This window comes from Dermacentor variabilis, chromosome 9 (genome assembly GCF_050947875.1).
Source record: "Dermacentor variabilis isolate Ectoservices chromosome 9, ASM5094787v1, whole genome shotgun sequence".
Lineage (NCBI taxonomy): Eukaryota > Metazoa > Arthropoda > Arachnida > Ixodida > Ixodidae > Dermacentor > Dermacentor variabilis.
Window position 1 is genome coordinate 59,512,699 of NC_134576.1, and position 72,089 is coordinate 59,584,787.

Consider the following 72,089-nt stretch of genomic DNA (forward strand, 5'->3'; position numbering starts at 1 on the left):
CAATGTTACATAGAAGTTAAAAGTACCGCAAATAGTTAAACCCACGAAGTCCAATCTACCTTTACTTGTGCAAGATCGCATGTGGCTTACATAATTGAATGTTCGTTCCCTAAGAAACAATATATCGGTGAAACGGGACAATCAATGAATGTCAGATTAAACGGGCATCGTCCAGACACAGCTAAAGAGCTTCCTAGAGCCGTCGCCAAACATTTCAACCAACTACGATGAACTTAAACTTTGAATCTTGCGGACAAATTTCCGTTGTAAGCGAGAAAGAAAATACAGAGACTCATCTTATTCACAATACCTTATTCGTAGGTTTAGGACATTGCAACCAGTACGCATAAACATTTCGAAGGGAGCTTTAGAATCTACTCGCTATGCTAAATTTTAAGCAATAGGCAAGAATACTTGGATTGCTCACATTGTGGCATTTTCTTTCTTGCCTTTTTCTTTCTTTTTATTTATTTATTTCATTTCAGTTATTTGCTATATACTTTCTTTTTCATGAGCACCGCTTTCTGCCACTGCTCAAGTGATATCTTTCAGAGACTAGCCCACGACCACCAGCGAAGCCGGTAATAGAGGGATGGTGTGCACCCCGTTGACCCGCCGGCTGCCAGACTGCCGTGTCACCGACCTTGCGCACAGCATTCCTTTATGCTCAATTCTGCACCTCCGGAGTTACTTAACACACCTTCGCTCGTAGCGGCAATCGCACGCGTTACCCCTCTCTCCGTCAGAAGAACCCTACCTGTATAGACTGTGGCGAGGAACGCATGTGTCTTCCTTGAAAAAGGCAAGTCCACTTGTGGAACGGTGGCTCCCGCTTTTACCTTGATCCGATTTTGGTCATCATTTTAACGATTATAAACATCTAAAAGTCCAGCAATTACTTCAAACAGCTGTTCAGGACGTAGAAGCTACTGTGGCTACTTAACTTGACTACAAGCATCGTACATCTGTTCGTTATTGCGCACGCGAATAAGTCTTTTAGTAAAGCTTCATGAATGATAGCTAAGACCCTTCTGTATGTTTCCATAATTAATGAAAAATTCAGCTTACTATAATAAACTTTTATGTGTACAAATTTACGGTTATAAACGCTGCGACACCACCAGGCCACAAAGATCATTGTGCCAAAGGTAGGTTTGCCTTTGCGTCACTGATTTGTTCTTTGAATCAAAACAAAGCGAAGGACACAGGCCGACCGCGGTTTCTTTCCTTTTCGCGCTGCCATGGTTTCTCGCATTGACCCAAAAATGCATGTTTTCCAACTGGCCCAACTTTCCACGTTACTGCGTCAATGACTTCCTCATCGTGAAGGAAGCATACGTACCCCATGAAGTCTTCGTTCTGCTTGATGACGTCCCAGGTGGGCTTGCCATTGCAGATCTTGTTGTGCATGTTAGGTGCAAACTTGTTGTGTCTATGGCTTTTGTCCTCCGAGTTACAAAAATCCTTTATCTGAAAACCATGAAACTCTTTTCAGCAATAGAGATCACGAGCTATGACACGAATATCGCCCTTGAAGTGATGCCCATGAATTTATTTCGAATGTTTTTTTTTTTTGCTAATCGAAACAAAAGCGTGCATTTTGTTTTCTTGCCTGGTTTAAGAACCTGCATAGAAACCAAAACTGATGATTGCCAATGTAGAGTTTTAGTGGAACGCTTCCACAAGGCTATTTCTTTTCTATTTAAAATGCATGTTGAATGGTCTATGTCACTAATTGATGATCCCTGATAGGCCATTATTAATTCTCTGCGCAATTCTTGTGCACGACACAGCCGTTAACCAGAAAATCTGAAGCCGTAGTATAGGTGGATATACATGTAAGTCAATTACTCTTTGGTTAGTTAATTGCAGTGGCGTGAGTGCCAGCTTGAAAAGCCACTACCATCCTTCTCTCACACTGCCACACTTTCTAGTGCAGGCGCGGAATGCGGAGAGCGCGGCGAGCAGGGCTGGGCAAAGATAACTTCAATTGTATCGTGATAGAAATTACTCGGGCAGCAAGTATTTGAGATACAGATACAAGCTACTACCTGAATTACTGTATCCGGTATGATTCTTCGCATTTGTATGTTAAGATGCATCGATACGTTCACAAATTTCCGATTATAGATCGTCAGTGGGTCCTATATACGCAGCATTCACAGAATCATAGGAACGCACTTGCACAAAGCCTCAATGCCAAGAGGTCAGCACACACTTTGTTCCAACCCAAGTTGACCGTTTTATAATTTCTTAGCATTGCTTGCCAAATTTTGGCAAAAAATACATTACTGCACTCCACGTACCCTGCCTTCTTCAAGGATACCAAACAATATCTGGAGTGTCTACGTAATGGTACCATTTGTTGCGATACAGCTTTATTCGTATCACTCGGACGGTGCGAACATCTACAAAACAATTATATGCTCAAAAACGTGCGTACAATATCTACAAAATGTTAGGTCCAAACAGTGAGGCATAGAAAGGAAAAATTCTTGCCCCTACGTACTGAAGTTCAGAATTGTGTAAGAGATACATACCTCGCATGGTAGAAACGTCTTTATCAATATAAGAGTCATCACAAAGCTAAAATTCGGTTCTTGAGCAAGCAGTAGTTGCCTGACACGACAAACATCATAACAGTATCAGAATACAGCAAGAATTAACAAATCAGTTCCTGAGTGAGGCACGACTTACAAAAAAGATACGCTTACAGCTAGAGAAACTGCTATTGATTTTCCAACCAGCCCAGACAAGTAATTTTCTTACAATTCAAGTCTTGTTTTTTTTTTTTTGGACGATTAAGTATAAAGCAAATTCTCAGCAGTACTACAAAAGAAACGTAATAAATTAGGCAAACTAGGCCTCAGTAGACCTGTCTGAAATGCGAATCATGCTTGGTTCGGCATAAAATGATTGTTGTGCATCATGTAAGTGTTCATATCTTCGATGTGCTTGTAATCGTTCCGACACTTTTTAAACATCACTCGGTTCGTGTACTGCATTTGTAATAGTCAAGTGAGATTGATTCACAAGTAAACTGAATACGTCATTACACATATGGCAATTAACAATTTGTAGAAAACTTCGAAAATCTCATCCATATGAATTAATTAAATTATTTATTTATTTATTTTAAATACCTTCAAGGCCCGTAGGCGCTACTGAAACGAGTGTTTCATATACACAGAAAAAGAATGCAGATCAATGAATAATACATTTTTATATTGAAGAAATTCTGACTATAGCACCAATTTCACGATATGCAATTCGAAAGCGAGCGACAAAATGCATTAGCGTTTAAAACTTATTTAATTACTTATTTACTTACTTACTTACTTAATTACTTACTTATTTAATTACTTAAAGTAATTTAAAACTTCAATGCATAAAGTTGTGTGTGGTATTTGATTAAAAATATAACTATAACATGCCTGCAATGCTGTCACAAGATTTACAGCGCTTATCTCAGAAATAGCACGTTCGAAATTCGTTCCAAATGAGTGCGCCTCACAGAGGCACTGACTTCAATTATTTTGTGCAATACGTGCAGAAAATAATTATTAAACGGTACAATACCAAAATTGTGTCAGAAGTTATGTATTTTCATTTTCAAGGTAAGCAATGTTGCTTCTTCGAGTAATCAAGATCAGTTTGGCGATTTGACAATTTTTAAAATTCCTCACGACTAAGAAAGACCGGGTGTGCGTGCGTGGATATTGACACGTGTACATGTTTTTCTTGGGCGACCACGTTTTCACCGCTTAACAATTGTTAACGAATGTTATGTTATGTCTGAAGCCCTTTTACGCACGCTGACGAACTTCCTTATATTTGTGTTCTTTGCTATGAGTGCTTTTCTTTATTACTTTCATTTGTTTGCAGCTTCGGGTCGATGCTTCTGAAGAGGGGGGTATTGACACGTGTAGATGTTTATCTTTCTTGGGCGACCACGTTTTCACCGCTTAACAAATGTTATCGCACAGCGCAGGACGCGCCTGCATGTATAGGAAGTTTCTGGAATGTTATCGATGCTTCTATCCGCTGACTGTTGTCGCCGAACCTTGTGGTATCTGATTTCATCGCGTGACGCGAATAGTATAGACCTTTGTGGAAGACACGCGGATCCCAGCGATTAGTCTGGAACATTCGACGACTGCTGTATAAAAGCCGAGGCGCTTGACCCGCTGATCAGATTTTCGACGATCGCCGACCGTGTTCGCCGCTATCGTTGTGCTATAAGTGTAGCCTGTTTTTGTGGGCACACCTTCACCCAATAAAAGTTAGTTTTGTCTTTCACAGTATTGCTACTGTGTTCTTTAACGTCACCACCACGTGACATCTGGTGGAGGTGCTTTTCGTTGATGCACAGGAGCCCCCGACAAGCCGTGATCCCAGCCCGGACCGCAAAGAGATTTCCAACGTAGTCCCGGACCATCGAACAAGCCGCCATCTTCAACAGCTGCGCCCGGAGCAAGGACTTTTACCTGAAAGACCAAGGCGATTGTGGCCAAAGCAATCACAAAGGCAGCCCCAGCGTCCCCCATCGTGCTGCAGCAGCCCAGGGAGCCTCCGATGCTTCGCGCTTCAACATTCGAGGACCCGGAAACCTGGTTTGAGACGTATGAGAGGATCGCTCTATTTAACAGCTGGAACAGCGACGACAAACTGCGACACGTCTTCTTCGCATTGGAAGACGCTGCCAGGACGAGGTTCGAGAACCGAGAAGCCACCTTAACGACGTGGGAACTGTTCCGAAGCGGTTTCCTGCAGACCTTCACAAGCGTCGTACGCCGAGAACGAGCCCAAGCACTACTAGAAACCCGAGTGCAGCTCCCTAATGAAACCACCGCGATCTTTACAGAAGAAATGAGCAGCCTATTCCGCCCCGCCGACCCGGAAATGTCCGAGGAGAAGAAAGTCCGCTTACTGATGCGTGGTGTAAAGGAGGAACTTTTCGCCGGAATGGTACGAAGCGCACCGAAGACCGTCGACAAGTTTCTTCGCGAGGCCACTAGCATCGAGAAGACACTGTAAATGCGGAACCGGCAATTCAACCGCCGCACGAACTCGACAAACTACGCTGTAGTTCCGTCACTGGCCACCGACGACCAGCGCGAGACTATCCGAGCGGTCATGCGGGAGGGAAAACAGAAGCTGTTGCCTTCATCACAGCCTCAAGTAATTCCAACAACAACTCGGAGTAGGCCCTGAATCGCCGCAGCCTCAGCCGCAAGCGATGACATGCGCCACTGTATCCCGCCGTCACGTTCCCCCTCCGCGCCCATGGCAGGACCCAGCGACGACACAGTTCCGTCGTCCCCCACCAGCGCCGTCGCCAGTACGCCAAGTCGTCACATCACGCGCGTTCCAAGGAAGACTGACGCTTGGTGCTCCCCCGACCACCGTCCGCTTTGCTATCACTGCGGAGAAGCCGGGCACATCTACAGCCGATGTCCATACCGGGAGATGGGACTCCGAGTGTTCTCCGTTAACGCGTCGCGACCACAGATTGGCGAACGACCTCGAGATATCGCCGACTACCTCGCCGCCACTCAGTGGAACCCTCGACGACCGTCCCGTTCGTCGTCACCAGGCCGCTACCTGTCGCCGCAGCACCGACCATACACCGACCCAGCCCGGAGCCGCTCTGCTAGCCCATATCCGAAAAACTAAAAGCAGCAACCTATGGATGTGTGGTTGCTGTTCGTCGAACTGACGAAGATCCTCAGGCGCCGACTAAGACGACGAAGCGGCCATCTCGTCGACATAACGACACGCCGCCGTCCCGTCGAGGTCAGGAAGCAAAGACTACACCGACGAAAGACGACTTGACGACGCGACGTTCCAACTTCAGTTCAACACGACGCAGCCGGGATCCGACGCCAAGACCTAACTGCAACGCCACACAAAGAACCACCGACTTCGACGTGCTTCTGGACGACCACGCAGTCACTGCCTTAGTCGACACAGGGGCCGATTACTCCGTCATGAGTGGACACATCACTGCCCAGTTGAAGAAAGTTAAAACTGCATGGGAAGGCCATCAAATTCGAACCGCTCGAGGGCACCTCATTACGTCAACTGGAATCTGCACGGAAAGAATTACCGTTCACGACCGGACTTACCCTGTTACATTCGTAATCCTCCAGCATTCTTCACGAGACGTCATTCTTGGCATGGACTTCCTGAACCTACACGGCGCCATCATAGACCTGAAGTCGAAATCGATAACGGTGTCGGAAGATCAAGCGAAACCGCCGGAGAGCTCTCACAGTCACCACGCCTTGAGTGTGCTCGAAGATCAAGTGAGCAGCCCGCCGCGCTGCAGCATTATTATTTCCGTCGGCACCGAAACACCCACTGACGTTGAAGGCATCATCGAGGGCGACCAACATCTACTGCTCGACCATCAAATTTGCGTCGCAAGAGGGATCGCTCGACTCCACGGAGGGAAAGTGGAATTTATGCTAACCAACTTCAGTCAAGAGTTCAAGCACATCAGCAAGGGCACGACAATCGCGTACATCGAGGAAATTGCGGAAGCCAGCAATGCCTTTGTCCTCTCGGATTCTGCCGCATCTACCCCGATGAGCATAGTCCTGAAACCAGACTTCGACGTAAATCCAAGTCTTCCCATGCGTAAGCAGCAACAGATCAGAAGTCTTCTCCGACGATACAAAGACTGCTTTTCGACTTCATCGAGGATTCGGAAAACACCAGTTGCAAAGCATCGCATAATAACCGAAGAGTGGGCTCGACCACTTCACCAGAGCCCTTACAGAGTTTCGACCTGAGAACGTTAAGCTATTGAAGTTGAAGTTGAAGTTGAAGTTTATTTACATCGCCAAAAAAAATCAACGATGCGGGTTGGCCCGGGCAAAAAGTGAACACAGTCACTTGAGGGGCGCCCGAGCCCCCCTGTACAAGGCATACAGCGAAAACGTAAAGTGTAATAGTCATAGTAACACTCTGGCAATTTAACAAGGGCAAAATATCTCGTATATCCACGAGTTTAGGCAACAAGTCGACGAAATGCTGCGCGACGACATCATCCAGCCGTCGAAAAGCCCGTGGGCATCTCCGGTAGTCTTGGTGAAGAAAAAGGGCGGAAGCCTACGTTTCTGCGTCGATTATCGTCGTCTGAACAAGATCAAAATGAAGGACGTATACCCCCTCCCACGAATAGACGACGCAATGGATCGGCTCTGCAACGCTAAATACTTCTCGTCGATGGGCCTCAAGTCTTGCTATTGGCAAACAGAAGTTGACGAAAAAGATCGCGAAAAGACCGCCTTCATCACCCCAGACGGCCTCTTCGAGTTCAACGTTTTGTCTTTCGAACTGTGCTCGGCGCCTGCAACGTTCCAGCGCGTGACGGACACGGTTTCAGCAGGATTGAAGTGGCAGACCTGTCTCGAATACTTGGATGACGTCGTCGTCTTCGCCGGAAGGCGGCTTGCAACAGTACTAAAGGCCACCAGGTCATGAGGACTTACTGTGAAGCCGGAAAAGTGCCGCTTCGCTTACGAGGAGCTTCTATTTCTAGATGTCATCAGCAAATCTGGAGTCTGTCCCCACCGGCAGAAAACAGCTGCCATCGCAAAGTTCCCGCAGCCCATCGCCAAGAAGGCAGTGCGGAGATTCCTCGGCATGTGTGCCTACTACAGACGCTTTGTCAAGGACTTTTCACGCATCGCGCAGCCGCTAACACATCTAACCAAATGTTATGTCGAGTTCAAGTGGGAAACGTCGCGGGCCGATGCATTTCAAGAACTCAAACGACGCATGCAGTCGCCGCCGGTACTTGCACACTTCGACGAGGACGCCGATACCGATATCCACACTGACGCCAGTAGCCTAGGCCTCGGTGCCGTCCTAGTCCAGAGGAAAGACGGACTTGAACGGGTGATATCTTATGCTAGCCGGTCGCTGTCAAAAGAGGACGGCCATTATTCTACGACTGAAAAGGAATGCCTCGCCATCATTTGGGCTACAGCTAAATTCCGCCCTTACCTATATGGGAGGCCATTCAAAGTGCTCAGCGACCATCACGCCTTGTGTTGGCTAGCTGACTTAAAGGACCCTTCAGGACGCATGGAGCGGTGGAGCCTCAGACTACAAGAATACGACATCACTGTAACCTACAAGTCCGGACGAAAACAATCAGAAGCCGATTGCCTATCACGCGCCCCCGTTAACCAGCCACCGCAAGATGAAGAGTATGACCACGCCTTCCTTGGAATAATAAGCGCGGAAGACATCGCTGAGCAGCAACGAGCGGACCCGGAGCTAAAAAGGCCTCACCGGTTATTTGGAAGGGCACGCCGACGCTGTACCTAGGGCATTTAAGCGTGGATTGTCTTCGTTAACGCGTCAAAACAACCTACACGTGAAGAACAACTTCTGACCAGTCCGCGCCAACTACCTTCTTGTTGTTCGGTCGGCACTGCGTCCAGAAGTACTGCACGCCCTACATTACGATCCGACAGCGGGGCACCTCGGTTTCTCCCGGACGCTATCGAGCATACAAGAACGTTATTACTGGCCGCGCCAAACCGCCGATGTCGCCCGTTACGTCAATACATGTCGAGACTGTCAACGACGCAAGACACTACCGACAAGGCCAGCAGGATTACTAGAGCCGATCAAGCCTCCTTACCGACCTTTTGAGCAAATCGGGATGGACTTGCTGGGACCGTTTCCGACACCAACTTCCGGAAATAATAGGATCGTCGTGGCGAGGGACTGTCTTACCCGCTTCGCTGACACTAAAGCTCTACCGGAAGGCAGCGCAGCCGAAGTAGCGAAATTTTTCGTCGAGAACATCCTGCTGCGATATAATGCTCCAGAAGTCCTCATCACCGACAGAGGAACGGCTTTTGCAGCATTGCTCGCCCAAGCTATTCTGCAATACAGCCAGACAAGCCACAGGAGGACAACTGCATACCACCCGCAGACAAATGGTCTCACGGAGCGCCTGAACAAGACCCTCGCCGACGCAATGTACGTGGATATCGAACACAAGACCTGGGATGCCGTCCTGCCGTACGTAACATTCGCTTGCAACACGCGGTGCAAGAAACAACACAGATCACGCCGTTCAAGGTGGTTTACGGCAGGAACACGACGACGACGCTCGACCCCATGCTGCCGCACGTCACTGACGAACATAATGTTGACGTCGCTATTTATGTCCAGCGCGCCCAAGAAGCTCGACAGCTCACCCGCCTACGGATCAAGAACCAGCAGCGTACCGACAGCCGACACTACAATCTCCGAAGACGCTTCGTCGAGTTATCAGCCCGGCGACCGTGTTTGGGTATGGACCCCGATACGCCAACGAGGACTCAGTGAGAAACTATTGCGACAATATTTCAGACCCTACAAGGTCATCTGACGTATTGGCGCACTGGACTATAAGGACGTGCCAGACGGCATTTCGCATACACAGAGGCACCGCGCACAATATTAAATGGTCCACCTAGTGCGTCTGAAGCCCTTTTACGCAAGCTGACGAACTTCCCTATATTTGTGTTCTTTGCTATGAGTGCTTTTCTTTATTACTTTCGCTTGTTTGCAGCTTCGGGTCGATGCTTCTCAAGAGGGGGGTATTGACACGTGTAGATTTTTATCTTTCTTCAGCGACCACGTTTTCACCGCTTAACAAATGTTATCGCACAGCGCAGGACGCGCCTGCATGTATAGGAAGTTTCTGAAATGTTATCGATGCTTCTATCCGCCGTCTGTTGTCGCCGAACCTTGTGGTAGCTGATTTCATCGCGTGACGCGAATGGTGTAGAACTTTGTGGAAGACACGCGGGTCCCAGCGAGTAGTCTGGAACATTCGACGACTGCTGTATAAAAGCGGATGTGCTTGACCCGCTGTCAGATTTTTTGCAACCGCCGAGCGTGTTCGCCGCTATCGTTGTTCTATAAGTGTAGCCTGTTTTTTTTGAGCACAGGTTCTCCCAATAAAGGTTATATATATATATATATATATATATATATATATATATAATATGTATACATTGTCACGTGGCCGTGACGTCAAAGAACACAGTAGCCATGCTGTGAAAGGCAAAAACTAGCTTTTATTGCGCGGACCTGTGCCAACAACAGGCTCCACCTAAAGCACAACGAGAGCGGCGAACACAGTCGGCGATCGTCGTAAATCTGATCAGCGGGTCAAGCGCGTCGGCTTTTATAGAGCAGTCGTCAAATGTTCCAGACTAATCGTTCGGACCCGCGTGCCTTCCACAAAGTTCTACACCATTCGCGTTACGCGATTAAATCAGATAACACAAAGTTTGGCGACAACAGACAGCCGGGTAGAAGCATCGATAACTCTCCAGAAACGTCGGATACATATAGGCGCGTCCCTCACTGTGCGATTACATTTGTTAGGTGGCGAAACGTGGTCGCCCGATAAAGATAAGTACACGTGTCAATGCCCCCCTCTTAAAAAGCATCGACCCGATGCTGCAGACAAACGAAGGTAATAAGCAAAAGCACTCGTAGCAAAGAAAAGAACAAAAATGGCGAAGTTCGTCAGCGTCCGTAAAAGGGTTTAAGGCGCACCACGTGGACCACTTCAGATCGTGCGCGGCGCCGCTGTGAATGCGAAATGCCGTCTGGCACGACCTCATAGTCCAGAGTGCCAATACGTCGGATGACCTTGTAGGGTCCGAAATAGCGTCGGAGTAGTTTCTCACTGAGTCCTCGTCGGCGTATCGGGGTCCCGACCCAAACATGGTCGCCAGGTTGGTACTCGACGATGCGTCGTCGGAGGTTGTAGTGTCGGCTGTCGGTCCTCTGCTGGCACTTGATTCGCAGACGGGCGAGCTGTCGAGCTTCTTCGGCGCACTGGAGATAGCTAGCGACGTCAACATTCTCTTCGTCAGTTACATGCGGCAGCATGGCGTCAAGCGTCGTCGTCGGGTTCCTGCCGTAAACCAGCTTAAACGGCGTGATCTATGTTGTTTCTTGCACCGCCGTGTTGTACGCAAAGGTTACGTACAGCAGGACCACGTCCCACGTCCATCGACGAGAAGTATTTAGCGTTGCAGAGCCGATCCAATGCGTCGTCTATCCGTGGAAGGGGGTGCACATCCTTCTTCGTCATCTTGTTCAGTCGACGATAATCGACGCAGAAGCGTAGGGTTCCGTCCTTTTTCTATACCAGGACTGGAGTAGAGGCCCACGGACTTTTTGACGGCTGGATGATGTCGTCGCGCAGCATTTCGTCGACTTGTTGCCTAATAGCTTCACGTTCTCGCGTCGAAACTCGCTAAGGGCTCTGGCGGAGTGGTCGAGCGCTCTCTTCGGTTATTATGCGATGCTTTGCAACTGGTGTTTGTCGAATCCTCGATGACGTCGAAAAGCAGTCTTTGTATCGCCGGAGAAGACTTCTGATCTGTTGCTGCTTACTCGTAGGAAGACTTGGATTCACGTCGAAGTCTGGTTCGGGGACAATGCTCATAGGAGTAGATGCGGCTGAATCCGAGAGGACAAAGGCATTGCTGGTTTCCACAATTTCCTCGATGTATGCGATTGTCGTGCCCCTGTTGATGTGCTTGAACTCTTCGCTGAAGTTGGTTAGCATAACTTCCACTTGCCCTACGTGGAGTCGAGCGATCCCTCTTGTGACGCAAATTTCACGGTCGAGCAGTAGATGTTGGTCGCCCTCGATGACGCCTTCTACGTCAGCGGGTGTTTCAGTGCTGACGGAAATAATAATGCTGGAGCGCGGCGGGATGCTCACTTGATCGTCGAGCACACTCGAAGTGTGGTGACTACGACAGCTCTCCGGCGGTATCGCTTGATCTTGTGACAGTGTTATTGATTTCGACTTCAGGTCGATGACTGCGCCATGTTGATTCAGGAAGTCCATGCCGAGAATGACGTCTCGTGAACACTGTTGGAGCACAACGAAGGTGGCAGGGTAAGTCCGGTCATGAACGGTATTTCTTGCCGTGCAGATTCCAGTCGGCGTAAGGAGGTGTCCTCCAGTGGTCCGAATTTGGGGGCCCTCCCATGCAGTCTTAACCTTCTTCAACTGGGCGGCGATGTGTCCACTCATTACGCAGTAATCGGCCCCTGTGTCGACTAAGGCAGTGACTGCGTGGCCGTCGAGAAGTACGTCGAGGTCGGTGGTTCTTTGTCTGGCGTTGCAGTTGGTTCTTGGCGTCGGATCACGGCTGCGTCGCGTTGAACTGAAGCTGGAACGTCGCGTCGTCAATTCGTCTTTCATCGGTGTGGTCTTGGCTTCCTGATTTCGTCGGGACGGCGGCGTTTCGTTATGTCATCGAGGTAGTTTCTTCGGTGTCTTCGTCGGCGGCGGAGGATCTTCATCAGTTCGACGAACAGCAACCGCACCTCAATCGGTTGCTGCTGTTAGTTTTCCGGATATGGGCTCGCTGAGCGGCCCCGGGCTGGGCCAGTGTATGGTCCGCGCTGCGGCGACAGCTAGCGGCCTAGTGATGGGAAACGCGACGGTCGTCGAGAGCTCCACTGAGTAGCGGCGAGGTAATCGGCGATATCGCGGGGGCGTTCACCTTGCTGCGGGCGCGGAGCGTTCACGGCGAAACCTCGCAGGCCCATCTCCCGGTATGGACATCGTCGGTACACGTGACCCGCTTCTCCGCAGTGGTAGCAGAGCGGGCGGTGGTCCGTAGCGCGCCAAATGTCCGTCTTCCTCGCGTAGGTGCGCTGGGTGACGGGTGGTCGTGCTGGCGGTGGCGGCGGCGGACGACGGAATCGCGGCGTGACAGGGCCCTGGCGCGGTCGCGGAGGGGGACCTTGACGGCGTGCGAAGGCGGCGTAGGTCATCGCTTGCGGCTCAGGCTGGGGCGATTCAGGGGCTACTCCAAGTTGTTGTTGGAGCTCCTCACGCACGGCGTCGGCAATCGAAGCCACTTGACGCTGTGATGATGGGAACAGCTTTTGTAGCTCCTCCCGCACGACCGCTTGGATAGTCTCGCGCAGGTCGTCGGTGGCCAGTGATTGAAATCCGGCGTAGTTTGTTGAGTTCGTGCGGCGGTCGAATTGCCAGTTTCGCATCTCGAGTGTCTTCTCGATGCTGGTGGCCTCGCGAAGAAACTCGTCGACGGTCTTCGGTGGGCTTCGTACCATTCCTACAAAAAGTTCCTCCTTCACACCACGCATCAGCAGGCGGACTTTCTTCTCCTCGGCCATGTCAGGGTCGGCGTGGCGAAAGAGGCGGCTCATTTCTTCCGTGTAGATCGCGGTCGTCTCATTAGGTAGCTGCACCCGGGTTTCTAATAGCGCTTGGGCTCGTTCTCGGCGTACGACGCTTGCGAATGTCTGCAAGAAGCCGCTTCGGAAAAGTTCCCAGATCGTTAAGGTGGCTTCTCGGTTCTCGAACCACGTCCTGACCGCGTCTTCCAAAGCGAAGAAGACATATCGCAGTTTGTCGTCGCTGTTCCAGTTGTTAAAGGTAGCGACTCTCTCGTACGTCTCAAGCCAGCTTTCCGGGTCCTTGAAAGTTGAACCGCGGAACGTCGGAGGCTGCCTGGGCTGCTGCAGCACGGCGGGTAACGCTGTAGCTGCCATTGGGGTGGACTTGGTGGCCATCTTCCTAGTCGTCTCAGGCAAAAGTCCGTGCTACGGGGGCAGTCCTTGCAGCCTGCGGCTACCTCGCTGGTTCTTGGCGACGTTGGTGTCTTCCGAGTGAGGGCTTGGGTCACGGCTTTGTGGGGGCATCCGGTACGTGAACGCAAAGCACCTCCACCAGATGTCACGTGGTCGTGACGTCAAAGAACACAGTAGCAATACTGTGAAAGGCAAAAACTAGCTTTTATTGGGCGAACCTGTGCCCACAAAACAGGCTACACTTAAAGCACAACGAGAGCGGCCAACACAGTCGGCGATCGTCGTAAATATGATCAGCGGGTCAAGCGCGTCGGCTTTTATAGAGCAGTCGTCGAATGTTCCAGACTAATCGTTCGGACCCGCGTGCCTTCCACAAAGTTCTACACCATTCGCGTTACGCGATGAAATCAGATAACACAAGGTTCGGTGACTACAGACAGCCGGGTAGAAGCATCGATAACCTTCCAGAAACGTCGGATACATGCAGGCGCGTCCCTCGCTGTGCAATTATAGTTGTTAAGCGGCGAAACGTGGTCGCCCGATAAAGATAAGTACACGTGTCGATATATATATATATATATATATATATATATATATATATATATATATATATATATATATATATTGGCACGTGGTGGTGATGTTGAAGAACACAGTAGCAATGCTGTGAAAGACAAAACTAACTTTTATTGGGCGCACCTGTGCCCACAAAAACAGGCTAAACTTATAGCACAACGATAGCGGCGAACACGGTCGGCGATCGTCGAAAATCCGATCTGCGGGTCAAGCGCGTCGGCTTTAATACATCCGTCGTCGAATTTTCCAGAGTAATTGTTGGGACCCGCGAGCCTTCCACAAAGTTCTACATTATTCGCGTCGCGAACACACGCGATCAGACTATACAAGGTTCGGTCACAGACAGCGAATGGAAGCATCGATAACATTCCAGAAACGTCCGATACATGCAGGCGCGTCCTGCGCTGTGCGATAACACTTGTTAGGTGGTAAAACGTGTCGCCTGATAAAGACAAACAAGTGCACGTGTCAATATATATATATATATATATATATATATATATATATATATATATATATATATATATATATATACACATGTGTGCATATGTGTGCACACATATATGCCTATGTGTGCATACACACACACGTCGCGTGGTAGCCGGAAGCTGTGATGGCCGGAAGCGCTGTACCAATCGCTACGTCGGTTCTGGTCGCTGTAAAACGTGGAACAGGGGCAGCATTTTTTACATGGAAACAGTTGTAGCGAAGGTAATGTAAGGAGGAACAACGTCCCAGCCACGGTGGTCGGCTGAAATCTATTTCGATAGCATGTCTGTAAGGGTTCAATTGAAGTACTCAGTGAGGCCATTGATAAGTCCATGTTATATAGTGCAGACAGGCGTGGCGTCATCAGCGGCTTCGGAGGGAAACACACCGCCAGCGAATGTGATCATTTGGGCCAGAGCACCACGCATCAAACGATATCGTACAGCAGGAAGTGCTTAACGTGGGGTCGAGTAGGCCGCAGTCACTTCAACCCACTTGTTCCCTGATGTATAGATTCCGGATAGGGCCCGAGAAAATATATGCCGACACGACCGAAGGACTCGGCGGTTATATGGAATGGCTACAGGTGACCAGCGTGGAGCTGGAATGGCTTTTGCTTCGTTGGCATATGTCGGACGCGGTGGCAGAACGTCGTACGGAACGGGGGAGGCCTGGACAAAAAAACGGAGGCGTACTCGATCGTAGGTTCGAGATACGCCGACGCGTCCAGTCGCTGCTGCGTCGTGAAGCTCTTGCAGAGCGATAGAGCGGCGGTGTTTAGGTATCAAAAGTAGAAACTAAGAGCCGACAGGATGGAGATTACGACGGTACTGAGTACCGTCGCGGAGCACGAATAGATGTGCAGTAGCATCGGCCAGAGAACGTTCAAAATAGTCGATCAGTGCTTTTATGTTGGCGTCAAAAGGTTGCGGGTCGGCGATATCAAAGAATTGTGAAATTGAGAAAATGCTAACAGCATTGTCGGTATTTCAGGGGTCAGATTCGTCACCAAGGTAACGCGACAAGCTGACAGCGTTTCAGTGTAGGCGGCCAGACTTGTAAACCACAGAATATGAAAATGCTTTGATCCTCAATGTGCGTCGACCAAGCCGGCTTGTAGGATCTCTTAGGAATGAGAGCCAGCAGTTTGATGGTCAGTAACTGCGCAGAAAGGACGACTGCAGAGGTAGGGGCGGAACTACGAAACAGCCAAGACAAAAACAAGGCACTCCCCTTCCATAATCAAATAGTTGTGCTCCGATGGTCATAGGAGGCGGCTGGCATAAGCAAGAACGCGATCCTTGTGCTGCTAACGCTGGAGTAGAACGTCACCTACGGCATGGCCGCAAGCAACTACCCGTAATTTTTCGGGGCATCAGGGTCCAAGTGGGCAAGGATGGGTGGTGAACTGAGAAGAGTTGTAAGACGAGAGAAAGCGGCGGCTTCTGAAGTACTCCATGAGAACTGTACGCCCTTGGTCACAAGTGAGGGGTCTAGCAATTGCCAGAAAAACGACGAAAGTGCAATCCTAACCCTACAAAACTTCGAAATTCTGTGGTTGTCTTCAGAACCGGAAGATGTCGGACACCGCGAGTTTTGTCGCAATAAGGCTGTACACCATAAGCGCCGACGAGATTCCCCAGGCCAGTAAATTGATGGAGGCCAAAACGACATTTTCACGGGGTAAGTTGAGCTTCGCCTTTCGAAAAAAATGAAGTATAGTTCTCAGACGCTCAATATGGGTGTCGGACGTTGGCGAGAAGATGACGTCATCGAAGTAGCAGAGATATATGGAGCATTTAAAAACTCAGAGCAAGGTGTCCCCTATACGCTCAAAGGTGGCCGGAATATTGCATCACCCAAAGGTCACGTGCCGTCCTTCTTTTTAGCCTACACCACAGGGGACGCCCAGGAACTTGAAGAAGGGCAAATAAATTTCTATCATGCATTTTGTTCACTTCACTTTGAATTACGTGGCGTTCCGACGCAGAAACTCGATATGGCCATCGCTCAATAGGCTTAGCGTCGCCAATATGAATGCTATGCTTAACTTTGAGCACAATATTAAAGGGCGATCGTCAAGTCGAAAATGCCTCATCAGGACAATTAAACTTCGCAAGGCTTTCAGCCTGCGTAAAGAACAGGCTTGCCACAACTTTTTTCTTATAATGGTATAGATGCCCGAGGCTGGCGTGAGGTGCCTGCTAAGCTCGGAAGAAACATCAGTGTATAAAGTCGCCACTTCATGGTCGCCGAGATAATTAATGTTGGTAAGGCAAATACTTTGCGGTAGAATTTGGTTTGCCAATCCAAAGCTAAATATGTGAATGCGACCCCGCGGTTACCTGTAAAAGCCAGAATACTGTGATGCACGGTAATGTCATACTGCAGTAGAATGTCGGGAAAAAGAGGGGCTAGGTACTCCCCATCAGGAGCAGGTGGGTAAACGAGAATTGAATGCAATCTAACGACTTTGGTGATAGGTGGCTCAGCGGGTGGGGCGCAAGTGGCACGGGGTGGGTTACAAGGTTCTGCGAAATTCAGCGACTCAAGGCGAAGGGTAATGCATGGAAGAGCAGTCAATAAGAGTGGAATGCGCGTAGAGAAAATCGAGTCCGAGAATTAGGTCGTGGGGCAATGGGCAATCACGGTGAAGAGGGCAGGAGTGTAGGTGCCCGTGATGTTGATACGTAACATGTGCATACAAGCAATTGGGACAGTATGGCGATCGGAAACGGGGACAACACTTGCCGACGCTGAGGTGAGCAGCTTTATAAGTCGTCGTCGGAAGGTAGCACTTATCATAGAAATATGGGCTCCTGTATTGATAAATGCATTCACAGGATAGCCGTCAACGCCAGCGTCAAGAAGGCTTTGATTCGTAGGTAATGTGAGCAGAGCATTCGAGGGCAGGGTCGGCAACGCAGCTTCAACTTCTGAAGCTGCAGTGCTTAGTTTTCCGGCTGGGTGGGGGGGGGGGGGCGATAGGCAGCGAAGTTAGCCACGGGTGCGGGCAAACGAGACTGAAGGCGACGAGGTGATAGTGAGCAACCCTAGCGAAGGGTCAGAGCTGGGGCATCACCGGCAATGGGTTCACGGCGGATGGCATAGGGAACTATGCCAACCGCCGTGAATGAAATTTCGAATCAAATGGTGCGATCCCACCTTATTGCAACACAGGCAGTAGGACAATGGGTACGTCTTGTGTCCCAAGCGCCCTTACTCATAAAACACACCTTAGCGGAAGTGGGCCTATTCATTCGCGAAGACGTAGGCTGAAATGCGAAAAGTTTGAGTTAGCGCTGTTGAAAAGATGCGGCTTTGCGAGGGGCCTTTTCTAATGAGAGTATGCAATGAGTGCTACTGGGGTGTGCGCATGGCCACAGGAGGAACATTTTGTGACTAAATCATTCATGTGAATATGCATGACGTAAGCACATACATAAAACACAGACATAAACATCGACCAAAGGTGTTGGAATCAGTACCGACATAATCCGAGTTGGTGGAGGCCATCCGCTGCGGCAGTGATGAGCGACATGGCCAATGCGACTGCAGTGGTAGCATTCAGACTTTTCATTGGGGGTACACCATTCGCACGGTCTGCGATATCTCGCAGAAAAGGAGTGGCCGAGACGAAGAGGGCCACTAGAGAACAGAGAAACGCTGGATTGAGTTGACGAACACATGAAGTTGAGACCCATGTCCTCGAATTAACGACAACGGCCTGAATCATAGGCAGCGTGGTTGCTGGCCGTCTGGAGAAGTCGCGGTGAAGGTTAGCGAACAGACGGCCTCAAGGTCGCAGCGAACAATGCGGCTCACATCGTCACAGGTAATGAGCTGACGCCATCGGCACTCACATGTCTCCGCACCTGCGCCTGTGTGATGTGCTGCGTTATACAGCGGCTGTTAGCTTGTTCAAGGTGGCTGCATTCCTTTATGATTCTATGAATAGTGGAAACGTTGCCAAATACACGCAAATGGAAAGCGTCATCCGCGATTCCTTTTAGTATTACGCACTTCATCGGCTCTAGACTTCGCGTCGTCAGCTTTGCGGTAAAAAGCCAAGTAGTCTCGGTTGCGTGGAATGTACGCCTCTGTAGATGTCTGAACGCGAGTCACAAGAGCCTCTTTCGCGGCAGCCTTGTCAACGTGTCGACGTTCCCGGTGTAACCAAGCGAACGAACGCAGCAGATGAAATACGAACGCGGAGCGCAATGGTGGATGAAAAAAAGCGGAGAGCGCGAAGAGAGCACGAGGATGACAGCGTAGAAGGAGGGGGTAGCAGAATCATGCGTCAGTAAGGGGAGGAAGACGGTATGGTGAAACCTTTAAAGGTGCCGTGCAGGTCGCGCACTGCGCTGACTATTCCTACGAGATGACGCCAGAGTAGCAAACGCCACCTGGAATCTCTCTGCGGCGACCGCTATGGATTGCGCCCAGGCGTTATCCCCGGGCTGCTTCCCGTGATCTCCCTATTAGCGAAGCAGTCGCTCCACACTTCGTTCCGTTTGCAAAGTGCCGCGCACGACATTATGCGCGCCAGCCAGTACGTTGGGAAATGAAAACATGTATAGAGCAACGCTCGATTTTCGCATTAGGGTGTTTCGTAATCGTCAGTGAGTTCTTATCAGCAGTGACGCAGTGCGCTTACGGGAGAGCATATTCGCAGCGGCTGGTATCATGGGCTCCTACATTGCGCCGCGCAGATAAAAGCGTAGCGGGACCGGCGTTTCACATGTACACGTGACACGATGCGCGAACACTAAACGTATTAGGCATTTTGTGCGGTAGCAATAATTCTCTTAAACACATGTTATAAGTTGTTTTTACACATTTAAAGCATTCTGGCTGTTTGTTAAGTTCTTAAAAGTCAAAATGAAAAAAGCGCAAAAATGATAGAAGCCGTTGTCTGTTTATCTTCCAGGAGGCAAATAGCATGCTCTATCAAACGTTCCGTCGATCATTAGGGAAGTTGTCAAAACTATATAGCTGATAGAAGTAACTACAGAAAACTTACATTCTCGAGACGTGGCAGGTACATGATCGACGATTTAACGGGGTCATGTTCTGGTTGAGTTGCCACAACGACGCAATTTTCAGTTGCATAACAGTGGTCGTGAAATGCACACATATCTTCATTTAGAATCCGATGCTGAATCCTATCCGAGCACGAGTTCCAACGTACCACTTCCTGGAAGCAAAACAAGACATAAAGTAGTAGCACAATAAAAATCACAGACACGTTAGGCTGACGAATGATCGATAATGGCGCATAGCAGAATAAAAGCCCTTGGGTCTACGTGACATTAGACCTGACGAGATTTAGGATAGCGTGCCATTTCCTCCAATCACGGTGCCACGGATGTCTCACTGAAGCAATGGAATATCAGGAGGCCGCTTTCAAGCTCGACGCACGTGTGACAAGAAAACTCTACTTCATCTCACAAGTCGTTTGCAGAACATCCGAACTTACGATGCGTATACAGAGGCGCAATAGTCTTGCGCAAAGGAATATAGTTCCACGGTTAACTATCTGAATAATGACAGTATCAGAAAGTTTAATTTTTCCTTGGCGTGTGATACATCATAGCGATATTACATTTGCTCATGCACTTCATAGCGCGAAATCCGCAACCGCTGAATAAAGGATGCGGCATTGATGGCGAGTTCTCCAGCGGCATTTGGTCTTCCCATTGGATAAGGCATCCTGCAGCTTCCACGTTCTGCAAACCACTTCCGGGCTGGAGTAAAGGCGTGCCACTTTGTGCATGCTTCACAGAGAACTATGGTCGAGCCTCGAAATGCTATCCTATCTTGCAGTGTCAAGATCAAGACTGGTAGTAATTTAGCTACCTAGTAATCTTGCTATCTAGTAATCTAGGTAGCAATCTGGTGTGGCTGTTTCCCCCGCCTAGAAGATGCACATGTGCTGAGAAAGTAGAGCGATCAGAGTGTCACGGAAATCTTTGGGGCCTTTTCGATATGCCAGTCAGGAGCCACTTGCGTAAGCACCCACTTGTTTGTCTTTTCGCGATAAGGAACTCAAGTTCTTTAGAAGTCAATCTGTTGGGATTGTGTCGCATTTTCTATTTTACATTTGTGTAGCTTTACGCTTGTGGCTCATGCGCAGCAAGAGTTTATTTATGATGATTCGCCTTCCCTTTCTTCCTTTCTGCCTTTCACCCCACTGCGAATGGCATATATTTGTGCGGCGTTCAATAAAGGTCTTGGCATTCAGCGCTTGTCCCGTGCTCTGCGTTTTTGGGCGCTGTTTAAACTGCATAATATGCGGTGCCATTTCAAGCTTGATAAAGCCATACGCGACAGTTTAGTGGCGGTTGCAATGAGTCAGTTAGTTGCGCAACAATCTGTAGGCTTCATGAAGAAAACTCCACCATTAGAGGCCATTGATCAGTATACATGAGATTGACCTGGAAGGTTTGCCTTGCGATGAAGAATAAATCTAAGTCAATTGTCAGAGAGAATTTTATTGGAAGTCAGTAGATTAATATGGTGCCAGTACACGCTTTTATACAGAGGTAACAAAGATTTGGCTAGGTCACCTCCTTTCATTACATAATACGTGACTTAATATGGAAGCAATGCAGTTCGCTAAGGCGAAGAATCGAACGCCGAGATCTCACCTTATTGCAACACGGGCAGTAGGACATTGGGTAGGTCTTGTGTCCCAAGCGCCCATACTCATAAAACACACCATAGCGAAAACGGGCCCACTCATTCACGAAGGCGTAGGCTGAAATACAAGCCAATTTGAGTCAACACTGTTGAAAAGATGTGCCTTTGCGAGGGGCCTTTTCTAATGAGAGTATACAATGAGGGCCATTGTTGTATGCGCTTGACCACAGCTAATATTTGCGATTAGACCTTCGACTTTTCTGATACCTCTTAACCGCGTTACAATGTCATATGCCCTTGCTTGGGTCTACTTGCCGACTACAGATGTAATTAAATTCACCTACACCGTTCCTCAAGTTGTACACAACTGTCTGTTTTCCTCAGCCCGAATACACGTCAACCGTCTGGATTATCACTTGAAGAACGGAAAGTCACATTATAGATTGGGTCCAGAAAACATATCTAAGCATATGCCGTCCCCACATTGTTGTTCTAAAACTGTTGGGGTATTGCCGTTGCCCTTACATCGATGACAACGTCATCGCGCTGACCTTCTCTCTCCTCACAATTTCCTTCACGGTACCCTCACCAATCAGAAGGTCGTGAGTTATATCATGTTTCCATTACCGCGCAAGCTCAACAGCGAATATACACCTTTACATCTTCCTGGCTGTCATGACGAACACTCCACCATCCCCAAAATACGGAGCTATAGGTAAGCCTAGGTTAAAACAAATAAAATTACGTGGTTTTACGTGCCAAAACTACGGTCTGATTAGGAAGAACGCCGTAGTGGAGGAGTTCGGAAATTTGGACCACTTGGGGTTCTTTAACGTGCAAGTAAACCTAAGTTACACGGTTGTTTTCTCATTTCGTCCACATAGATATGCGGCCACTGTGGCCGGGATCGGATTCTGCGACTTCACGCTTAGATGCCCAACACCACGGCCACTGAGCAACAGGGGCGGATACACCTAGTTTCCAAATCTCGGAGTTTTTTCATAAGGCGCTGCCATTGTTCTTTTCCGAGCTTTGCGTTGTGGTGGAATAGTTTCGCACATCTCGCAGTTTCGCAGATGAACTGGCCCGCTCCTCTTCTTTCTACAATATTCGCTTTGCACTTTTTGTATCTACACCGGTTTTCTTTTAAAATTGTGCTTATTGTTTTCTGTACATTTATGCCCACGCAGTCTGTTTTATTTTAATTTTTTGTGCGCGTGTCAGCATTCGGTCCTAAGGTTTGTTACTGGGTACGCTATTTGAATGAATGAATGATTGAATGATTTATGGAATGGTCTATTATTATTAGAACGGGCTTTACGTTGTGTCATAGTTCACACGTTGTTCGAGTACCTTTCTCCTCTTTTCTATAGTATTTGCTGGCGCCTGGTAAGTACTCTGCACAATGCTCCGTTTTATTCATTCTGCTTTTTTTAACATATATTCGCAGGCATATTTTCATTGTTATTCTTTCATTATGAGTGCACCCCCCCCCACAAGGCAATAGGGTTGTATCTGGGCACGGTAAATAAACGATGTTGGATAGATTGCATACCATTAAATAATTTCATATAACATTGGTCAGTGCGACCTCAGTGAACGTATCGAAGCCATCATGGCACGTAATTCACAATATTTGTCGAGGTGCGTGCGCTCTTGGCTTTTGTAAAAAGAACGCTGAAAATGTGTGCCTTGAAGGAAATGTTGATTTTGTCTCCAACACTGCTGATGCCCATGCAGAACATCTATATTATGCGTTTAGTTTTCAAGACACTTCAACCATAAGTAACCTTCCCTAACAATGCGGCACAGTGGGTACGCTATGAGTCCATAAATACATTCTTTTAAAATATATGAAGCACCTCAAACCATGCCATTCTTCTGGCGCTGACGGTATCCCCAGCGCACTCTATAATATGCATGGAAGCATACTTGTCTCTTTTCTCACAAGCATATATAACAGTTCCCTAAATCCTCGTACGTTTCTTGAATCTCCGAAGGTACCATGGGTAGTGCGCGTACGCAAATCGGGTGCTGTAAGGGTCGTTAGTAACCACCATCCTATAGCTATCCACCGTGCTGCGTGAAAAGTGCTCGAAATTCGATTTCATTTGCGGCTTTATATTCGTGCTAAACACATTTTCTACATCAACAGCATCGGTTTGAGCCAGGGCATCTCACAGCTACAAACTTGCAAACATTATCACCCATGCTTCCATTGTTATACATACTAGGAGCAAATTAGAAGCCGTTTATTTCGACCTAAATAGAGCATTTTCTCTCATGAGCTGTTCATTAGAAACCTCATGCAAATGGACATACCTTATTCCATCACTGTCCTAGTATCAGATTACCCAAGCAATAGGTCGTCCTTCATTGGCATTAATGGACAGAGCTCTTAGCTAAGAGATCACTAGCAAGGTTCCGCCATGATCATTTCATGGCCCTGAACAATTCGTACTGTTCGTATATGACTACGTCAGCAGTTCAGCGCTCTTCATTCCTTCTATGTGCTGACAACTTAAAGCTGGTTAACGCTGTCAACAGTATTGACGACTACATTGACCTGGAGAACTGCTTTTTTTTTCGCTTTCAAACTGGTGCAGAGACAGTAAGCTCCTCGTAAGTGCCTCCAAAATTTCGTGATGTTATACGCGAAAAACCCCGTGTGAGATTTTCATATGCCTTTTGTCGTGCTCCATTGTCCGGGGGCGATGAGATGAAATGTCTTGATGTGTAATTCGACAGAACGCTAAGCGTCTCGTCACACGTGAAATATTCGGAAGAGCGTGCCCTTCGCCCTCTTTGTATTGTTTGTCGTATATCTAATGACCTCCACTCCCCACTTGCCTTTCTGAAATATTGTTCTACTGGGTGCTTTCCACTATTAGAGTGTGCTTCTGGAGTGTGGGGTGGGACATAGAAATTCAATTCTCACCTAAGTGTACGCTTTCAAATGGATATTTTCAAAAACTGTTATTACCCTTCTGGTGACCGTTAGCCAGCCCTCTGAAATATACCTCAACTCACAATTTTATGATCAAGATGTGTAAAATCAGACTTTCTGTTCCTGTATGTGGCGCTCCATAATATTATATATTGTCCGAAGCTTCTTGATGATGTGCAATTTTACCACCCATAAGTTAAAAAAACAACGTTCCGGGTTTGACGCAAGTCGTATCTGCATTATATATTTACCCTAGGCTCCACTCGAAAAAGCATGCAACAGTTTTTCTGCCTCTATTGACATATTTCGTATTTTATCATTTCGGCTTGGTTAATGTTGATTATCATGGTGTATGGCTAGCTCCCTTTTACGTCCGGCTCCTCGTCGTGTGTTTCCCTGTTCCTTTCTGCTTTCCAACCTCACATGGTTTTCATGACCATATCTGCCACGCCTTTGTTTCATCTGCAACACCATATCTTGCAAAAAAAAAGTTTCTTCGTAATGGCTTTAATGCAAACCATGAAGCAACCACCAAACGCTCTTTGCTTGAAATGGGTATAGTCAAAATCCTTGATGTGTATCAGTATAGCCTGAGGGTTCATATTAAAATAGAAAAAAAATATTTCCACGGGTATGAGAGTAGCCAAAAGGGATATGAAATTGTATTTACAAAATATATACAGAGAGATACGGCTGCAGGCTAGATGGCAGAAAAACACGAGGCTACTCTGATTGTCTTCACCGTATTTCTGGCGCATTCTGCCATGCTCGGAAGGATGCGTGCTTCAGTGCGCGGGGAACAGCGCGTAACATCAAATCCCCACCCGCGAGACCGCCATCTGGGCCCTTAAGCAGCAGTACGATCGTGTCCGGCAGCCTAATGTTTAAGTCAGGAGACGTGCACGATATCAGTGGCGGACGTGCCAGACGATTGACTCTCATGCAGCGATGTCATACGTGACGTCAGTGATCTGGCGTAGGACCTTGTAATGCCCGGATCAGCGGGAAAGAAGCTTTGACGACAAGCCAACGTGGCGGAGACATTCAGAGGAGGACCAAAGAGCCTGAAGAGTAATTAACGGCTTTGGGATAACGACCAGATCGGGCCTTCTGGGACAGCAGGGAGGCATAGACACGATTCCTTGCAATCTGGCCACCCGTTTCAACCCGAGAAGCTGCAACGCGGACGTAGTCTGTAACTGGGTGCACAGGTGATGGTAAAATAGTCTCGAAGGGCAATGTTTAATGGCGGGCAAACAAGATATAAAAAGCGGAAAAACCAGTGGTGTCATGGTGTGACGAGTTCTACGCAAATGTCACATAAGACAAGGTGCTGTCCCAATCACGGTGGCCTGAAAAAACGTATACGAAAAGCATTATGGTCAGCGTGCGCTTCAGGCGCTCGCTAAGCCCATTGGTTTGTGGATGGTAGGAAGTGGTTAGCTTGTGACGTTTTGTAACACGAACGAACAATGTTGTCAAGGACTTGGGACAGAAATGAGCGACCATGCTTGGTCAGTTGCTGTTGAGGAGCACCGTAGTGAATAATAACGTCGTAAATGAGATATCCTGCAACGCCAGTGGCACAGCTTGTCGCCCGTGCCCGAGTCATAGCGCATCGTGTCGCTTAGTGCGTAGCTGCGGAAATTCACCTGTTCCAAGTCAGGGATGTTGCGAATGGCCCGATGAGATCAAAGCCGACGCCATAGAAAAGGACACCGGGAATGTCCATGGGCTAAACTGGACCGGCTAGCGACAAGGATGGATGCTTGCGGCACTTGCAGCACTCACAAGCAACAACGTATCGGCGCAAAGAGCGGTGGAGGCCTAGCGAGAAGAACCAACGCCGAACCCGATCGCGCGAGTTGCTCCGAGATGTCCAGCGGTGGGGGCGTCATGAAGCTTTTCGACAACAGTGGAACGGAGTGTTTTGGGAACAACCAGGAGAAGATCTAGGCCATCGTAGCTGGAGTTGCATCTGTATAAGATTCCGTCACGAAGCACGAATAATTGTAGCGAAGGGGCCGAGTGATGGAAGCGTATGCGGTGGATAATTGACGGCAAATCGGCATGGCGGAGCTGTTCGTTGCCTATGTCGGTGAAATCCGATATCGCTAAGACACAGGGCTCCGAATCGTGCGGTGACAAGACGGGAGGATCCACTGGATGACGGGATAGGCAGTCAGCATCCTGGGGCAGTCTGCCAGGCTTGTAAGTGACATCAAATCTGTATTCTTGCAGTTTCAGTGCCCAGCGACCAAGGCATCGAGTCGCATCTTTGAGTGAAGACAGCCAGCAAAGCGCATGGTGGTCTGTGAAGACTGAAAAGGTGCGGCCGAACAAGTGGGGTCGAATTTTGCCGACAGCCCAAACGAGTGCGAGGCACTCGCACTCAGTGAACGAAAATTTCTACTCTGAAGAGGAAAGAAGGCGACTGGCATAGGCGATGAGGCGTCTCGGCCTTAATTTCGCTGCTGGGCTGGAACAGCGCCGATGCCAAGTCCATTGGCATCGGAGCGAAATTCAGTGGGCGCTGACGGGTCTCAATGGGCGACGATGAGTGGTGACGTAAGTCGTCAGCTTGTGATACGCAGTGGCAGGTTCAGGACACCAAGTAAACGCCGTTTCCTTCTTCAAGAGTTGCGTAATTGGACGGGCAACGTTGGCAAAGTACTTCACAAAACGTCGAAAACAGGAGCAAAAGCTGACAAATCTCCGTACAATTTTAGGGTATTTCACATGGCGCGATTGGGGCGAAAACAATCATACTGCAGCGCATGTCGCAGAGCGATTTTTGCTGACAGCTTTCACATGCGTTTGCGACAGCGCGATTTCTGTCGCAGCGATGCGCAAGGCTGCCTCCTGTTCACAAAGTATCCATGCCTGGATCGTTAAATAAAAACATGTAAACTAGTAAAATATTTGAATTGTCCCATTAATGTTCGATAATAGAATAGGTACGTCATTTTTTAACGTTTAAAAGCGTTGAGACTTCACAACAGCTTGCATATACGGTGAATGAGAAGCTGCTGCACAAATCGCAAATGTAAGCATGTGGCTTGTGCGGCATCGGTGGGGTGGTTGCGTTTAGTATACCCTAGTTTCCTTGTTAATCGGCTAACCACAACTTTTTTTCCTGGACGAATATTTGCTTTTGTCGATTAACAATTAAGCTACCATTGAATGTGCATGTACAAGTAGCTAGCTGAATTTGTAGCGATAAAGAGGTTGACGATGGTGGCGATCAACTGGGTATGTGCCTTATGTAGAAGCAGCGTCCTTCTCCCGAGCGGGATTGCGTGCGGCTTCTCCTTTTAAACGAATCGAGCAGGCGGAAGAAACGAAAAATGTTTATGAATTTCTTAAGCCCCAAACGTTGGTGGGCACTCCCTATTAAAACATAGCTAAAACTGGCGCGCGGCATTGCTCCACAGCGCTACCAACGCGTAGAAAAACAGAAAAGCGCCTATTTTGAGGGCGCTTTGTTTCGTCACACATTGCCACGCCTACATCGAGCCGATTGCTGCGACTCAGCGACGGCGCGACCAACTTCTCAGAATCCAGTCACGCAGAGCCCACGACGTCGCAGCGGTCGCTGAGCGACGGAATTCGCTGTTTCGCTGACTGAAAATCGCGCCATGTGAAACAGCCTTTTAGTGGAACGTGGCATAGGTAAGTGTTTCACTAAACAATCTTTTTCTGGGTCAGGTTGCACGCCTTCAGCACTCGCAAGGTGGCCAAGCACAGTGATTTTGCAGCGGCAAAGGCGGCATTGGGCAGAACTGAGATGAAGGGCCTGCTTGCCGAAAAACTTCGAGAACTGCCGATGAGCGGCTTAGATGGCGTTTAATTGTCGGTGAGAAGACTATTAGATTGTCAAGGTAACAGAGGCACGTTGACCATTTGCATCCGCGAAGGCGGGAGTCGATCATCCCTTCAAATGCGGCTGCGGCATTACAAAGTCTAAAAGGCATTACCTTAAACTCGCAAAGCCCATCGGGCGTAACAAATGCGGCCTTTTCACGGGCTTGATCATCGACGGATATCTGCCAGTATTCAGAGCTCAGGTTGATAGAAGAGAAGTAGGCAGAGCCGTGTAGACAGTCGTGTGTGTCATCGATCCGCGGCACAGGGTAGACGTCCTTGCGCGTTTCAATTTGTGTGGCGGTAGTCTATGCAGAATCGCCAGCTGCCATCTTTCTTCCTGACTAGGACAACCTCTGATGCCCATACACTGCATGAAGGTTCACTGTCATCTTTGGGGAGCATCTTGTTGACTTCACGCTGCATGACTTCTCGCTCGGCATAGGACACGCGATAAGAACGTCGTCTGATTCGGCTAGCGCCGCCAATATTTATCTTATGAGTGACCGCAGATGTATGTGCCAAAGGATGGTCAGTAAAGTCAAAGATGTGGTGGTAGGACCGCAATGTGCACCGCATATGGGCTGCCTGGGCAGGAAGAAGGTTCTACGCTATCACATTGTCAATATAACCGTCGAAGGAATTGTGCCAGGAAGCGCAAGAGGCCGAAGACAATGATGCGTCGGTGACGAATGCAGAAACGACACACTCATCGATAGAAGAGAGTGGGCTAGAGTCATGCCGCTTGGGATAAGTTGCATGCACTAGCTAAAGTCCAATATGGGTGGAGACGTTCGATTATCCGCAACTCTAATAAGAGTGAGAGGAAGAGCATCGTTTTTGGCGAGTAAGACGTCGACGATCGGGGTCAAGATGTAATCGCCATCGGGAATGGGAGAAAAAGATCATAAGTTAACGTATATAACGGCTCGAGGAGGTAGATGAACGTAACCCACTGAGCACGAGCGCGGTTGGCGTGCAGTAGCAGCGTCATGGTAGCACGGTAGATCAAGCTGAAGAACGCCGGTTACACAGTCAATAAATCAGTAAGGGCAGACAGGAAATCCCAATTGAGGATGAGTTCATGGGAGAACTTGTCGAGCACGGCAAGTAGTACACTTGTGGATCGGTGAGCAGCAGTTGTTTGAGCGGAGCACATCCCTAGCACGAGAAACGTTCCGCCGTCGGCGACGCGAATGAACGGTACTGCAGGTGGGATTGGGTCCTTCTTAAGGCGGCGACGAAGCCCTAAAATTATGACTGATATCTGAGCCCCAGTATCCACGAGAGCAACAACATGTGCATCATCCAGTTTAATGCCTATCAGGTTCCTTCTGGTCTGCAGTGTGGTCAGTGGATTTGGCAGGCCAGTTGTCGATGCACCATCACCTCTGGGACCTGCATCGTCTAGTTTTCCCGAGGGAGTTGTTCAATCGGCGATGTAGGGCGGAGGAATTGGGGCGAGTGAGATGATTGGCGACGAGACAACAGCGAACGGGACTGGTGACCACGTGGGGATGGTGAACAACGATACGGTATGGAGGGAACGTTGTCGCCGATGATTTGGGGAGGCTTGCGGCAGGGCTGAAATCGACCACGATCCATGTCGGAGCGACGGTTGTACACAAAGAGCGCGGGATACCAATACCACCGGCTGTACCAATGGCGGACCACGTGTCCAATATGACGGCAGTTCAAGCAAATGGGACGCTCATCAGCAGTCCTCCACTCGGCTGGATTGCGAGTACTGCACGGCGGCCTTTGACCTTGGGCGTGCGAAAGTGACGTACAATGGTTTATCGGCTGGTAATGAGCTGCGGCGCATACAGGCTCCAGGCCAGCATTGGAGAGCTCATGATGAAGGACAGCTTGGACTAGTGGCACCATGTGGGAGCTACGGTCACAGGTACAGCCTCACGTAGAAGCAGCAGACACAGCGTCAAGGGGCCCTATAACATAAAACTATTCCAATAAGTTTTTATTCCAATCTGCTGACGTCAAATTTGCGTAACTGCTGACGCAAGCATCGGGCGGTCACCAGCAGGGTTGTCTCAATGGACCAATCAAACGCTCTCCTCGTTCATAGGAGGTCACTTTTGTTAGCTTGAAGAACGAATAACAATGCCTACACTGAGCGGCTTTTCTTATTTAATTGGCTCACAAGAGGTGAGGATCACGCTCAAGTGGAGAGGGATTCGATGGGGACGAGCAACTGCACTGAAAATGGATGACCGAATGAAAAGGGTGGTGCAGGCGTCTGTGATTGGTCCGATTTCCCTTTCTTAGTATACGGTGGCTCGTCGACAATCGCGGCGGCATGCAAAGGAAGTTTGAGGATGATGCTCAAAGAGATCCTCCCTACAGAAGAGTTGGCAGAACGAGGGAGTAAACGTTCCGAAAGTGCTCGAAAACGTTAGACGGCCAAGCAAAAAGTTTTATTACACGCAAAAAAAACCTATGCTCTCTGGCAAGTGCGAGTACCCGTGCCTAAGCCATCGGCGGCGGCTATCTGTCATTCCTTTAGGAACGGGGCAGGCTGCGGCTATTCTGAAAAAAATTCAGTTTTGTTCAGCATATTAATGCATCTTTAATGCGTACACGTCTCTTTGACGGGGGGCGGGGAGATTTCGCAGTTTTGTGACGTCGCGTGACAGGCAGGTAAAGTGGGTGCCAGCCGAAAACGTTTGCCCAATGGCCGAAGGCAAATGGCGAAAAGGCGTCGAATCAGGAATTGTTCGGTCAAATCATGCATAATCAGTGTCTACACGTCATATCATATGGAGGAGCTATCGCGGTTTTCGTGACGTCGCGTGACACACAGGTGAAGGGGGGGTTGTCCAAAAACGTTTTTGACCAATCGTGGAGGGCTGATGGCATAATTCGAATAGAAAAGTTTGGAATAGTTTTAAGTTATAGCGCCCAAGTTCACTTCGGACGATCTTCCCGTGTTCGACGGTGAGCGGCGCCGATGGCTCAAGTACGTCTTTCCACGGCCACGTTGCTGCAGCGTTCCGAAAACGAGCGAAATGAAAGGCGATGCGCCGACTTTTCGCGGCCTCAAAGCGCTTGCACTCTTGGATGATGGCATCGACGATGTCGCAGTCTTTGCAGCTTAGCAGATTGAAACCATCATATGCTATGCCCTTTAATACGTGGCCCACTTTCTCAGACTTCGTCATGCTGTTGTCGGCTTTGCGGCAAAAAGCAAGCACGTCCTGTAAAGTCAGGCATAACTCTGTCGCTGTCTGCACACGATATACCAGCTCCTTCTTTTGCTGCTGCCTTTCTACCTGGACATTTGCCGAACGAGGAATGTATCTTTTCCTTGCATGCATCCTAGCTGCCAATTGCGTCTTCGTTATTCTCAAACCACGCCTTCGCTGTTCCTTTCAGGTAACATAATATGTTTGATAATGTGCTTCTCTTATCCCAGTGATTATTCTTATTTGCACGCTCGTACAGGGGTAGCCTGTCCTCGATGTCGACATTGTCAGTCACGCAGATTGTGCCTGTATTATTAGCTGAGCCAGGACGACTGTTGTCCTTGCAGTCGCCTCAGTGGGCGCCGACCCCTCTTCCGCCATCGTGGAGGAAGGCAAGCGTTTGTCGCTGTGGAGCTCTGTTGTACCGTGTGGGTATTCCGCACCTCCCACCAAAATGTCTTGGGGTTGAGAGTAGACAAAAGGTGTATCAAATTGCATTTACAAAATATATACAGAGAGAGACGGCTGCAGGCTAGATGGTAGAACTACAACACGAGCGTTGCTCTGATCATCGACTTCACCGTCTTTATGGCACTTTCTTCCCTGCTCGGCAGGATGCGTGTCTCAGTGCGTGGGAATAGCGCGTAACAATATTACAAATCCTGTTCGGTATCTCGCAAACTTCCAAGAAAATAAAAAGAGTAGCCATTTCAGACACTCTGAAAACTAGGTGGTGCCAACAGAACGGCTTTTTACGAGACCCCCCCACAGAGAGCGCCTCCAAATACACTTCGTTCCCTTCTCAACGCGTTCGGATTAGCTAACTTCAACTTGTTTACTTGTACCCTACCAGCCAATCGTTCCATGCAAACACCATATTTATAGGCATGTACTATGGAGGAATCTTTGGATGTGCTTCAGCTTCATATAGAATCTTTTGTTTGCTGAATTTATACTGTTTTCCCCTATTCTTGTCATACATTGTCTCCTTCAATGCATCTTATTTCACGATGGTCTTAAATCTGCGTAATTATGCTTCTAATGAAGTAATTTGCTCTTTCCGTACATTAGTGCGGATAAGATTTTCCTTGGTCTTCTGATGTTTTTGCTACTCTGTTAACTTTTATTTTAGCATGAAGCCGTGATGTGTGCGATGAACTGCTTTGAATAGCCTGTCGCAGCTGCTTTGCATTTAGTTGTTCCAGCCATGTCAAGTTGTTTATGACAGCTTTTTCTGCAGCTTCCCCGTCTGTATTTCTTGAGGCAGAAATTAATTATTATTATTATTATTATTATTATTATTATTATTATTATTATTATTATTATTATTATTATTATTATTATTATTATTATTATTATTATTATTACTATTATTATTATTATTATTATTATTATTATTATTATTATTATTATTATTATTATTATTATTATTATTATTATTATTATATTATTTGTTATGGGAACCAGTACGCAAAGATCCATAATTGTTCTTGGACTCTATAATAATCAGTTGATTGATTATATTTAGTAGTAGTTGCATTAGTAGTATTATAGTAGTAGTAGTAGTGGTATGATGTTTTTATTATTATTGTTTTTGTTGCTGAAAAAGGGATAGGAAAATTTCGTACTTGCGTCGCTGAGGGCATTTTTGGTTGCGTTCACCTCCGCCAGGACGTGGGGCGAAACGCGAATGAAATCGCCGCGTTTTCCACACCGCCCTCGTAGCTGTGTGCTGAAGAAATGTTCCTTGCGAACGCTTTCAAAAGCTTCAACACGAACATCGCTCGTTGAGAAGGAAAATTTTGCCACGCTTCGAGCTGTGCTCCGCTCCGGCCACGTTTCCGGGAACTCAAAGACGACTTGCTTGAGGAAAACGCGACCACCAGTGGCCTCGTGCAGGAACTCGGATGAGGATTGTAGCAGGGTCTGCAAGTTAAAAAACAGGGTTTCGTTCTGGCAAGACGCAACTGAGCTTAGTAACTATACGAACTGCATAGGTGTTGGTGCGCCATTGATTCATTTGTTTACCTATTTTATAGATTAATTGGTTGATTGATTGATTCCTTTATCCAGTCATATTTTAATGTCGTAAGGACCTTCCTGGGGAAGTGGTAACAAGGTAAAAAAAACGAAATCATTAGCGATTGTAAACGTTCGGAAAATTCAACCAAAACACAAACAGCCTGCTAAAGAACACACACGCAAAGGCTAGGGGTCAAAATCCTGCGCTCTATTGTGGTACACAGACGGATAAAAAGCGGCCTAGCGAGCAACAAATGTGACAAATTTTATGCGGTATATCTATTACGCCGTGTTCGCGCATGTAGCAACGCGCGACATCAGTGCAGCATAGACATGACATACACTAACGCGCCTCCAATACGCCCCGACCTTTGGGTAACGCTTAGATCCACCCAGTAAACCCGGTTCCGTGATGAGGTGCTTATGACTGAAAGCCAACCCGCAACCCCTCCTCCCCCTTTTCTTTCTCGGTTCCACGAAGAGCTTTGTCTCGCCATGTATAGCCCAGTTCACTACAGCTCCGCACCGAGCGACCTCCATCCTCCTTGAGACCTATGGAGCATCGGATTCACCGTGCCGCGTTGGCAAGACTACCACGGTCAAGGCACTCTCCGTTGCGTTACTTCCGAAGTGCCACCTCTGGAGAGCTTAATGCGCCCCTGAATACGGGCTGATTCTGACACATACAGTCTAACAAAGATGGATACCAGCCGAGATTGAATATTTACCCCTTTGACATGTCGTATTGATAGCCTTTACCGTTAAACAATTAAGTCGCACGTTCCAACTACTGCTAATTGTTTACTCAAAGAAGACATTTATTACTTCCCTAATGAACTAAAAGGCTCATTCCTTACCCCAAAATGTAAACTTATTCGATTTTTTTTACCGCCTGTTATAGTTGGCGTTAACAGGAATTAACTGTAATCTCACGGTTTCAGAACCAAAGAAACAAACACGGTGCACGGCCAAAAACACGCTAGGCACCCGCCTGGACGGTCGCAATCGTAGCGATTCCTCAGCTGCCTTCAACGGGGCCGCGTACTCTGCCAGGACGGGTCACGTGATAAGCAGGGCAATTCAACACCACTCACCTGCGGTATTGTCAACGACCGCCGGATTAATAAATAAGATAACCTGCTGGCTCGCGATACGATGAGGAGCACGCATTGCTCGCATCTTAGAGCACGGCTCTCAAGCGTCCGTTCCGGCGGCGAGCGTCGGCATCCCTCGGCGAGCGTCGCCGTCACCGAACGAACGAACGCCACGAAGAATGAAAGCGAACGCGGAGCGCAGCTGGAGATGAAACGACGGCGATGGCAAAGACTACGCGGGCAGGAAAGTGGAGGAGGACGGCGCAGCACAAGCATGAAGAAAGCGGAGGAGGAGCGTGTGGCTAAATAGTGAGGAGCAGAGCAACAGAGTGAAAGTGAGCAGGAGAGTGGCGCCCATGATTACTCGATGGCGCCATAGAGTCTGTAATCTGACTGTATGAGCGACAGGAATTGCATAGTACTTTGTGTGGGCACAAGTTCGTCCAAGAAGGAGTAAAATTTGTACCTAACAGTTATACACACTGTGTCGTTCATGACTATCATTACCGCGTAAGAAAATAATCCTAATGCGCAATAGGGTTAGCCAGTTCACTGACCAATGAGCGCGACGACACTGGTGAAGTGCTTCCTCTGGCGATGGACTTTACGTACAATCCATGTCTTTCTCATTTTTCGACTCAGCATATAGTGAAATGAATACACATATGTAGCTGCGCTCAAATCTCGAATTTGTAATCACCGGTGAATGTTTCACCAAAAAATCATCATATTAAAGTGCGTTTTTCCAGTAAATAAACGTGGCTGTAATTATTTATATATGAGGCATTCTTGCCAGCATATAGATACATGTTCGTGTGGCACTCAGAACAGCGTGTTATAAAAGCTGGAAAACTTATTTCACTAAAATTCTTATTCATACCGCTACATTTTTGACAACAGAAGGAAGGCACCAGAAGATTATCAATTACAACAGATCTCTGCAAAATTTAGTAGTGCCATTTCTGTTAGGGCAAGCTGTTCCGGTGAGTGTTCACTATGCATTTTCCCTGCGCTGCTGCTTCGAATTCATATTTGCTGCCACTTGACGTTCGTGTGTCCTCTATACGGATTATTTGGGCGGCCTGATTGCTACGCTGAATATTCACGCCATGCGGTCTACTGCATTTGTGATCTATACATCTTGTGCGCCGTGCCCCCTCGCACTGTCCTCTTCAATGCATTTGCTGCTCCAATTATTTTCATGAAGCCGTCTCCCCAAACCAACGGTACGTGACATCTACTTCATCCTCTTAACTTCCAAGCAGCCACTTACAATGCTTTAGTGGCTCGATACCGAAAACACATATGGCTTTATGTCCTTGCCGCCCGGGTTAACGTCGATACCCTTGCCTTTATTACTTGCTCGATGACGTGTAATAATCGCAACGAACAAAGGAACACAGGTGCCAATCTCCGATTTTGTATGTGACACCTTAAAGGCAGGCAGATGCGAACTTGATTTAGTATCAGTTGCTTTAATGGGACCGATCGCGTATAATTGAGAGTGTTATCAAAAAAATATTTCTTCTTTCTTTGCAATCCTCGCACAATGAAAAAAAATTATGCAGAACCCACGCCAAACAATAATCGATGCTACACAAAACATATTGCATGTAGTTGGCTATCCAGCATTGTTTGGGGTTCAGCGAAGATTTACCCGATGGACGACCGTACATATATTTGCGTAAATCAACCAGTCGTATGTGGGACGTGAGCGCACGTGTGTGTGCCGACTGCAGCAAGATGACGACGACTTCCTTGACGACAGCCGTACGACGGCAATGGCATTATTTTAAACTGTGGCAGCCGACGCGCATTTACGTATGACGATTTCTCCGTTCTGAATAAATTGCTAACGGCCGTAAGGGAGGGAAGCCCGGTTTGCAACCTTAACTGAGACAATCTCAAGCAATCCCACGTAAAACGCCTGCGTAATTTCGTCTATTTTAAAGGGATGATGACATTTGTACTCCGGTAAATAAATGTTAAAGCGTGACCAAGCTGCGTCGACGATAAAGGTGGTACCACGTCGCAAAGTTTCACTGCAGTTTCTACGCAACATTCGCTGCATGAGAAAGGTATTGCGGAAGGCAAGCTCATATTGAACACATTACATTCCAAAGCGAAGCCTCAAAGCTCAATCTGTCACGAGCAAAACAAGACGAGAAAGTTAAACAGCACGCACACGCCAAAAGATTCAAAAGAGCTGGCTGTCTCTGAAACGAGTAAACTATGAGTGCGATTGTGGCCGACTGTTTACAGCAGTGGGCCGTTTTATCGACGCCAAACCTTCCACTCTACCACCAGTCACTAATTTATTGTATTTTTACTAAACCAGGTCAGAGAACAACCTGCCTGCAGTGACGTCCCTCGAATGAGGCAAACGGCACTTCGCATAAAACAAAGGTATCAGGCGACTACACTGATTCACTGCCTCCACTTTAGGATGCGTGTGTTGAAAAGCGCCAAGCACAGTTAGAAAGCAACAAAATCCTAGCAAGGTACTCGCTCTTGGCCCTGGCTCGTCGATGAAGAAAGTAACCTGAGCTGCCGCGAGAGGCTTAGTGTGTCGAACAGGCATTAGAGCGACCGCACCGCACGGTGAGGCAATTGTGACGCTGACATAAAAAGGCACAGCATTCAGGCACATTGCGAAATCTCAGACAAGTATTGAAATTTCAGTGTGGCAGCGCATGATATATATTCGGTGACTCTTCGCTCTGACGTCTTCTTTTTTTTTTGTCCATTGTACTCTGCCCGCTTTTCTCCGCCCCGAGAGGCTTAGTGTGTCGAACAGGCATTAGAGCGACCGCACCGCACGGTGAGGCAATTGTGACGCTGACAAAAAAAGGCACAGCATTCAGGCACATTGCGAAATCTCAGACAAGAATTGAAATTTCAGAGTGGCAGCGCATGATATATATTCGGTCACACTTCGCTCTGACGTCTTCCTTTTTTGTCTATTGTACTCTGCCCGCTTTTCTCCGCCCCCAATATGCGAACCTTCTCTAAACTATGACAGTAACCCTATACCCACAAGCATATACGTTGCTCAATGATGACGCAGCGTAATTACCGACGGCTGATAAAAAAGGCCAGAACACCTCAATAGCGCACTGGCGTAAAATGTTTCAAAAGCTGCGAGTAGAGGTGGCAACGAAATAAATGAGAGCACTATTTAATGCGAGTGGCTGATCACTGCAGCTGTCCACCCGGTCTATCATCTCGACTAGACATCCATAAACAAACATGCAACATTCCTAGCAGCTTTCGTGGAATTGCTAGCCACCAATCTGCAAAAATGTTTCAGACCGCTTCTTTTCTTTTTTTTAACTTTGCTGCTCTTTCATGTCCATACGTCTTGCCGACCAAGTCAGGTGAATTTACCGGTGACAGGCTGGTGCGCTGGCAATGAATGATAAGATACAACCGCTATTCCGCGTGGTCGTTCAGTGGCTAAAGCATAGTGCTGCGAAACATGGGGTCACTCGTTTTGAGTACCGTCCACGGCGGTCGAATTTCTAAGGGGCGAAATGCGAGAGCGCCCCTGATAGGTGCATTGGGTGCCCGGTTAGGAGCCGTAGTAATCGAAATGATTCCTTAATTCCGTACCTTTCCGAACTTTATTCCAATAAATTATAAAACTGTAGAATTTCTGAATAATCTTATTTAAATTTTATTTTCAACCACTTAGAGGAAGCTACTCAACATTCCAAAATTCTATTTTTATTGTCGACTGACACCTTGTTGGTGCAGTTCGAAAGTCATTAGAATAGTTGACATGAGACCGACTAACTAACTGTTGTGCCGAAAAGATGAAACCGTCATGATCACAAAAATACGGTGTCCACTTCACTTCCGAAGGCCCAAGTGTCAGGAGACACATGCACGGCACGCATCGATGCCTAAAGCTCTGCACACGTGAAATCCACGCATGTCGGATAGCGATGTGGTGGGGGATTTCTTACGAAAGGTTGCTGACGATGTTTACAAGTTCCGTATTGTCGGTTGGAGCATCATACTGGTCGCACGGATAACATGCATTTGGTGCATTCTCGACAGCCTCACTACCCGGTGCAACAGATTGCACTTTGGCTGCCGTGCGACTGTTACCAAAAAAGCGTAAATTGCCGTCCATCACTGGATCCCGCATTATTCCATTAGTCAAACTTCGCACGACGACATTAGTCGACCGAATTACATTTCCAGCGACAAAATGACTGACAATGCTGCTCTCCGATTGTACTAGCTATTACATGCCGAACTCTCTGCCCGTTGCTGCAGCAGGCCTCGAACAGCTACTAAGAATGTGACGCGGCTTTCACCTGAAGCTTATAGACGCGCACGTGGCCTGCCTACTCGTCTTTGAATACACGGCACCAAATGAATTAACTCTTCAATATCCCCTTTCACCTCCCAACTGCAGAATTTTGTGTTCTTTCTTTGTAGTACCCTTTTTGCTGGCCCATCCTCAGGTTTCCGTAAGAGTTAGGCACCGACTCCTAGTACGCGCTAGGCTACGCGTCCGCATCAGCTTGCGTATGACTATGCGAAAAACGTCTACTATAATTGGACAAGAAAAAAATTCTCTAAACCAGACTACATTGTACAATAAAACTTCCCTCTCTCCTCTCCCGCAAAGGTTGCGAGCATGCCACCTGCTTATTGCAAAGGAAGACGTATGGGGGCCCCCTTACAGATATGTGCAGCGGAGAGAAAATGCAACGAATTTCTGCAAGCATGCGCCAAGAGCATATCAGCGCCTCGTGGTGCCACGCTGTTCAAGCTCGTGTGCCGGGAACTTCGTCGCAGTGCGCGTGTAGCAACGTCAAGCCAACGATTAATATAAGAAGGCACATGCGCAGTGCCTGTCAATTAGCCTCACATGAGGTTCAGCGGCGCGCCACCAGGTCGCGCTGACATGCTTCGGCATCCTAAGCGGTCGATTTAGACACCACTGGCCTCTCTATAGTCGTTGGGTTCAGCGAGAGCAGGGAAAAAGTAAACATGTCCCCAATAGAGAAAAGAGGCGATTGGAAGCTTGGTGAAAGGAAAGTAGGGAAACGACAAAACACGGAGACGTGTGAAAGCAAAGTTCACAATAGGGGGTCAGAAAATTGGTTGTGTGAGTTCATCTTCTCGTCTTTTCTCTTTATTTTTTTTATTTTTCAACCTAGGTAGGACATTAGGCACTATAATAGCAAGAGGTTGGTGGCGCTACCCACCACCCCGTTCCAAAGGGGACACTCATAACATTCATGCATCCATCCTGACTGAAAAATGACTGGCATCCTTATGGCAGGCATTCTCAACGACAGGCATCCATCAATGACAAGCACCCCGACAAATGACAGTCATTCTGAGAGAATGATGACAAAATAATTTGAAGAAGAAATAAACGTATAATGTACTTCATATGACGAGGATAGAGTAGTAACGAAGTGGCTTCACTCCAACAATAAGAGTGTGAAAGCGCAGAAAAGAGCGTTCTTAGTAACAAGTCCACATGCCGTGATGGCGTTCCAATCATAGAAATAAAGTCACTGGGCCTAAAATCTCAGGAAACGTGGGTAGCACGTTTCGCAGCACAATATCTCAGTGGGCAGCACAATAATGGACGGTAGGAAGCTCGATTTGTGAAGACTAAGGAGCATTAACATGATTAGGAGAGTTGATAGAGAAATAAGGTTCGCACAGAGCTCGAGCCACACGCGAAGATGCGAGGCGAAGTCCGGCAACACTGCTGGGCGCGTATAAGCGATAGCGTGACGAAGCCGACGTTGACAACTACCATTCCATGACAGGGACTTCAGTGGTTTAAAGGGCAGTCATGCAGACTATAAAGGACAGACTGCAGGCATGCGTTGCTGGTGAGGTTATGCTGGGGAGCCTGCAAAATCTTTTCTGGAAACAAAGCTGGTTAGAGGGCAATCTGTTGTCCTTGACGCAGTGTATAGATTCTTCTACGAAAAAGCAGAAAAGGAACACAGGCCCCTATGGGTGGCATTTATGGATATCAAGGAAGCCTATGACAATGCAATGAAAGAGCCCTCGTGGGACATAAAGTGCGTACTGGATGTGAAAGATGGAGTAGCCAATATTGTAAAAAATCTCAATAAAAGTACGAAGGTGCTTATGAAATGAGGAGGAAATGGCATCTGAGCCAATAGAGATCGAGTGGAGGCTTAAGGAAGGGGAACCTCTGTCACCTTTCTTGATGCCACAATGCCTTGGTTTTGGGCGAGTTGGTTCTCTTGGCAGTTCTCATGAAAATGCGCTAAAGACGAAAACGAAAGGAATACACATGACAGGGCTCAGCGCGCGTCCTGTTGCATGTGTTCCTTTCGTCTTCGTGTCTAGCGCGTTTTTTATGAAAACTGCCTTTGTCGTTCATGTTGTAGCTATAAGGATTAGAAACCAAATTAGAGCAGTGGATTTGGCTTCAACCATTCTTTTTTCCTCCAAGAAGAATAGATTGAAGAATCATTACCAAGACTGCTATACGTAGATTATATAATTGATTGACAATTGCTGACAACAACGAAGATTTGCATAGAATTATGGACATCGGTGGTAAAGGGGGGAGATAGATTAGGTTTGAAGTTTAGTAATAAAAATCGGCAGTCATGACTATTAATGATAATGAGGGCGGCAAGTATACAATACAGGAGGTTACGCTGGAGGTAGGGGATCGGTAAAAATATCATGGCGTATGGATAAACAGTCAGGTTGAGTGCGTAACAGAACATGCAAAATATGTAAAGAATAAAAGTAGGTTGGATTCAGCTGTGATGTATAATATGGCACTGTGGAACTACGTTAGGTACAATTTGGTGAGCGGGATTAGGAAGGGATGATAGTTCTAACTTTTGGCAATGCATTCCTGTGCATGAGATCAGAGTTCGACAAAGGTTGGAAATTAAGCAACGTGGAGTATGTAGCTTTGCTTTGAGAGTACACGGAAACACACAAAGTCAGGTGGTACAGGGTCACATGGGATGGACATCATTCAAGGGCAGGGAAGCTGCAAGGCGCAATTGAGAAAAGGGGGGACTGCGGTGGGCCAGGAAAGTTTACAGCTACTTGTACATGAGGCATTTTGAAACAAAATGGAAGAAGCAAACCATTAAATTGTCTAAAAACTATTTCGACAGCAGTTGCGGTAAATCGAGAATCATTGGTCTAAAAGAAGTTTAAAGAAACAGTGAGGGGCCCGGGGAATAAAGGGATACCGACAAAATCAGCACTGTGAACGCACTCAACTTTGATGCAAAATATTGCCAAAGGTAATGTTCACACTAAATCTAGGGAAAGCTATTTGTTCTTTGAAAGCAGCAGGGGAGTATTGCAAACTAAGACGCACCGATTGAAGTACCAAGGGATAACCCCATTATGCTGTCCTTGTGGAGAGGAGAAGGAAAAGGCTGAACAATTTATAATTTCTTATCAGTAGCCTCGATATACATTTCAAAGCAATGGGGCTGATTTTTTTCAAAACATTGGGGTTTAGGAACCACGGAGGAAAATTATACTTCAAGTGGGTAGAAATACCCAACGCAGGTTATATGACTGGCGGCTAAAATCAAGGAAAGAGTGAAAGATGTGGAGATTCTCGACTCTCGCTCATCTCCTGGAGATGTTTTCCCCGCATGGCTCTCGCATCTCGTGTAATCAGGATTCTCCACGTAGATAAGTGCCAGTGGCGGTCGGAGTGGTTCAGTATATTACGAAGTACTAAAGGCAATGCGCAGAATACCAGGTCTCAAGAAGAACACAAACGACAGGACCGGCGCCGGTCCTGTCGTTTGTGTTCTTCTTGAGACCTGGTATTCTGTGCCTTGCCTTTACTACTTCACGCATGAACCAACTAGCCCAAGCCAAGAGTTTTACTTGAGTATATTACGAGAGATGGCGGAAGTGTTGCTGCGATAACGCAGCCGAACGGCGGGGTTAGTCGGGCGATACAGGGAGTAAACTCTTCTTTTTTGGCTAGGATTTGGCACGTGGTAGGGACGTCCTGCGCGTGTGCCAATACATGCCACTGCGAGACCGCCTCGCGAGGCCATGGAGCAGGACACCGGAATAGACGAACACGATCTTTCGACGCCACCGTTCGCATGACCGTATACGGGAACGACCAGGCACTGGTGTCCAGCATGGGGCTAACATACACGTTCGATATCCAGTCGTGGTGAGTTGGACTTGCGACATTTGTCGCGCGCCCATCAACATGCTCTGAGGATAGTAATTCGGCTAGAAGGCATTGATGTATGAAAGGTGCAATAAATACCCTTGCGATAGTCTGCACTACAGTGCCGTCTTTCCTTTGTCCTAACAGCACGTGGGAGATCCCACAAATTTTACCATCAACAAAGTAAGAAACATATTTCTTGTCACGGCTAGGTGGAGCAAGTCACCGCCCGATTTATATTGTTGAGCCTCATCCATCCATCCATCCATCCATCCATCCAGCCAGCCATCCACCCACCCTCTCATACGATTCGTTGTTACGTCTTATGTTACGGGCATAGAAACGCGACTGGAAAACAGTGAATGAGGGTTTGGTTTATCACACATGCCTAATGGCAAATTGGTACAGCTGAAGGTCCCTAGACTGATGCATGTTCACGACATAGTGCTACTTGCGGACAATGCAAGAAATTTATGCACTTGGAAATATGTATGGCAACGTTGCGACAAATCTAGTCCTTAATTTAGCACAGAGAAATCGGGAATTATGATCTTTAATGAAGCCAAGAGTAATTACGCAGTGCCAATTCAACAGCAAGTTGTAGCAATATTCAAGCAGTATAAAAGCCTGTGCGTATACATAAACGAAGCAAAAGATTTCCTGCAGTACCCACCAAGGTAATCTCAAAATAAAAGGCAAGTGCAATGTAGTAAAAAAGAAACATCAGAGCACTTGGAGCCCACCATAGATATGACAGGGTGCATGGAATCTGGAAAGGGGTAATGGTGGAAGCGATGCAGTTGCCAAATGCCACTCTGCGCTTAATATGGATATTTGACATAGATTGGCCTTTGTTTGAAGACAGAGAAGCGAAGAGAAAAATTCATTTTGAAGACTTAGGAACCTCGATCAAACAAATTGCGTCTAAAGTGCATAAGTATCTCTCCCTGAAAAGCATCTTCACAGAATGAAGTAAAAGTTCATGAAATTTGGCAACCAAATACAAGGTAATTGAAAGTGTAAATAGACAACCGTAAACATCGGATAAAGAGAAAGAGAAACAGAGGCACTGATTTCGGTGCACAAAAATAAAAAGGACCATGTAGATTTTTGACAATGAGAAGAAAAATTATAAAGAGAAATCTGCACGGTAACACGAAAGGAAGTGCCTTGCTATTTGAGGCTCCAACTGGCTGCCTAAGGAAGAAAAGATACCAAAGCAAATATTAAGAACTAGATGAGGCATGCGTATGGTGCAGCAAAATCCGGCAACCACTGAGCACATCCTAGTGGAATGCGAAGGGCTTCACCCAGTGAAACCTACAGGTAACGTATATCATCAAGAAGCGTCTGTAGTGGACGGAAGAATAAAGCGGTCAGCAGTCGATATAAGCAACAGGGGTTTAGAGTATTGTTGAAAAAGAAACAAAGAGCTGATTGGTACGACCGGATTCATTACAAGATAGCTGGCAGTACAATATAGAGAAGTTTTCAGAAAAGGGCAAGAAGGTCAAGAACCAGTATACAAAAATGATAGAATGTAAAACATAAGTAGCATAACTGATTAACACAAGCAAACTTCGTATCTATTCGTCACCACGCCGTTTTCGATGGATTCCCACTAAATCATCATCACTACCATTATCCTTATTATACCAGCGCCACTGGCAAGAAAATAAAAAAGAAGACCTTTAAAATGGCTTTTTTGGACTTGACTGGTGCATAATATAAGGCTAACCGCATATGTTTGTTTAAATTCTTTAACAAGAATGCTTCGGCGATGACTATGTACAGCTTTTAAGCACATTTACTTAGAAAATGCTGTTTGCATTGAATGCATAGCGATGAAAAGTGATTAGAAAGCTTAAATATCTAAGGAACAAAGTACAAAGGTATGCAGAAAGATACGTAGTAAGGATGGAAAAGGGGCTGCAATAATTCAGCATCGGTTCATTCTCCCATACAAACAGGCGGGCAGGATATTAGAGCAACAGCTCCAAAGTTAGTTTCAAGCGAATGACATTGGGTTGCATGCAGAAAAGCAAAATGATATGCAACGCCTGGCCAATACTTTCCACGGGAAAGGAAGTTGTTAAGATTTAAATTTAGCATTAGAAAATTGTGCTATGGTACTCAACAAAAGCGGTACTAGACTGCTTCTATGCAGGGCCGGGTTACGCCTCGTGTAGCCGAAGAAATACCTGGTTTTATGGCTTTACAATGGCAACAGATTTATGGAAACAAAGAAAAAAAACAACAACAGCAAAGGCGAAGAGAAATGCAGCCATAGCGAAACACACAAGCAAGTGTTGCGGTGTATATTCAAAAGTATAATCGCTTCATGAATTACATTTCGAAATGCGCTTGTTCGGATGAAGCCAGAAGTGCAATCCAAACCTTGATCGCAACCGGAGGTCAGTGGGGTGCCTCGTGTTGAGTGCTGACTGGTAGACTACAACTGGAGACCTACAGGGTAATAGAGGCTGGACGAGTATTGAAGTGAGGACGCTCCAAGTAAACTGGTTTCGAAGAACCACAGATGAACATTAAAGAAAGTAAATAGGTTGCGGGATTTTACAGGTATTCGGACAAATTATTAGTAAAGACAAATTCTTATTCACTCACAATGGAGGAACAAAGCTTGGGAGCATAGCGTCAAGCATGCGACAGATATAATAAGTATCATGGCGACAAAGAACGTTAAACGGGCTCAGAGATGCTGAGGCCACGTACTGAGTGGTAACGATTGATTATAATCTGGCCATGTGTCATTGTTTCAGAGGTAAAAACAAAATCAGGATATAAACTACTTACAATAAGTCGAAGCGGAGCTCTGTACTTTTCGAAGCGAGATCAGAATGCCTTAGGACGCCTTAGCAAACGTAGTTAGAAAGCGAGGTACACCAACGAAGAAGAAGCATGTGCTTGCTGCGTTAAGGTTAGGGGAACAATGGGAAATTCTCTACTAGAATGGCTAGATATCTAACCTGTCACAGTAAAACAAACAACGAACGATTAGGTAATACAACATCATGGGTAACAGCAGTACTATTAGAATTATATTTAAAGGTCACACCAGGACCGAGGTAGTAACACAAAAAATCAACGCTATTGGTCATCTGAGATGCGACGGTTGTTGTGTACCGCATCTAACAACATTCTTTTACGGGTAGCATAGAATAAAGCATGAAATCTCGCACACGCCTTTAGGTTGTCGACAATCACTTCATTTGGACTGGTTTCTGGGTGGATGGAGACTAGTAGATCGATGTATCCTCCATCAGCGTCATCAACTCTAAGCCCATTCGTGTGGCAGGCGAGACGAAAGAAGGCCAACGGGAGAAGTAGACCCTCGAACATGACAATGGGCTCCCTCTGTAACAGAATCAAGAAAACATAAGAAAATCATTTCACCATGCGTTTACCAAGAGTTTTCACCGTAATCCTTAAGCGCCATCTGCTGCGCGCTAATCTCACAGCTGCAGTTTTATCCGTAATGACTGCTGCGATAAAGTAACTCTTAGCTCTTGGCGCATGTAGGACGAAAATTAACTCAAAATGATTATTAGGCCGCAAAACAGAATCCGAGAATGTACAAGCTCGACGAAATTGCACTAGTTCGAGATGTACAAATTTAGCAAAAAATGTTATTTAATAAGGACATGGTAAGAATACTGTCAATTTCGCGCAGTTGAAAAATAAAATTGAAGGTGCTGCGTGAGAAAGTCAGAGAACACATGGGTAGTCAGAGCGCTAAAAATAGAAGATACGGGATTTGTATGAATGAGCATCCATTATCATGGCAAGAAAACAAGAACCAAAAATTAGAACAGGCTTCGAGGCAATACTGAAAGTGAAATGTATATTTGACGTGTGCAAAAACAACCCTTAATTCTAAATGCAAAAGTATTTTAGCGAAAGTTAAGTAATATATCAGCAAGAGAAAAAAAGACGCACAAGTGAAAATGACTGGCAATAACGTAAGAATAGAAACATCAATTTGAAAATTTGTTCGTCTTGTTCAAACACATGCCAACTTGATAACAGAAAGGCGAAAATGACGACCAATTGCAAGAGAGGGGGGATGTCACCAAGATACAAAATATACGAAGCTACAAATAAAGAAAATGAAAATAACTTAAACTTTAACAAATCCAGAAAATACCTGAAATAAAGCGTGCGTTATAAGCACAAATAGGCGTTGGTTGCGGCAGAAAGGAACCTGCAAAGGTGGGCGCTGCCAGCACTCGGCGCACTTTGTCCACATTGCAGATCACTTTTAATATATGGGCGCCCAAGCGGTGTAGGCAGCGTTTGAGGATTTGGGTAATTGCTAGAGCGCACATATTTTACTTTACGAATTGTAGCCGGTAAGTTGGCAAGGCGCATCCTCTTGGAGCAAATTCTCAGGATCGCACGAGTTTCAAGTTAATAATTTTCCAGGTGTGCGACGGAGTACATCGAAGTTCCGTTACTTTTGTGCTTCAATGTATAAGATACCGTGTTCTCAAAGACCTAATTAGAAACACAGTGAACGTTTATCCCAAGTTTCACGGCACATATCTCGAACCCGGTGCCAGCCTCAGCATTTGCTCCAAGGCGCTATGCCTTACGAACTAGCAACAATTAGAAGATTGCTGTATGTTCTATAAATTAATTAATACTGGGTCTAATTTGCGATATATTGTAATTAATGAATTACGTATTTTATTGTTCCTCGAAATAAGTCTCACTTCATCGAGTAATTTATTTGAAGCGTTAGACAGCAGCAATCTAGCGCAGATGATTCTTTAGACATTCGGTGCTGCTACGAAAAACACTTCTACGAGACAGATGAGAAAGTTTATGTGCACATCATCAATGTTTACCATCTTGCCTAAAATACCCTAAAATAATGACGACATTTTTGTACAAACACACAAGATCGTTAGATTAGGCCCTTCTTGCCATAGACACATCTAAGCGCTCAGCGGAAAGCATGCGAATTATTTCAAGGCCTTAAAAATGTGCGCCATTGCCGACTGCCGTGGCACCACTCCCACGAATAATCAGCCGCCCCCTCGCCCATCCAGCTACGTAAGGGCGCCGATGACGTCGGTCTGGTGACCTATCCGATTGCCTACCCACGTTGCATCATCGAGAATGCTTGAATCATGCTGCTGCGTTAAGCTTATATTTAATAGAAAACGTATGCATAGCAATTTGTGTTCTCTTAAAGAGTATGTACTCAAACCAATGGCCTACTACCGCTCTGGCAATTGCAGCTGATGAGGTGCCGAGGTTTTATCACGTTATGATAGGAGCAGCACTGTCTGCTTTAGCGGAATGAACATGATTAATACCAGCACTACGTGCGTCTTGCACTGCAGATGTATGCAGGGAGAAAACTGCATTGACTACGAGCAGTAGAAGTCGCGAGCGCAACACGCCAATGTCAAAGCCAACCTCCTTGGTAAACAGCGGTCGCCCGCAATTTTGATGATGGGCTTTCAGAGGTGCCCGTAGGTTCTGCTTTCGGCAGAAGCTAACAATGGTATAGAATTTGCCCAGAATGATAGCAGCAAGATATACTAAAAGGAGACATTCGAAAAAAGAAACCGTTGCGAAGGAAATTGAACCTGCATAACAACGAGGGAAAGCGTCCGTCAGAAGGCCACCACCTCAGTTACACTTTTGTGTAGCAGTAGCCTCGCCGCCTCCCGCGCAGAAACTGTGGGTTCCGTTCCCAATGGATCTGTTTGTAAGCGCAGGCTTAAATGTCGGATCTGTGAAATCGGCGAAATTATGTTTGTCGCGGCGAGAGAAGCGATCGACACAAGCGGAAGGCGCCTGACGATGCAGAAGACAATCGGCGCGTTCGCGCCCTTTTGGTCTCTGGTTCGAGGCAGCAGTGCTCGCTGTGCATGTTCACAGCGTCCGTACGATCGCGCATGAGACGACACTAGTTCAAGTGAGACGTCACTAGTTCCGCCGATTCTTCGTTTTTCAAGCATCAGACCATTTTCACGCTTACAGTCAGAGTTCCCGGAAGACTTCCGGTTAAGCGCTCCGCAAGAACACGTTATAGTAGCCTATAAATTTATAGGACCCTCAGGCTGGCACTAGGTTTATTGGGGTATTGGAGTGTTGGACAAGTGAATTGTAATAAGTGCAACAAAAAAAAGCCCAAACTCGTTCGACGCCATCGAGCACATTCCTTATACCTGAAAAAAAATCAAGAATATGTGCCTACAGTATACTATGCTACAAAGCACCTATATTTCCTTGGCTAACTGGACTGTAAGAAATGGTTGACCGGAAGTTATCTGGAATCACGAACGCGTTACCACCACATTGCGGATGCAAAATTTGCAGGACTCTTAAGCTGCGCCTTCAGGAGTGAAACGCGATAGCGTTATCGCACCCCGTTCGCACCGCCCACTGAAACGATCTACGCGAGCCAAACGCCGCGATCGGCACGGAATGCCGGGCCGTGATGCGCCACGAAGGCGGACGCGATCATGGGGCGAGTGGCGCGCCATGTGTCAGGGCAGCGCCGTACATTGAGAGGAGCGGCTTTCTGTGTTTTCCGCAAGATGGCTCTGCATATGCGCAGAGGGCAGAAGAAATGCAGCGGAAACGTACTTCGCTACTCGTGTAACTGCGACTTCTGTACATTACATGCTAATAACTACCGATATACACCGCAGTATAACTTGCTACGGCACGTTTCTCAGGCAACGCCGCATTCACTAGAGGCGCTTTTGTCCCTCTTTACTACCGAACTCGAGGCTGAGTGGTAGCATCTCCGTCTCACACTCCGGAGACCCTGGTTTGATTTCCACCCAGCCCATCTTGCAAGTTTTTTTTATTATGAAGTGCCTTCCCAGATTTATCGCTCACGGCCAACGCGACGACGCCGACACCGACGACACCGGCTTTTCTGCGACACGAGCTCCTTAAAGCTGTTGCGCTAAAAGGTGTTGCCCGAACCGCAGCTCACCAAATCAACGTCCTAATACGCCGCATCGCCACTCGCCGCAGGGGAATGCAGGAGACCGACGCCTGTGCCTCCCAGAAGCCTGCCTCATTAGTAGGATTCTCTACAAACACCCTTACTACCATCTCCGCCGTAAAGACGAAGAGGCGACAAATAGCACTATCCGCTCGTCGTACAACGCGGCCGTCGGACTGCACCAGTCCAGCAGCAGGCAGCGTCACCTTCAGCTGGAGTGTGCAGCCAGCTCGTCATAAAGCCCATGGCCAAGAATATGCTACCGGGCCGCCACGATAGGCGCCGCCAACTGAAAGCACAAGACAGACGTCACCTACTCCGCTGACAAACATGCCACATACGTGGACGAGGCGAAACGCGACTCTAGCACATACGCAGCCTGCGTAGCCACGCCAACCACCACTCTCATCAGCGCCGCTACAGTGAGCACACACTCCTCCATCGCTGCCGAAGAGGTCGCGATCGTGCAAGGCATTGCGGATCACCACACACGCAATGTTCTCAGCGACTCTAAACAAGCCATCCCAAATTTCGCGAAAAACTTGCATTGTCGCCCCGCCGTACGCATCCTCCGCGGTTGCGCTCTCAACAGAACTGTAACCTTAGTGGGGGGATCTGCTCAGGTGGGAAAACTCTGGGAACGAAGGGGTCGACCGTCTTGCCCAGGGCCTAACTAACTACCCTGGCGGCCGCCCCTAGGCCGCGGATGCTCTCGCAGAGGCCCTTAAATCCTATGGTGAAATTACGAACTTAATCAAGGAGACGAGACGCGTGTACCCGCCTACCCCCCCCCCCTGACCGGGCGCAAGCCACCATGCTTCGCCGACTGTAGACCAATTCCGTTTGCAGTCATTCTAGTCTTTATTTATTTACTGGCGGGTATTACGACCCTATCTGTACTAAGTGCGGCCACGGAGTGTTCGCCCCTCAGGTTCACATTCTCTGGGTATGCGAGGGTAACCTTCCCCCACAATGATCACTGCCAGCCCCCTCCGAGTAGCGTTGGAACCAGCTGCTGACAAGAGCAGTCAAGAAAAGACAATTGGCACTCGTCTCGTGGGCGCAAGACGTCGCTCCCACCGGGGAGCCGCACAAGCCCTACGTGCCCTAACTTCCAACGCTGCAGTGGCGAATAAAGTGGTTTCTCTCGGTGTTGCCGTACGAAAATCCCAAGCCGGGCTAAAATAAGGATTTCTTGTCGTGCGGCGCATTCGAGTCATCGACGTCCGGGATGCGGGACGACAACGCTGACCAACTCAGCCACTCTCGATTCATCATACGCGCCCTTTAAAGCAGGGTTTTATGTGGATGAAGTAGACTCAGCGCAAGGCGCTAGCTAATCACAGGCGTCCCTTCTCTCTAGAGAAGGTCGTGTGTTCGCTCGCTTGCGCCCGCCGTTTCCCGCGAGTTCAAGCCCCGTAGTCAGATGGGAAGATCGCGTTTCTTTCATTCACCCGAAGAGCAGGCTGCGTTTGAGAAACGGCAGCGGGAGCGGGCCACTCGTCGTGCGTTCGGCAGAAGTGCTGGCGGCGTTTCATGAACGCTGCCGGGAACGCGCTCAAGAAAGAGAGGGACTATTTTTTGAATGCTAGAGTAGCGCAAGCGCAAATACCCGTTTTCATACATCTACAAGTTAGCGGCAGCGCCTTCTGTTTCCCCTAAAGGCTGCAAGGAAATCTTACAAACGCATTATAGAAACGTTCGTAAGCGTATATGCGTTAGATATTTTCCGGTTATTCGATTATCAAACCTAAATCATACCGAAAGAGCGCTACTTTATAGTTTGTAAATTGCTATATAGGCTCACAACAATGCTGCGAGTGTCCGCGACTGCATGTGCCGCGCGCAATCACGTTGAAACTTCCCTCCATGGAGCTGAGGCTTGACGATGACCTTGCGTAAGGAAGATACGGGGGCCACCGTCGGTTCAGATCAACCTGAATGAGTCAAAATTTGCCTCACCACTTGAAGGAGACAGGATATAGCGATAGCCGCAATGTGTAAAAGCTGAGGGGACACGCCACAGCTTGAACACAGGGTAATGTTTAACCACTCGTACCTGTGCTAATACAGTGGGTTAACACAATATTTTTGAGAGAAAGCATTCATTCAGAGATATCCCCTGTGTCTAGGCTATGACAAAAACCGTTTCAGGAGCCCTTTATCTACGGCAGGTTTTAACAGCTCTACAACAATTCAACGTGTATATTGTTTTTTTTGCTGCGTGAAATTCTGTCTGTTGAATTTCCCTACATTACATTAAGGATAGAATTGTCTTAGTGTTTAAATGCGTAGTCATTTTTACCCAGCTAGAAAACCGTCCGTCCCGTAATACGATCGATTTCCATATACAGAGCACAGCAGTGAGCTACTTTACCTTCGCGCTGCATGTCGCTTCAACGCTAACGATGTGGCGAGGACACAGCGATCACGAAGGTCGCAGCACACGCAGCCCTGCCCCATTCGCATATTGCTATCAAGACTTGAGCGCGCGCGTCTCTCTTCATCGCGAAGCGCCGAAAACAGCGCGTGGAGCCATCAGCATTCAGCACCCTGTCCGCTTCGCAGATCGCTTTTAAAATACAGTCTGCGGGTCAGTGCCATGCGCAGCCGCCATCACAGTTCATTATGGTTCAACACGGATGCGCAAGGCACTAAAGATCGATAACGGCTTATGATGATTGGAATGTAATCAGCGCACCTGTCGCTCCCATTTGCTGTAGTATGCTCGCGTTATCAATGCACCTTGCGCCGCCATCCGCACCAGTTCGCGATGCCGCAGTGCTGTCGTTTGTACTGGATGAATCAAGTTTCTGAACACTGATAATGAGACAGGGTTACGTAGAGATGAGCAATTCCCAGAATGCTTACGCATGCTTGCACAACTCCCAGAGGAGTTATTGCATGTATGTTTATTGCGATAGCAATAATATGGACATTCCAAGCGCATTTCCTTCGTCGGCGTTGGTTTGGGCGTCGCCATCGCCGTGACGTTCCAGCCGGTATCTGCGACTGATGGCGTGCAAGGGGAGCCGACGATCGCAGCTCATTCTCGCTCGCGCAAAAGAGACGAAAGCAAGGAGGAAGCGTGGCGTCTTCCGTCGTGCGTAAGGCACCCAAGGTTACGAGGCGCCCGGGGAAACGTAGGGATGTGAGGCGACGCTCTATTCCGGCACCAACCACGCATTTGGCGGCTGCGCACGGTCGCGCGGAGGTATGCTGCGAGCAATCTGCGTTGGGGGCCGAGTGCAGACGCGTCAGAGGCTCGTAGCTTTGTGCGTGCTCTGTGTTTTCGGAGCTCACTTTGCGTTGAAACGATAGAAAGCACGAATGTCACTTCGCTCGCTGCTGCTCCTGCTGCTGCTGCCGCGTTTCACCGCGTCAGTGTTCTTACAGCGAGTTTCCGCTGTTAGAAAGTGAAATGTTTTCATGTCGGCTTGCGCGCGGGTGACACCATGCTTGTTAACTTAGTTAGTCTGCCTAAGTTTGCAAGTTATAGCGACGATAAAACAACTATAGCTATTTCGCATAACAGTTCATTAATTTGCTATCGCAATCCATGCACCGCCTTTCGGAAGAAACTGCAAATTTTTTTTTTCAAAATGCATAAGCATTTATGTGCCTACCCCCCGGAGAAACCTCTCCATCCTTTTGTCTTTCGTGTAAGGCGAATCGCTATAAGGTAATCATTGCGTAAAAAATAAATAAAAGAAAACGTTAGATGTGGTGAGTTTCGAACCTACTACGTAACCTTCAGCAGCTGACTGTCTTACCCACTGGGTTAAAGCATTTTTACCCTTATTTCCAGCTTGACTACAAGCCTGTATAGGTGTTTCCGATCACAGATCCCATTTTGTTAAAGTGTGTTAAAGTATCTAACACAGACATCACATTCGTCGCAGTCAATCGTCTTGTACACACCACTTACGTCCACAACCATCCCCAAGAAATATTCATGCGCAGTTCGGCCTTTAACATCACAGTGCCTATGTGCTAACAGACTACGCTAGTTTGTGTGCAGTCCGAGAAAAACATAACGTCCACCGGTTCAAAATCGGGTTCAGGCGGTAAAAAACGATTGTCATGTGGATTGAGGGGTAGGTCTCCTTTAAAGTTCTCTGTAACATATCAGAAGCGATTATGTCATTAATACTTTCACTGAAAACACGTTCAACAGTATAAGCTTTCTTGCACAAGAAACCGCTGCATTCCCCAAGGCACATATATCCTTCTTTCTTCTAACCACGCTTTCAGAAGGAGCTTTAGCTCGGGCCCAACTCCGACATGGCCTATTCAAACGCATGTAAAACGCAAAAACGTTTTTCTGAGATAACCTCTGGATCGATTTTAATAAAATTTGTTGAATTTGAGGTATAAATGAAAACTATAGTGTGTCACGGAAGCAGAATTTCGATATAGAGCCTGAAACTTGTTAAAAGGATTTTCAAAAAGTGGAAAGTTCAAAAAAAGATAGTAGCACGAAGTTTACAAATTAAAGCTCTGCATCCAGAACAGATGTCGCGGTTCTATGAAAACCCTCCAGTAGATCTCTCAAAGCGGAGAAATTTTATTTGTCATATCCTATTTTACGTAAGTTTGTCACTTTGTTTACAAGGGTTCTGAAAAAGCTGTATTGTCATATTACTAAGTTTTTCGAGATTCATGCGCAACATATCAATTTGCCTGCTTTATATGTACCATTAGATGCAATTTACATAACTGTGATATCATTATTCGTTGCTGAGTTACTGAGTTGTAAATTTGATAGTTTTGTATTCTGGTTTTGTATTCTGAAAATTTCCAAATTTTGTCCATTTTGATAAAAATTGACCTATATAAAAAAATCGAAACCAAAAGTCACTAGATTTTAAGTTTTTCTGGTGAATTCAAGAAACTTCGCCAAATTCGGTGCATTGGTTGCCGAGAAAAACTAATTCTCCTTTTACATGTATTGAGATAGGAGCACCCGAGCCAAAGCTTCTTCTTAACAGGCAAGATTCCCGTCTAAAGGCGGAAAGAAATCGTTTTACAGGACAATTCCAACATAATTTTTTAACGCAACAACACACACTGAAGTTCCCGCAGCACGCATCATGCAATGTACCGTAAAGAAAATCATGGGACAATGCTGTCGGTCGCCTCTTCTTTGTTAACTTTTGTCACTTGAATTATGCGTTTGAACTAATATTGCTTGTGACTTGACCGTAGATCCCTTACATTGAGCGGTTCTACGCGTAGTGGTGCAGGTATAATGGTGCAATCATACCCATTTTAATCGAGAGCCAGCAGTAAAGCAATTAACGCGGCTCTACCCTGCAGTAAGAAGGTCGGAGTGTTATTTGTCACTAACCTGACTCCGAAGCGGCGACGATTATGCCGACTTGATTTCAGGGACATGATTTTTCACCCTTCGCGCCAGCAACGCAACACCGCTGATGCTTCAGGCGTTTAATCTTGTGTTCAGTGCTGTCCTCCGTCGACTTCGGAATGTTCGTTCTGTGGCGCTTCCCGCGTGCCGTGGTCCCCCCGGTAGAGTCTGCTTTCTCTCCTGCGCTAGTGGCCTCAGTACTGTCGTTCATGTCTTCCCCTTCGCTTGTTTGGCTTAAGAGCGGTGGCTCTGGCATACAGTCTGTTTCGGCACGCTCCTCAGCTGCCTTCCTCAAGACCTGGCTGCCAGGCATTGTCCGTCCACCTTTCTCGGTGTCCGTCAAGAAACGGCTTCGGGGGCAAGACAAGGAACGAGTTTCTTGGTGTTGCTGTTCGGAGCAGACTTCTAAGCTTCATCCGAATCCTATATGTTCTCTTGGGCGTCATCTGTGGGAAGGACCGTTTTGCTTACTAGGGAGTAACTCGTTGCACAATCTTGGCTTTCATGTCCGAACAACCGGCACACTCCACAGCGTGGTGTGTGGCAGTCATGTCATATGTGTCCTTGCCTGCGGCACCTCAACCATAGCGGCGACCGACACGTGGCCCCACGAAGGACAGTGCCATTTCCCAACTTGAAGAGATGCGGCAGCTCATCAATCTCAGCGTCTTCCTTAAGTCTCCTTCGCACCACCCTCCTTGTGGACGTCGCATGTTGAAAGCCAGCGACGGACCAGTTGTCTTTCCACCTGATATAATCTTCTTGCCTGATCTCCATGCAAGAAACGCATGCTGAATGGTCTCGCTCGAAGACAACGTAGGCAACAAAATATAATCCAACCGTGCAGAAGAGAACCTGTCACCGCGGCCAGCAGACGGTGCACGCCCGGCGAGCCATAACACGTCCGCTCTCCTCGAAAGCTCAAGGCGGAATATCATGGGCTAAAGGGCCACGCTTGCAGAAATGAATACTCTGAACCGTACGAATATGATCAACTGGTGATACGAAAATTTGGAGGACGCTTAAGCTTCCCCTCTAAGAGTTGAACTCTCCGCCCCCCCCCCTCCGATAGCATCCAAATAGCGCCTACTGCTTCTCACACATCCCAGTATCTGCAGCTTATGTAACCGTAATGCTTACCGGTAAACGCTGGCGGCGAATGCTATGTACGAAGGCGAGCTTTCTGGTATACTCCGTTTTATACATCAGATGCAACGCTGTGCAGTCTACGCAAAGAGTGCGGCCACCAAAATATATCACTCCACGCGTTTCCGGCTGTGCTTCGCTGCACGCCAGCGATGTTTGCTCGCGCGAGCATGCTCGTGAGCCGGCAGCGACGGGCGGTAATAAAGAAAATAACGAAAAGCAAATTGATTTAAAACAACGTTTTAGCCGCCGTATAAGTACATGAATTGCTTCTAAGGGTAAATTCCTTCTTTGTTTACTCAGAGCGGAGCTTATATAAATAAAATTTTTAGTAACAACGGGTCAAGAAACACTGAACTATTTCTATGTGCGAACGCAGCCGCTGAAAAAAGTATCTCTAGCTCCCAGGGCATTGCACGTGATCTGATGTACGAAATGGAGTGTACAACGGCGATGCGATAGGGTGCCTCGATGTCAGCGCCGCCTCCCGCCGTACAGTGTGGGGACACCTTTTTACCAGGCCCGCGCCTCGCCGTGGTCATATTGTGTCGGAGCGGTTGACATGGACGCACGTATGTGCGCCTCGAGTTGTCGTGTTGTGTAGTGTTTGCAGTTTCTACGAGGCCGCGGTCATTATTGGTGGAGTGACTTGTACGATTCGGTATGTGCAATGAAACGTGTGTCACAGTTTCACTGCAGCAAACTCTACCATGCCAGGCGCAGCATACCTTTGCGCACAAGCGCTACAAAGAAGGGTCATAGGTGCCTTCGCTTTCCCCTTTACTCATAATGCAGAAATAAGTGGGAAATTCAAGTGAAACGCCACTGTTGGAAGCCGACGGACAATTCAAGACTTTGCGAGGTAAGTGTCTTGCTTTCTATTTATGTATTGGATTCGCAGTTTAAGCAGCCTTCATGCTTACATTTAATTTTATCTTGAAGTTAGGCAACATTACAGCCTAACAGGGATAAAAAGGGATTGCAGTTTGCCTCTCGTATCCTCAATGCAATCATTCCCTACCTACAGTCTCATAACTCAAACATTCAAAACACTTTTTCATTCGTTCGGCTTCACTTTGATAACGACCAGTTCGAGGGGAGGCGGCAAGATGGTCGTCGGCTTCTAAAATCAAACACTCTGCCTACACACTTCGACTTCAGGCTTAGGTGCTATAGGGCCAGAGGCCCTTTTTTGTTTAAAGTTTAAAGTGACGCGTCTAGCATCTGACAATCTGTTTTTTGGTCTTGCACAGCGGCACCCACGCAGTGAAAGCTGCCAGCATCTCGTCTTCCCTTGGCTGGTGTTAAAATTCTAGGGAATCATACTACGTCACCACTTCATTCAACAGGAGAACCAGATGCTCAGATGTTTTCCCCTGACAGCAGCGAAGAAGAGTAGTCCTCACAAAAATGTGCACGAGCACTGCAGCTTTGGAAGAAATATCTCCTTTAGGAAACTTCAGAAACTGTTTTAAAGTTGGACACAGAACTGCTGCGAGTGGTTCCAATTGTGAATACTGCGCATCTGCCGAATGTACCTTTCACAAAATTGAAAGTAGCAATCGCAGTGCAGTTTTTCCGAGAAGTCCCATCAGCCATGAGATATTTTAGCAAGTCTGGAAAGCTACCATTGGAAGCATAAACTACTACTTGGTTTTTCGAGCTCATATTTAGGTGGTACACTCTGATGACATCTCGCCAGCCAGTTGTCGGTTTGAATTTTACAAATAAGCGTTAATATGAAGAATCCACTGAAATACTTCGAGTCACAGCAAATATAATGGAAGGTGTGGGAATTGGGGTCAAAAAGTGTGGAAGCCATGTCAAGCAGTCGTAATAATGGCAACAACACTGGTGCTGCAACTGCACTTTGTGCTACTGCTTGAATGTGGCTACAACTTTGTTTTTTACAGAAAGGATGGCACAGGACTGCCTAGAAAACTTATTTACAGTAGTAAGAACGATTTCACCCGTGCCAAGTGCATAAGACTTGAAAAATGTTGTAAAAATACTGTCGGCTAGCCAGTTTCTGAAAGTTTCACATAATTCAAACTATGAAGTTGACGATAGCAGCTGCTTGGTAGACTTCTTTGCTGAAGAAATCAAGGAGGTACAAAGCCAAATAGCAGAGCCAGTAGCGAGTCATGGTATTGGTGAACTAGAACCTTCGAATGAAGCCGAAAGCGACATCGTGGCCCAATTGGCAGGCTTTTTAGTTCGTCATTCTATAATGACACCAAAGGCTTGCCGTTCTTGTTTGGAAATCCTCACAACTGATGACATTTTCGAGGAGCATACTCTTCTTAGCATGAGAGAATACGTGAAAGATAGCAACAACCTTGTATATTTAAGCCATGTTGTGTTAAAATTCGTGTCTTCAAGTGAAGCTGTGTTCAAAAAATTTTCCGAAGAAAAAACACTTGCCGTCTAACACAGCCAATCAACTCAATATTGCTACGGAACAGCCGCCACAGTGAGGCTGCACTGAGGAAGACGACGACGTGGGCCAGCTTGATATAGCGTCGCCATTTTGGCCTTCCGTTAGCTTCCCTGTAAATAAATTATATATAGGATTGTGCTCCAGCTACACGTAACATTAATTTGGTGGAGGTGGACGTTCCCCGTACCCGTCATGGAGCTTCGCAGCAGTCGCAACGGCCACAGTGCAACTTCGGCTCCGGCTGGCGGCACTTCATCTACGCAACCGTCTCCGCCTGCAGCCCCGACCTACGTCGCCGTCTCCCCCCCTCGGGATCCTGGTGTTTTCAACGGAGTCAGCAGTCCTGATGTTGACGACTGGCTCCACTTATACGAACGTGTCAGCACCAGTCACAGGTGGGATCCAACTATTATGCTCGCGAACGTTCTTTTCTACCTCGACGGAGCTCCACTTGCATGTTTCCAGACTCACGAATACGAGATCTCGAGCTGGGACCTCTTCAAAGAGAAGCTCTGCGACCTCTTTGGCAATCCATTCGGTCGCCAAGTCAATGCCAAGAAAGCCCTTGCCACACGTGTACAGACGTCGACCGAGTCCTACGTGTCGTACATTCTCGACGTCTTGGCCCTTTGTGCCAAGGCTGACCCTACCATGTCTGATGACGATAAGGTTATTGACGTCTTCAAAGGCATTGCTGACGACGCCTTCAATTTACTGGTGTTTACAAACGTCACCAGTATCGATGCGATCCTCAAGGAGTGCTGCCGTCTCGAGCATGCTAAAAGCCGCCGGGTATCCCAGCACATCACGCGACTTCCCAACAGAGCTGCTACATCATCCTGTGGCGACCTCTTGCACCAGCCGTCACGATGTGACAACTTGACCCGCATCATTCGTCGTGAGGTCGAAGCGGCACAACCGGTGGCCCCTTCATGCACGTCACCTGATCATTCTCCAGTGACAATCTCCTTGATGCAGGCCGTCATCCGTCAAGAGTTATCCAACGTCGGCCTGCAATCCATTCGTTCCATACGCTCGGAACCTCTTTCCCACGCACGTCCGCACCGCATTCTTCTTACTCCTCTTACGGCCAGCGAAACCCCTCCGAATGGCGAACCGTGGACGCGAAGCCGATCTGTTTTAACTGCCGACGCATTGGACATGTCGCTCGCCACTGCCGCAGCCGCTGTACTTCTCCGATACGCTATTCTCCTGATTACCACCCTCGCCCCTCTAGCGCGTCCTTTTCCTTCGCCCCTTCTATGTCCGCTCCATCATCTGACCCTCCGTCACCTTTGACACGACCCCGCTACTCCCGCTCGCCTTCTCCCTCCCATCGTCAATCTCGTTCGCCCCCGTCACGCCGTGCTCCTTCTCCGACCTACTCGCCGCACCCCCGAACGGAAAACTAGACAGCGCAGCTTCTGGAGGTGAAGGTGCAAAGACGATATTGGCTCAAAATCCTCGCTTCACCTTACCGACGAACAAGAATCTTTTAGATGTTCTCGTCGACAATGTTCCTGTGTGCGCGTTGATTGACAGCGGGGCGCATGTGTCCATTATGAGTGCTGCCCTTTGCCGTCGGCTCAAGGAAGTTCTGACGCCTGCCCCGAACCGATTTGTACAAGTAGCCGACGGAGGGACTGTCGCTATTGTTGGCATGTGCACTGCCCTACTCACCATTGCTGAGAGCCACACCGTCGTTCTCTTCACCGTCATCGAGCACTGCCCTCACGAACTCATTCTCGGTCTGGATTTCCTTGCCAATCATTCGGCCCTCATTGACTGTTCGGCCGGCTCACTTCGCCTTGACTTGCCTCTTCTTGTCGACCCTGTGGACCCACCTCCAAGCCGTTTGAGCTGCATGGATTTTATTCGCCTACCGCCTCAATCTGTGATGCACGTCGACTTGTTGTCCTCACCAGCTGTACCTGACGGTAACTACGTGGTCGCACCAATTCCGGCAGTTATACTTACACATGGTGTTACCGTGCCGCACACTGTGCTGACAATTACTGGCAACCGCACCTGCCTTCCCCTTGTCAATTTCGCGCTAACCGCGCAAGTTCTGCCCCAGGGTATTTCATTGGCTATAATTAGCGCTTTGCAAGATGATGAGATCGAGCCATTCACAGTGGAAGATGGTCACAGCTCAGCCCATACCGTGACGTCATCACACGGTACTGACGTCGACATTGAGAAGATGGTTTCCTCTGATCTTACATCTGTTCAAGCTGAAGCCCTTTGCCGCGTTCTTGACGGCTATCGCGACATTTTTGACTTTGACAATCGACCCTTAGGTCAAACGTCCGTCGTGACCCATCGCATAAATACTGGCGATGCGAACCCTATTCACCGACGTCATATTCGTGTTTCCGCGTCCGAACGAGCTGTTATCCAACAGGAAGTCAAAAAGATGCTTGCAAAGGACATTATCGAGCCTTCCTGTAGTCCCTGGGCTTCTCCCGTCGTACTTTTCGAAAAGAAGGATGGAACGTGGCGTTATTGTGTAGATTATCGCCACCTGAAAGGACGCTACCTGGGCAACGGAGGATGCACATCGCGTCGCAGCGGGCTCTGCTAATCCACCCTCAACCACCCGGAATCTTTAGCCATCGGCACGAAATCGTACAACCATCGTCACCGGCAAGTCACCAGCATTTACTTGACACCAATATTTCCGGGCTCGACTTTTTTCTTAGCCCGAGACGGCCGTTTGAAATCCCTAAGCGGCGGTCACCACGTTAAGCCTAAACGCGCCACCGCGACAACAGCACGGCGGACGCGGACGCCGCTTCGGCATCCGACGAACCCTGCAATGCGGCTCCCAGGGTAGGGGCCGGAGCCGCGGAGATGTCCGCCAGCAATTCCGACCCAGCAGGCCAACTGGACTGCATGGATGCAGACGACTTGGAGCCCGAGCGCCACATCGAGTTCTGCGACTACCGCCCAGGCCAGAGCGGAGCAGCCAACATGCCCAATGATACACATCCCCAGCCACCCGTGGCTCAGACTCCATGGTACCGGGTGGTCGACGCTCGCCGACGGAGGGTTGTCGCCGAGGAGTCCTTCAAGACTCCACCCGCCCCATTCGACTCATGCGAACGTCGACACGGATCCGACTGGCCTCGACTGCCGCGCCTCCCCGCAGGGGACCACAAGGTGGTTCTCCGAACAAGAGGAGGTATATCACTACAACAAGAAGCGGTCTTACCGCTGCGAGACGCGATACAAACCGCAATCCGAGCCCCGCTGCCTCCGACTGCGCGCATACGAGTACGCAAGGAACAGAACATCGCACTGGTCAGCACCCCGGACCCTGACCTGGCGGAACAGCTTTGCCACATTCAGACGCTCCTGCTCGCAAACAAATCGTATCAAGTTTCTGCGTATGTGGCTTCCCTGGACAACTCCTGCAAGGGGATAATCACCGGCGCCCTACTTACACCTACCGAGGAAGGCCTCATGAACGATACGGTCACCTACCCCCATGATATCAACATAACCCAAGCCAGACCCTTCGGAACGAACGGAGCATGCCTCTACACCTTCGACAGCAGGCGAGTTCCCAGCTACGTGTACTTTCAAGGCGTAGAATTTCGATGCAGACCTTTCCGCCCAGTAACCCAAGTGTACCACTGCTGCCTCCGAACCGGACATCGGCATGACATCTGCCCATACCCACAAGAACGGCGGTGCGGTAACTGTGGCTTGCTTAACCCAGATGAACACCACGAAGGTTGCCTTCCACGCTGTCTTACTTGCGGATCCGATGACCATCCCACCATCGACCTGAGTTGCCCGGCTCGTCAGAGGAGGCTTGAGCCCCGAGCGCTGAAAGAGCGCCGCCAGCGCCCAAAGGGAGCCGATATGACTCCATCGAGGCGGAGTACCGAGATATCAACGACAAACCAACAACCTGACGACATTCCTAAGAAGGCCTGCAGCCAAGCACCTCACAGCACCGCCCGACCCAAGGAACCGAAAATATCATACCATGAAAAGAAAACCAAACAATCACATGTTCAACTTCGAGTACCTCCTGCCATACGGACACCTGCGACACCACTCACGAACCACCCGCCACGCCCCCCTGTGCAGTGCGGCACAAGAAGTGACGCCACGTGGCCGGCACTCCTGCAACGAGAACCCACCCATGCGCCTACCTCGGCGGCAAGAGGGGGTCTGAAGATTTCATCTGGTTTGGCAACCAGGGGTGCCTGGATCCAGACCCACAGCTGCAGCAACGGCAGTACCCCTGGCCGACACTGGTAAGTCACCCGTTGAGCAGGCCTCCACAATACCTCCCCATCCAGCGCCGCCCCATGCACCAGTCCTCTCACAACAGACCTGTGCACAATATTTCAAAACTCCAGAATTCACACAAGGCCTCACGCAACTAGTTCTAAAATTTGTAAGCGACAGCCTCGAGGCTGTCAAAATACAAATGGTTAATGAACAAGAGCAGGCCCTACAAAGAGTGGAGACCGCGTTTAATCAACGCATCGACAAAATAGAATCTGCAATTAATCACCTCTTCGATTTGCATGCCCAATCATCACACACCCGTAAGCATAAACAGCCCAAACCTGCCGCCCCCACTCACTCCCCTAAGCCCACGGAGAAGTTGACCAGCCCACAGTTGGGGGTTTCGACCCCCGTAACGACTCAACTTGGCCAACTCCAATAAGCGACAGAATTCGGGTAGAGCGGGCTTAACTCCTCCACCCGGAAATCAAACTTTATCTGACCTAATGATATGGCAATGGAATTGTATAAGCATCAAAAAGAAACTCGCCCAATTGGCCGCATACTTTAAACATTTTCCGAGGCCGCCAGATATACTGGCCCTGCAGGAAACAGGGTCCGCGTCTCTATCGTTGCAGGGATATCACGTGGCATCCCTAACATCGCGTACCGCTATTCTTATTAATAAAACCCTCCCCTTCATAGAACGAACCCATATCGGGGGTCCTTCTGAAGGAGGAACCGAGTACACTGCTCTCGAGATTATACCGTCCAACCCCACATCGGGAAAAGGACTGTTGGTTGTGAACATATACAGTCCCCCTAAAGATAAGGGCACAAGGATAGCGGAAATTTTTGCTCAAACGCGCTGTACACATCGAATCATAGTGAGTGAACGCCCGCCATACGGCACAGGGTTATATAAATAACATACCGAAGGGCAACCTTATACATAACACTATGATGCACCACGCACTTACTTTAATCACAGATCCCACTATACCAACGAGAGTGGGCATCAGTACGACAACACACACCACGCCAGACCTCACGATGACAGGCACACATGTGATAGTGAAAGCACACGAGGTCCGGCCAGACACATTAGGCAGCGATCACCACATGATACAAACAATCGTAACGCAAAATTCCAAAATTTTTCCGCCCAAAATTCAGACCCTCGTTGACTGGGATAAACTCCGCTCGTACATCGCCATGTAGGATACCACACCGCAGACCTTGGAGTCTTGGACTCAGAAGATACAACTTTCCCTCGACAGATCTGGAAGAAAGATTAAGAACACCAAGAATGCCCCCCAAGTAGACCCCAGCCTCCTCCATCTGTGGGAGGCTCGTCGAAGCCTCTCCAAACGATGGAAGCACCAGAGATTACTCCGCAAACTTCGCCTTCGTATCGCAGCAGTCACGGAGGAGGCTGCACAATATGCCACCCAGCTTGCTCAAACAAACTGGGCCAACTTTTGCGGCACACTGAAAGGAACGCTGGGCACAAAACGCACTTGGAACCTCCTGAGGGCTCTTCTCGATCGCACTTACACCAAAACCCACGCGGACACTACTGCACAAAAGCTGATTTACTTAAAGGAGCAAAAGGGCACAGATATTATGGAACACGTCAAAAATCTGTATATTCCACAGCTCATGCCTACACATCCGAACGCAGCCCCTTTAACACCCCCTGATCCAGACGAAAACCTGGATGCAGATCTGCAGAACTGCCGGAGGTGAAACAGGCCCTTCGCTATATTACCATGGACACTGCACCAGGAGCCGACCGGATAACGTACAAAGTCCTCCAAAATTTAGATGACATATCTTTGTAGGAGCTCACGGATCTCTTTAACGAACACTGGCGAAAGGGCACACTGCCTGGCGATTGGAAACACGCCCAGAATAATCGTATTCCGAAACAGAATAAATCCTTACCGCTTCAGAATTTACGACCTATCTCGCTCACGAGTTGGGTAGGCAAACTTTTTGAGCACGTGATTGACCGGCGACTACAACCGCACTTAGAATCTAAGCATTTCTTCCACTTCCAGCATTTCAACACTCAGTTTGGCTTCCGCCACAACCTATCGGCGCCGAATGTCCTCTTGCATATTCAAGAGACCTTATTAAATCCCTAACGACAAACAGCCCGCACCAGAGCCATCCTAGCATTAGTCATACAAAAGGCCTCTGACAACGTAGGACACGACCATATCCTCAGGACCCTTGCCACCACAGGTTGCGGCCGTAGGATCTGGCATTATGTCAAAGCTTTTTTGGAAGTTTGTACCGGTGAGATTAGATTAGGTCCACTCTCATCGGCCGCCTATGCCCTTCCAAACAGGGGCACACCCCAGGGGGCAGTCCTATCAACACTATTATTTGAACGTAGCCATGGCCCCACTCACCAGAGAGCTCGCAGGTATCACTAAATTGCACCACGCTTTCTATGCTGATGATATGACTCTATGGGTGTCACAAGGCTCTATTGGGGAGGCCCAGGATGTCCTACAAACAGCTAGCAACGTTATCGAACGGCATGTTCGCATAATGGGGCTCTTCTGCTCGCCGGAAAAATCCGAATTGCTCACTATTAAACCCCACAAAGGCGACCCAGGCATACACCTGTTCATACATGGTCAACAAGTGCCTAATGTACATAGAATCAGGATCCTTGGTATGCACATATAATCTAACCTAGATGCGGGTTTTACACTGAACCTCCTCGATAAACTAATAAAACAAATCTCAGGATTGTTTCGCCGGATTGCGTCACGAAATCACGGCCTGTCTGAAAAGGACACGATGCAAATGATTGAAGCTTTATTGGTCAGTCGCCTTGCCTACCACCTACCGTATCACCACCTCACTCAAAAACAAATGGATCAGGCTAATCTTCTAATCTGGCGGGCGGTTAAGACCGTACTGAGGCTGCCGGTGCGCGCTAGCACTACCCGCCTCCTACAGACTGGTCTCTCTAATACCGTCCAGGAAATCACAGAGGCACAGAGGAGTAATCAGCTTCTACGCCTCTCCCGAACACTCACTGGACAAAACCTACTCCGAACTCTGGGGTGTGAGCCAAGTGGCACGATCCCGATAGAAGAGCCGTGGTTCCCGATTCCTGTAAGACTCGCAGCTAACATGCAACTTCAACCGTTGCCACGGAACATGAATTCGCTCCGCTATCCGGGTCAGCGTAAGGCGCGAGCTGATTACAACACCCGACGTTACCAAGATCGCGAAGACGTCCTTTATGTCGACGCCATGGTCGGTCCGCTCATAGGAACGGTCACGGCCGCTGCCGCGACAGAGGATGGACGCATTAACATCTCTGCCTCGATTAAAACAGCGCGCACCGATGCGGCTGGTCACCCTGGTCTCCATTATCCACAATGTACCACCTGCCGAGTGCCCTGGGCATATCTTTTCCACTCTCTCTGGAGCTGCCCCATGCCCATGGCAGTAGAGCCTATTCCCAACCCTTCCTTTTCCTCGTGGGAGGCCGCTCTTCGGGTCACTTGCGCGGATGACCAGCTCTGGCTGGTTGACCGTGCTTACCTAGATATGTCGGCCAGGGTGCTCCCGGACGTCTAGGAGGCAAACCACATTCAAATAGATCGAATAAAATTTTATCCATCCATTCATCCTATCGCCACCTGAACAAAATCACAAAAAAGGACGTCTATCCTTTGCCACGTATTGATGACGCTCTAGACTGCTTGTACGGGGCCACCTATTTTTCTTCTATCAACTTAGGGTCCGGCGACTGGCAGATATCCGTCGGCAACATTGGCCGAGAGAAGACTGCATTTATTACCACTGACGGCCTTTACCAGTTCAAGGTGATGCCTTTCGGTCTCTGAAACGCGTTCGCCTCCTTCGAACGAATGATGGACTCTTTGCTTCAGGGGCTCAAGTGGTCCACCTGTTTGTGCTATCTGGACGACGTCATCGTTGATTCGCCCACATTTGACACACATCTAGACCGTCTTTCAGCGATTATTGACGTGTTCCGCCGCGCCGGTCTCCAGTTCAATTCGTCAAAATGTCACTTCGCTCGCCGCCAAATCACCGTCCTTAGACAGCTCGTGGACGCCAGAGGCGTGCAACCTGATCCGGACAAAATTCGCGCCGTTACGAACTTTCCTGTTGCAAAGTCTACCAAACACGTTCGTAGTTTCATAGGGCTGTGCTCTTTATTCCGACGCTTTGTGGAGGATTTTGCGACCATCGCACGTCCTCTTACCGACCTCTTGAAGAAAGACGCCCCATTTTCTTGGGGACCTGACCATGCCGCATCTTTTTCGCAGCTCCCAACTCTCCTTACCACGCCTCCAATTCTGGCCCACTTTGACCCGTCTGCCTCAACGGAAGTTCGAACTGATGCCAGCGGTCACGGCATAGGAGCAGTGTTAGCACAACGCCAGCGTGGACATGATCGCGTTATAGCCTATGCCAGCCGACTTCTATCACCCGCTGAGCGCAATTATTCAATCACAGAGCGCGAGTGCCTCGCTCTTGTGTGGGCTGTTGCGAAGTTTCGTCCATTCTTGTACGGACGCCCCTTCTATGTCATCACTGATCACCACGCGCTCTGCTGGCTATCCTCGCTCAAGGACCCCGTGGGACGACTCGCTCGCTGGGCGTTACGCCTGCAAGAATATACCTTCTCCGTGGTATATAAGCCTGCACCAGGATGCCGATTGTTTGTCCCGCTACCCCGTCGATGAACCGGCTGATGCGGCCTTGACCTTCTGCTCGTAATTCCATCACTCCTGCATTCGACGGTCCTCCAACAACTTCACGACGGTCCCTTGGCTGGACACATGGGCGTCTCGCGCACATACGACCGTGTACGCCGTCGATTCTTTTGGCCGGGTCTCGCCCACTCCGTGCGGCGCTACGTTGTCGCTTTTGAGCCCTGTCAGCGCAGGAACAAGCCCTCCACACCTCCAGCTGGATGTCTCCAGCCGATCGACATCCCACCGGAGTCCTTTTTCCGTGTTGGTCTAGACCTCCTTGGACCGTTTCCTCTCTCGGGCTCTGGAAATAAATGGGTCGCCGTCACTACTGATTATGCTACGCGGTACGCAATCACCAGAACCCTTCTGACAAGTTGTGCTACTGACGTTGCTGATTTTCTGCTCTATGACATCATTTTAGTGCACGGTGCTACACGCCAATTACTCACTGACCGTGGCGGGAGCTTTCTGTCGGCAGTCGTCGAGGACACCCTCCCCTCCTGATCGAAAAAGCACAAGTTCAGCACGTCTTACTACCAACATACCAATGGCCTCACGGAGCGCCTCAACTGGACTATCACCGACATGCTTTCAAAGTACGGTGCGACCGACCACTACAACTGGGATCTTCACTTACCATATGTGACGGTCGTGAATAATTCATCGTGTCACCACACCGCCTGCTATTCACCATTCTATCTCCTATACGGCCGAGAACCCGCGTTGCCCTTGGACACTTTGTTGCCCTCGGCCACACGTTCAACCACTGAATACGCCCGCGACACGATCGCACACGCCGACCACGCGCGCCAGTTCGCCCGCACCCGTCTCGAGGCCTCACAGGAGCATCAGAGACGCCTCTATCATTGCCACCATCACGACGTGCACTTTACTTCGGGTTCTCTGGTCACCCATTCGACGTGTGGGCCTTTCCGAAAAGCTGCTGTCGCGCTATACTGGCCCATACCGTGTGGTGCGACAAGTGACCGATGTCACGTATGAAGTCATCCCCGCTGACCTGTCAGCTTCATCGTCCGCTGCAAGTGACATCGTTCACGTGGCGAGACTAAAGCCATACCAGACACGTTTCGCCGCGGATGTGTAGATTCAGCACCGGGACGGTGCTTCTACTGCCGGGGGGTGATGCTACGGAACAGCCGCCACAGTGAGGCTGCACTGAGGAAGAAGAAGACGACGTGGGCCCGCTTGATATAGCGTCGCCATTTTGGCCTTCCGTTAGCTTCCCTGTAAATAAATCGTATATAGTATTGGGCTCCAGCTGCACGCAACAATATGAAGCCTGCTTGAGCACAATGTTTCATTATCATCACTTGTATGCTCTGAACATCCAAATGTCATGAAAAAGCTCCCTGTGAGTTTTGTGACGCTGCGGCTCCGCATTTCTTTGCACTGACTGAGCCAACGAAATAGCAATGAAGAGAAATAGGAATGAAACAGCAATTTGCCTTAATGCCAATTTCAATGGAGAGCACTTTCTAGGACGGCTCTGATGGAAAATTTGGTGATGATGGAACAAAAGCCATCTCTATGGACCACATGTAAAGCCGACTTGTAGCATTGTGGACATCAGAAAAGTTCCGATTTTGCGAAATTTAATGACGAACGCACAACTTCTTTCATGCGTCTGGGTGGTAGCGCCACGCGCCTCTTCTTGGGGCGTCGGTCGCTTCAGCGGCCGAAACGCGACTTATCTCTGAGCGCTCATCCACTTCGCGTCTCGCAACACTGAGAAATAAGCCGTCAGTGTGCTGGTAAGGATAAGGAGTGACAAGAGTTTTGGGGGATATTATGGTTGATAATGATTCGACGGGGATTGATAAGGTGTTAAAACACGTATAAGGTCTTATATTGAGCAGAGGAATTCTGACAAGGTCGATAAGGACCGATAACCATTAATAAAGGTGATAACGGATAAACGTAGATAAGAATAATAATTACACCAAGCTGCGTGGAGATGGCCACGTGGCACAACGCTCACGCATACCTATAAAAGTCCAGTGGAGATAATTCAATTTTTTGCAGTCATGCCATTGGCAAGAAGGGTCCACGCTATGTTAAATAAAAACTGTGTGAAGTGATGTTCGTAATCTACTCAGGCATCTTCAGGAAACATGCTTCATAACCACGGTCTGCCTTCACTTTGACCGATAATTCTGCAGTATGTTTTTCTTTTTTCAATCAATACAAGGATGGTAAGTTGAAATGCAGAAAGCATCTAACCAGATCCTTCCGCACAATCGTATTTCCGCACCTATACATTTCACGCACGCTACGGAGAGAGCATGCATGCTGCTATATCCTCTCAGTTGGCAAGCGTTAAACTAACGAACCTAATTGGAATCGTAGCAAAATCAGCAGCCATAGAATCAGCGCGCCTATTACTGCTATCCTACATTCTCAAAACTCTTGTACAGTTTGGATAAAATAGAAATTAAGGAATACGTCGCATTTAATTATTTCTCTCTCTTAATATCAACATCATTTTTTTACACTCTTAAAATTGGCCAGTAGCAGTCGCACGGAACAAGTACCAGTTACTGGGTAAAATAAAAGAGTTCAATCTTTTATCACTGATATTTTCTATTAATAATATAATTATGACTGCTATTATAATTGTGTAATTATATATTGTAGAGTTCTGTCAACCCAGCAATCTGGGTTTTTTCATGGACCAAGATTGATGGTGCAAAGTGGCTCACCGATTTCGGGACAGGCAAGGAACTTGAAGATGCTTAAGAAGCTGGCGTCGCCTGGTGAAGTGTGCGCAATTCAGATTCCGCTGACTTGACGATCCTTGCTGACGTTCGGCCGGAGGAGGTAGTGGCAGTCTTGGTAAGCCTACAGCTGTGGCCTGTTCAGGTTCTGCGTAAGAATGGCATTTCAATTACTGGGAAGCATAGACACGGGTATGCAGTTTACGCCACCACGCAAGAAACATAAACATATAAATATAAATAGCACATGAATAGCAATTAAAGAACGCAAGCCGTCCCGAGCGGTGACGACCGCGTGAAAGATTGAAGAAAACACAGCACAGGCTAACATGGCTACCTCAGAAAGGCCCAGCTGAAAAATAGTGTTCCTGAAGGTAAGGACAAACAAGAAACGAGAAGTGCAAAAATTCAGTAATACTCAGCCCAAACGAGGAGCGCTGAAGTAGAATGAACGCTGGCAGATTGAAGAGCCTTTGTCCTTGGGCAATCACGGAACGTTCGATGCGACCGGGCGCGTGGTCCTCGTGCAGCAATAACGGCTCATAATTCTGTTAAAAAATGGCGCATACCCACTGCAGGAACAAAGCCAATATTCAAATCGTGTTACAGGATGAAAAATAAATATAAAAGTAAAAATGTCTAAAGTCAAAGAGATGCGTGGACAGCCTTGAAGAGAAAGAAGAAATAAAAACACATAAAAAGTATGAAGCTGATTCAACGTCCAGCAGAATTCGATGAAAGACAACATCTTCCTGCCCGAGCTCAAAAATACAATACGGTTTATTATTGTTATTATTATTATTATTATTATTATTATTATTATTATTATTATTATTATTATTATTATTATTATTATTATTATTATTATTATTATTATTATTTATTTTATTAGGATGCCCCAGCTCGCAGAAGCGGCGATGTTTGACGGAAGTCAGACAGAGCATGAATCGACTGCCAACTTTCGTAGTCTGTTATCATCGCAGCCAACTTCCTCGCCATTGGCATCATCACTATGAAAATCACCTTTAGCATTAGGATCATCAGCGTTGGTTTCAGAATAACGCTAATTTCATCACCATCATTGATGAGCACCAGCTTTCTCGCAGTTTTAAATTGAATTATCCTCTGAATTGACGCAAGAAAAAGCTAGAATCCGAGTTTACAAACGTGCATGCCCGAATAGGAAAACAACGCTGCTCTCGCCAGGTCACGTGGCTTCGTCGATTGAGGATGCCACCCGCTAGTAAGGCGACCGAAGCACTTCGTCTGCTTTCAGATAAAATCTGTCACCATCATCAGGACTTCTTTACCGAGCCGACTCATTGGAGCGTTGATGAAGCGTCGTCTTCGTGTCGTTCTTTTAATGCATTATATGCTCCATTACGCGAAAATCCGGCGTTGTCGTGGGTGGCGTGTCCGCAAGTTGGTACCATAAATGGCCGATGGTGTGAAAAGTAAAAACATTGGCTGTGGTTAAACTCTGGTTAACCCTAGTTGAATTGCGAAAGCAAGAGCTGCATGGCTACGATTGTGGTGTTAGCTTGTGTTTAAGCGTTTGGTTTAGCTCTATTGTATAGACACCACAAGACACACTGTTCAGCGAACAACTAGGCTAGGTAGCGACTAGGTAGCGTCTGCGCAGTGTCTCATTCCGATCTTCTCGAGAACTCAAAGCGGTCTCTTTCGCAGTTGAAGAGTCACGTCGGGACGTGGCACGACTTCTGCTAGCCGCATCTTCACTACGACGATTCTCCAACCG